The sequence below is a fragment of the Coccinella septempunctata genome, chromosome X, assembly GCF_907165205.1.
Source record: "Coccinella septempunctata chromosome X, icCocSept1.1, whole genome shotgun sequence".
Lineage (NCBI taxonomy): Eukaryota > Metazoa > Arthropoda > Insecta > Coleoptera > Coccinellidae > Coccinella > Coccinella septempunctata.
In genome coordinates this window covers 16,809,926-16,882,014 of record NC_058198.1, presented here as the reverse complement: position 1 = coordinate 16,882,014, position 72,089 = coordinate 16,809,926, and the positions used below count along the sequence as shown (strand labels likewise).

General features: G+C 41.1%; 2 protein-coding genes across 2 annotated transcripts; one reads left to right on the top strand and one right to left on the bottom strand.

Moving 5' to 3' along the window:
- The first annotated feature begins 24,024 nt into the window (after nt 1-24,024).
- On the top strand, nt 24,025-28,748 carry LOC123321959 (branchpoint-bridging protein-like). Its single transcript, XM_044909776.1, has 2 exons — nt 24,025-24,086; nt 28,114-28,748. Exon 2 carries the CDS (start codon nt 28,115-28,117, stop codon nt 28,742-28,744), a length of 630 nt encoding a protein of 209 aa, XP_044765711.1. The 5' UTR covers nt 24,025-24,086; nt 28,114; the 3' UTR covers nt 28,745-28,748.
- A 24,095-nt stretch (nt 28,749-52,843) lies between these two features.
- LOC123322282 (DNA-binding protein HEXBP-like) lies at nt 52,844-53,470 on the bottom strand. The gene has a single exon (XM_044910225.1). The coding sequence runs from the start codon at nt 53,468-53,470 to the stop codon at nt 52,844-52,846; it is 627 nt and encodes a 208-aa protein (XP_044766160.1).
- Nucleotides 53,471-72,089: the final 18,619 nt, after the last annotated feature.

The following is a 72,089-nucleotide window of genomic DNA, read 5'->3' as shown; positions in this document are numbered from 1 at the left end:
GACGATTTGAAACTCTTCGCATCTACCAAAAAACAAATGCAACTGATGCTGAAAATGGTGGAAGGACATCAAAATGAAGTTTGGACTAGAAAAATGTCGACTGCTAAACATAACGAGAGGGAAAATAGAAGATGGTACGTTCAAACTCAAGGAAGGTGCAGAAATTGAAGCATTAAAGGAAGGAGACACATACAAGTATCTAGGCATAAAACAGGCAAGAAAAATCAATCAGACTCAGATGAAGAAAGAATTAACGGAGGAGTTTACCCGAAGATTAAGGAGGATAATGAGAACTGGTCTTAACAGCAAGAATCTGATAAAAGCGATTAACACCTACGCTTGCTCGGCGCTGAGCTATTCATTTGGTATTATCTCTTGGACGACCACCGATTTAGCAGCTTTACAGAGAAAAATAAGGACGATGCTGACTAAACACAATAAACATCACCCCAAAAGCTCAATAGAACATACAGAGCTGCCACGACATCTTGGGGGTAGAGGAATTGTTGATTTGTCCAACCGTATGTCCCAGGAAATTGAAGGACTTCGAAACTATTTCTTGAGCAAGGCAGCTTCGTCAGAACTCCATCGACTAGTTTGTGTTGCTGATACATCTACACCGTTAAAGCTACACCAGGATCACTTGGAAACCGTCGAACACTCTGCAGAAAGTAAAATGCAGAAACTGATTGGCAAACCTTTGCATGGGAGGCACCAGAATGAGGTCAACCATGATTACGTCGACATATCTGCGTCGAACTACTGGCTGACTTCCGGAAGGTTGTTTCCTGAGACAGAGGGCTTCATGCTCGCCATCCAGGATCAGGTGATTCCAACAAGAAATTACATGAGATACATCGCCAAGGATGCCTCAGTGGCGGACGATAGCTGTCGTTATGGCTGTGCGACACATGAAACTATCCAGCACATCACCGGGAGATGTCAGAAGTTCGCGGGCACGGAGTACAAAAATAGACATGATGCTGTTGCCAAGATTCTTCACCAAGAATTGGCACTAAAACACCAACTTCTAACTTCGAAAAGGATTCCTTATTACAATTACCATCCAGATGCTGTGCTGGAAAACGAACATCACAAGCTCTACTGGGATCGCACTGTTCTCACAGACCGGAAAATAACCCACAATAGACCAGACCTCATATTGCTCAATAAGGATGAGGACACAGCACTATTCATCGACGTGGCAATTCCAAATAATAACAATCGTCTAGATAGACACACTGAAAAAATTTCAAAATATAGAGATCTCGAGGAACAAACCAGAAGACAGTGGAAGCTGACAGATATAAAGACCATCCCTATTGTCATTTCATCTACAGGCCTGATACCGAAGAAACTACTGGAGAACTTGAGAAAACTTCAGTTGGACGAAAATATTTATAAAGTCATGCAGAAGGCGGTACTGCTCGGAACGGCGAGAACTGTACGCAAGTACATGGGGAATGCAGAGGAACACCGTCTGCTCCGACAGGAAGTGCGGGTGGAGCAGGAATCCAACCTACAGCAGGAAGCCGAGGAGCGACCCGAACCCCACCACCACCACGAGCCCGAAAACCTGGAAAGGGCTCCAACAGAGCTTAATCCTTTTGCTATCTCAGATATCTGAGATAAGTGAATTTTCCTCTACAGAGGAGTGTGAAAGCCGCAAGGCTAAAGTCATAATAATAATGTCTGGCCTGCCTGGCAGCTATCTGGTAGATGGCCTGCCAGGTAGCCATCGTAACGACGTAGACGTTCAAGAATCGACCCCTGTGGTACACCCCTCTGAATTTTGAGAGGAAATGATAAATTGCCATTGTAAGAAACTACTTGATAACGTTCAGCGAGATAAGAAACAAGAAGGAGAACCGAAGCATCACAAAATCCAACATGTGCCAATAATGCTGCTAACAGTTTGTGATCGAGACTGTCAAATGCCTTAGAGTAGTCTAAAAGTGCGAGAATAGTGAGTTTACCCTTATCAGTTGCCCTAATTATGTCATCGGTGATGTTCAGCAAAGCCGTGGTACAGCTGTGATTTTTTCGAAAACCAGACTGGGTGGGAGGAATAATCTTATTAGAATTCAAATGTGACCAGAGTTGTTTGCACATGATCTTCTCTAAAATTTTGGACAATGTTGGCAAAATGCTTATAGGTCGTAAATTGTTCGAGTTCCTTGGATTAGACACCTTTGGCACAGGTAGAACAACTGCTCTTTTCCACTGGCTGGGAAAGACGGATTTTTTCAGACAATAATTCAGGATATGAGTGATATGTGGAAGTATATGAGGTACACACAAGTGGAGGGTAAGTATATTTATGCCATCATAACCAACAGCTTTACTCTTGATTGATTTGATGGATTCCAAAACTTCAATCTCATCAACAGTACGGAACCTGAATAAGCAAGAAGCAGAACAGTTATCTCGGTCAGCATAAAAAGACAATAGATCGTCATCGGGGGACAGGTCAGGAACAGAGTTAATGAAATGTTCATTAATACGGTCAACATCGGCAAGAGAAGCGCTGAGCACTTTATTTTTTTGCTGAACAATACCCATTTTCTTCAGATGTGTCCAAGTAGTTTTGGGATTTCCGCTGTAATTAATGTACTTGCTATAATAAGCCTTTTTTTCTTTTTTGACAGCCGCAGTGATAATATTTCTCAGCTGTTTGTACATATTCCAGTCGGAAATCTCTCCCGATCTCTTAAATTTAGATAGTAACTGGTTTCTGGTCTTGATCATATCCCGCAAAGTATCGGTTAGCCAAGGTGAATAATTTTTAGAAATTTTGAATGTTTTGAATGGAGCATGTAGATCTAATAGAGTTATTATATTAGAGGTGAGAAAATCAACTTTTCCATCAACCGTTTCTATGTCGTAAATATTGTTTTTTAATGAATAAATAAATAAATAAATAATTAAATAAATAAATAAATAAATAAATAAATAATTAAAATGAAATATTCTCATATTATAAGAGCTAAAAACTTGGTTTCTTAAAAAACGGCATGGATTCCCCATCGAGTAACATGTGACTCTGGTGACATGACATTGAATTTTCCAAGATTTCCAGCTTTCAGTATGCTTTAACGATAGAATGGTGCAACATTCAGGAATTGTTGTCGAAGTCATAATGTATTTTTAACAGCATATCCACCAAAAAATTCTTTCGTTTCGTACTTTCATCGAAAAAAATTTGTTTAAATGAAAACCTCTATTTTAGTCGAATTATGATCCAGCCTATCCTTACTATGCCCAAAATTGACAAGGTATTCCTGGATACGGAATATTCTGCTATCGTTTTTCAAAATGGGGAATTATACGGAAATTATTATTATTAAGAAATGGATCACGCCTTCAACAGTAAGGCAGGTAAATAATAATCAAATTAATTCAGATGCATAACATCCGCAGATAATGAAATCAACGAATGGGTAAATAATAATCAAATTAATTCAGATGCATAACATCCGCAGATAATGAAATCAACGAATGTTGACGAATCGAGTTTTGTTGCTCTGACGAGGTCAAATAAGACCGAAACCATGGTCAGCATCTACTCTTTGTCGACGAAATGAAATTTCTGGTAATACTTCGAGCGATGGTAGTTTGTTAGTTCGATTTAGATCGTAACATTCGTTGATTTCATTATCTGCGGATGTTATGCATCTGAATTAATTTGATTATTATTATTATTATTATTATTGAACTCTTTATTGCATTAAAACAAATTTCATACATTTTTATAGAATTGTGCAAAAGGTGGACATATCGCCATGCAATTTCTTCCTGCCAACCAGAAATAATCTATTAAAGAAACTTATATCTAAAAACAAGAATACCTGACCTAACTTAAATTCAGTTCAACCTGCTCCAAAATAGGGAGAAAGGGGAATGGGAGGGAGAAGGATAGACGTCGCCGAAGAAAGGGACCATATTAAACATGGGTATCAAGTAAGTGTGATGGGTGAAGCACTTAAATATCTCCTGAGGAAAAACCTAAATGAAAGGTAAGTTACCTTCCGAACGATATCCGGAGGGAGGCGATTCCAGAGCCGGGGAAACAGAACTGTGAAGCTATTCGAGCAAACATTAGTCGAGTGGAGTGGTATCCTCAAGGTCAAGTTATAGAGTGCCCTTGTCTGACGGACCCCATCTCCCAGAAGACTAAGGTATTCAGGCTCGCGGGACCTCAACACCTTGAACCCCAGTAAAAGAAGATGCCAAGTTCGACGTTGTTTGATGGGTAGCAATCCCATCTTTTGCCTGAATTGACTTATATGATCAAATTTCCTTAAGTTGTAGACAAATCGTACACCTGCATTTTGTAACCGCTCCAGTTTCATCAGCTGTGTGTTTGTGAGACCCATATAGGCTACGTCAGCATAATCGAGTATAGGAAGTACGAGAGAGAAGAATAATGTTTTCCTGGTTTCGAAGGGCAAGAAGTTGTTTAAAAGTCGGAGTTGATGCAAGATACAGAAGACTCTTGAACTGATAAAAGCAATCTGATTATTCCAGGATAGAGTTTCGTCCAATAAGATACCAAGGTTTCTAACCTCATTGGAGTAGAGAACAACAACATCGTTGAGGACAATTTTATTATTTACTTTGTCGATCAAACCCAAGTTTCGTTTAGTACCGATAATGATCGACTTAGTTTTGGTAGTATTTAGAGTCAGACCTAAGCTCTCAGCGACGACAGACAGTCGTAAGAGATTCCTGTTTAAATTTTCGATACTAGCCGAGAAATCTTCAACGGAAGTGTGGATATATATTTGTAGGTCATCTGCGAAAAGGTGAAATTTAATGTCCAAGGAATCAGTCAGTGAGGAGACGTAAATAGAGAATAAAAGAGGACCCAACACGCTCCCCTGCGGAACACCTGAAAACACAGTCACCCAATCAGAGGAGCTGCCATCTATCTCAACGGATATTTCGCGATCCTTCAGATAAGAGTAGAAGAAGGCTATGGTATGCTCAGCAAAACCCAGCAGACGCAGCCTGGCCAAAAGTATATCGAAGTCGAGAGAGTCGAAGGCCTTACTAAAGTCTAAGAGAACTAAAACAGTGAGTATTTTATTATCCATGGCCACGCTGATATCATCAGTTATTTTAGTAAGGGCAGTTGTCGTGCTGCGTTTTTGGCGAAACCCCGACTGGTAGCAATTATGAAGATTATTATTATTCAAATAGTTAATAATTTGGCCTTTAATGATCTTTTCAAAAATTTTAGATAGAGTAGGGAGTATGGAAATGGGTCTAAAGTCCCCTGGACTCGTGGGATTTTGGCACTTAGGTATGGGAATGATTTTAGCATATTTCCATGCACTAGGAAAAATGCCAGTTTGAATTGAAATATTGTAGATATGTGAGAGCACAGGAAGAATCTCATTCGCAATGAGCCTCAGAAGGCCCACTCCAATACCATCGGAACCAACCGACCCTGAACCAACCTCTCCCAGAGCAGACTTAACATCGTCTTCATTAATGGGCACAAAATCGAACACACTACCTGGTGGAGAACATGAGCTTAACTTCATCAATGTATTTGTCTTAATACTTTCATTAATCCTAGTACCAGAATTCGCAAAATGCCGGGCAAGCAGAGAGGGATCAAAATTTGCACAAGGTGGGCTGTGCCTCTCGCCCACCCCAACTGAGCGCAAAGTCTGCCAGACCTTCCTTGGTGGTGCGCCATTAAGAATTCCGTGGAGATAATCTCTCTTTGCACTCCTGCACATCCGATTGCAAGTGTTCCTCGCAGTACGATAGTGTTCCCTATTTACTTCGGTAGGATTCGCGATGTAGAAGGCCTTCAACCTGTCACGACATTTCATTGCATTCTTGATCTCTTCAGTTAAACAGGGGCATGGAGAATGTCTAACCTTAATGAGTTTCAGGGGCGCTAATTCGTCGTAGATTTTTAATATTAATTCATTAAAAATAGCCACCATTGCATCCAAAGTAGGAGCTTGATAAACCGATTCCCAATCAGCAGCCCTCGCAGTTTGAACCAGCCTCGCCAGATCGACACCTCCCAAATTCCGACATTTAATAACTCGAGGCTTAGGTTTAGGGCATTTGAGTTTAAATCCAGCAAACACCAGGTCATGACGAGAAAATTTATAAGCATGCTGTTGTCCACTGGCAACCACTCTGTTAGGTATAGACGTTATAAACAAGTCGAGTAACGTATCACAGGTAGCACTGTGATGCGTGGGCCTGTTATTCACTAGTTTTAGGTTATAGGATTCCAATATGTTCCTCATCGCCCTCGAACGGGCAGAATTCTGAATCATGCAATTATTCATGTCCCTCATCATGATCACATCCGAATAACAAGCAAAAATTTCGTCCAATACAAACTCCAACTCACCAAAAAATAAATAACTTGATATAAGTCCGAAAGTCACACTAAAACATTTGTAAGGCCTCACTATCTCCAAAATTTAAGACGGAAATCGGAAATTATATTCACGCCCAGTACGAAAAAAAGATATTAAAAAAAAATAACCAATGCAAGTGACATTCAGTAAAGTGAAAATAAAATATCGCCAAAATAATGTCGAAATTAGACATAGTCAAACTTATGCAAGTTTTTGGCCATCCAACTTCATTTGCTGTTTAGATTAGATATTTTATGATTTCTATGCTGATCCGGCTATCGAAAATATTCAAAATGATTTTGAAAAGGCCGTTTTATAGAAAAAAGTTTTATTTTGAGATGCTGGGGTTCGAACATAAATCGATAATTAATTGCAATATTTCCGAAAAATGCATCAACAATCAAATATCTTATTTCAAAATACTTCAAAGTTCATGCTATACAATTCCTTGTTTTCGCAGGTAGTAATTATGACCAAATCGGTCCGTTGCAGGCGGAAACGTTGATTGATGGTCTATTGTATTGGTTATACTGTACCTGTGTTATTCTGTACCTGTCACCTAGTCAAAGTAACAAATATTTTACTGTATACTTCAATACGTCAATGGTTTTGAATAGGGTTTTTTTTTGCTTATCAAGAAATAGTAGTCCCGTAGATCAGTTATGGCACTTTTTTGGTTTCCATGATATTGTTCTGGTTTTTTTTACAGATAAATCCCCTTTGTATTTGTCAAGAGAAATGATATTTCGATAATTAAGTATGAACGTTGACTTCTTTTCTATCTGTCTATCATATTCGTCAATGTAAACTGTTCTTTGTTTCAGGCTCAGGTAATTTATTTTGAAATTAATTCATTTTATTGAAACATCCTCTACACATCCATATAGCTCATGGAAAACTTCGAAAAACCGAATAAAAAAGTTACTTTCTTCCGTCATGAATTTCTTAAAATGGATTGCTGAAATTTATTATAGAAAATAACGAAAAATTTTGGTTGCAGTAGCCTTTTTCTTGAGGTTGAAACTGGAATAATAATATTCGCGAGAGTACTGAAGCTGGCATATGGAATAATGAGAAAACAATATAAAAAATTAGGGTGCGTAGCGCAGCGTTAGATCTATGACGCCATTATAACTAGTGAAACTGAAAAGAGCAAATTTTTCCAATTATCTGTAGGATATAAATAGTAGATGAATCCCTAAAACAATGTTCTTGAATGACAAAAAAAAGCAGGATTGGAAATTATCCTGGTTATAGTGAACCAATGTCTCAATAAATGAGAGGATGAAATAACTCAAAACAAACGAAATTAATTCAGGAACATAATACACATTGATATAAAAGTGGACAAACAAATAAACAGTTGTTGGTTTTCATATATCTGAGTTGATTTCGTTCATTTATCGCCCTTATTCGAAGGCTCACTTATTTGATATCCTCCTACTTAATTTTTACTGATAATTAGTATATCTGGTCATATTTTGAAGTTTAAATTTTTTTTTTATACCGTACTTGGAACGGGACCTAACGTTGTCTTTTGAGTACACCTAACAATTTTTAATTTTTTTTCAAACGTAATGTTTCATTTAGAATACACTCTATATTCATTATATCAGACTTGCACTCTGAATTCATACATAACCTATTGCTTGATTGCAGGTCAAGAAGCGTTCAGTGGATTTTTTTTTTGCATAGTACTTGAAACAGTACTAACTGTTAACTTTTATGATTCCCTATCAATTTTTATTTGTTTTAAAAATTAATGTTTCATTAAGAATATGCTGTAAATTCAAATATCAGACTTGCACTCCAATATTATGAATTTTCTATTTCTTGATCGCAGGTCAAGGAGCGTTCAGTCTTTTACGCATAGAACTTAAAACAGTACTGTTGTCTTTTCTCTACATCTAACAATTTTCAATTTTTTTCGAAGTTGATATTTCATTTTGAATATAGAGCGCGGGCTGGAGTTACAAATCCTACAAAAGTTTTCATTTTATAGGTTTCTCCTTCTTCCTAAAAATCTCAATGTAGTCATTCACATTGAAAAGTTTGATATTAGGATCTTCTTCTCTTCTAATAGATGTCATATTCAGAATCTCCTTCAGAATGAAAGACCTCGTCAAGCGTTTTCTCAGATTTCCGTTCGACACATACTGCTTTTTTTCTCCAACATCGGAATTTATTTTCTTCACGACTTTTTGGCTATGTTCATCTTGATTACCTTCTCTTCTTGCAGCGTGAGTGTCGGATTTTTTCTGCGGAACTTTTCCTCTTTTTCGTTCTCCTACATGTGACTTCAGAAAATTCCTGATTTGAACTGTTCTCCTCAAGTCAATTTGTTTAGACTTCAATTTTTCCAATCCCATTCTCAAGATCTTCTTTCTGTCCATCTCGTCTTCCACAATGAAAAAAATATTTAAGTATGAAACGATAAAATTCGATAGTATCAAAGTAAAAAAATGTAAACCACAACACAATATTTGCAACACGAAGCACATTCACAACTGAATACTTTGTACATCTACTCCGCTGTTATATAGCCCCTCTACCATCCCTCCCTAGCACCCCACCACCCAATTGCCCGTTCCGTCGTCTGATTCGATATTAGATTGCTGTAACTTAAAATTTCTATGGAATCAACGTATTACATTCGTTCAATTTAACGATCACACGTCGGACTGTTTGTTGATTTATCCTTAACTTCCTATGACCAATTTTAAAGTGTTACTTTTATTAGTTGTATGATGAGCCTTGAGTAAGGAACAAAATAGTTCCGAAACGTTGGCGAATTCATAAGAGATTGTTTTTCAACCTGTCCAAATTCCTGCGATATTTTACTTATTGTGTTCAATCCATTATTTATGATACCTAAAGAGAACATATAAAATGTTTTGTTATTTTGTGATACTTGAGCCTAACACTAAAAATACCTAAAATTATAGAGTGTTTCATATAATTATGAGTTTATGAAACATATGCGAATTTAAATGATAATTGTCCAGAGTATTTTTCTTACAGAAAGAATATACTATATTACTGTTTATTTTTTCAAACGTTTCTGATATTATGAAATGATAAAATATCAACAATTGAAAAGTATAAGTTATCGATACAGATAATAACTATCTGGATAAGCAAGTATTGAAGCGCATTAGTATTTCAATTCTTAAGTTTGTTTCAAATCTCGCTGCTCCAAACAATATTTCAAAATTAATAATTTCTAGAGAATTCTTTTTCATCATTTACATTCACGTTGTAGATGGTATACACGTTTTTCCTGAGGAAATAAAAACTATAGAAAGAATGTTTCTGAATAGATTTAACGACTCTGATGTATATGCAGAAATCCATGTAGGTTCCTATATATAAGTACAGAATCGTTATTTTTTATTTTCACCCTAATTATACGGAGCACTACTATCTACTTCATGAATTTCATTTTCAATGTCTTAACCGGGAAACCGAAAAATTTTGAGTATATAATAATGAATAAATGAATAAATAAATGAATAAATAATTAAAATGAAATATTCTCATATTATAAGAGCTAAAAACTTGGTTTCTTAAAAAACGGCATGGATTCTCCATCGAGTAACATGTGACTCTGGTGACATGACATAGAATTTTCCAAGATTTTCAGCTTTCAGTATGCTTTAACGATAGGAATTTTTGTCGAAGTCATAATGTATTTTTAACAGCATATCCACCAAAAAATTCTTTCGTTTCGTACTTTCATCGAAAAAAATTTGTTTAAATAAAAACCTCTATTTTAGTCGAATTATGATCCATCCTATCCTTACTATGCCCAAAATTGACAAGGTATTCCTGGATACGGAATATTCTGCTATCGTTTTTCAAAATGGGGAATTATACGGAAATAACTTGATATTAGTCCGAAAGTCACACTAAAACATTTGTAAGGCCTCACTATCTCCAAAATTTAAGACGGAAATCGGAAATTATATTCACGCCCAGTACGAAAAAAAGATATTGAAAAAAAATAACCAATGCAAGTGACATTCAGTAAAGTGAAAATAAAATATCGCCAAAATAATGTCGAAATTAGACATAGTCAAACTTATGCAAGTTTTTGGCCATCCAACTTCATTTGCTGTTTAGATTAGATATTTTATGATTTCTATGCTGATCCGGCTATCGAAAATATTCAAAATGATTTTGAACAGGCCGTTTTATAGAAAAAAGTTTTATTTTGAGATGCTGGGGTTCGAACTTAAATCGATAATTAATTGCAATATTTCCGAAAAATGCATCAACAATCAAATATCTTATTTCAAAATACTTCAAAGTTCATGCTATACAATTCCTTGTTTTCGCAGGTAGTAATTATGACCAAATCGGTCCGTTGCGGGCGGAAACGTTGAGGGATGGTCTATTGTATTGGTTATACTGTACCTGTGTTATTCTGTACCTGTCACCTAGTCAAAGTAACAAATATTTTACTGTATACTTCAATACGTCAATGGTTTTGAATAGGGTTTTTTTTTGCTTATCAAGAAATAGTAGTCCCGTAGATCAGTTATGGCACTTTTTTGGTTTCCATGATATTGTTCTGGTTTTTTTTACAGATAAATCCCCTTTGTATTTGTCAAGAGAAATGATATTTCGATAATTAAGTATGAACGTTGACTTCTTTTCTATCTGTCTATCATATTCGTCAATGTAAACTGTTCTTTGTTTCAGGCTCAGGTAATTTATTTTGAAATTAATTCATTTTATTGAAACATCCTCTACACATCCATATAGCTCATGGAAAACTTCGAAAAACCGAATAAAAAAGTTACTTTCTTCCGTCATGAATTTCTTAAAATGGATTGCTGAAATTTATTATAGAAAATAACGAAAAATTTTGGTTGCAGTAGCCTTTTTCTTGAGGTTGAAACTGGAATAATAATATTCGCGAGAGTACTGAAGCTGGCATATGGAATAATGAGAAAACAATATAAAAAATTAGGGTGCGTAGCGCAGCGTTAGATCTATGACGCCATTATAACTAGTGAAACTGAAAAGAGCAAATTTTTCCAATTATCTGTAGGATATAAATAGTAGATGAATCCCTAAAACAATGTTCTTGAATGACAAAAAAAAGCAGGATTGGAAATTATCCTGGTTATAGTGAACCAATGTCTCAATAAATGAGAGGATGAAATAACTCAAAACAAACGAAATTAATTCAGGAACATAATACACATTGATATAAAAGTGGACAAACAAATAAACAGTTGTTGGTTTTCATATATCTGAGTTGATTTCGTTCATTTATCGCCCTTATTCGAAGGCTCACTTATTTGATATCCTCCTACTTAATTTTTACTGATAATTAGTATATCTGGTCATATTTTGAAGTTTAAATTTTTTTTTTATACCGTACTTGGAACGGGACCTAACGTTGTCTTTTGAGTACACCTAACAATTTTTAATTTTTTTTCAAACGTAATGTTTCATTTAGAATACACTCTATATTCATTATATCAGACTTGCACTCTGAATTCATACATAACCTATTGCTTGATTGCAGGTCAAGAAGCGTTCAGTGGATTTTTTTTTTGCATAGTACTTGAAACAGTACTAACTGTTAACTTTTATGATTCCCTATCAATTTTTATTTGTTTTAAAAATTAATGTTTCATTAAGAATATGCTGTAAATTCAAATATCAGACTTGCACTCCAATATTATGAATTTTCTATTTCTTGATCGCAGGTCAAGGAGCGTTCAGTCTTTTACGCATAGAACTTAAAACAGTACTGTTGTCTTTTCTCTACATCTAACAATTTTCAATTTTTTTCGAAGTTGATATTTCATTTTGAATATAGAGCGCGGGCTGGAGTTACAAATCCTACAAAAGTTTTCATTTTATAGGTTTCTCCTTCTTCCTAAAAATCTCAATGTAGTCATTCACATTGAAAAGTTTGATATTAGGATCTTCTTTTCTTCTAATAGATGTCATATTCAGAATCTCCTTCAGAATGAAAGACCTCGTCAAGCGTTTTCTCAGATTTCCGTTCGACACATACTGCTTTTTTTCTCCAACATCGGAATTTATTTTCTTCACGACTTTTTGGCTATGTTCATCTTGATTACCTTCTCTTCTTGCAGCGTGAGTGTCGGATTTTTTCTGCGGAACTTTTCCTCTTTTTCGTTCTCCTACATGTGACTTCAGAAAATTCCTGATTTGAACTGTTCTCCTCAAGTCAATTTGTTTAGACTTCAATTTTTCCAATCCCATTCTCAAGATCTTCTTTCTGTCCATCTCGTCTTCCACAATGAAAAAAATATTTAAGTATGAAACGATAAAATTCGATAGTATCAAAGTAAAAAAATGTAAACCACAACACAATATTTGCAACACGAAGCACATTCACAACTGAATACTTTGTACATCTACTCCGCTGTTATATAGCCCCTCTACCATCCCTCCCTAGCACCCCACCACCCAATTGCCCGTTCCGTCGTCTGATTCGATATTAGATTGCTGTAACTTAAAATTTCTATGGAATCAACGTATTACATTCGTTCAATTTAACGATCACACGTCGGACTGTTTGTTGATTTATCCTTAACTTCCTATGACCAATTTTAAAGTGTTACTTTTATTAGTTGTATGATGAGCCTTGAGTAAGGAACAAAATAGTTCCGAAACGTTGGCGAATTCATAAGAGATTGTTTTTCAACCTGTCCAAATTCCTGCGATATTTTACTTATTGTGTTCAATCCATTATTTATGATACCTAAAGAGAACATATAAAATGTTTTGTTATTTTGTGATACTTGAGCCTAACACTAAAAATACCTAAAATTATAGAGTGTTTTATATAATTATGAGTTTATGAAACATATGCGAATTTAAATGATAATTGTCCAGAGTATTTTTCTTACAGAAAGAATATACTATATTACTGTTTATTTTTTCAAACGTTTCTGATATTATGAAATGATAAAATATCAACAATTGAAAAGTATAAGTTATCGATACAGATAATAACTATCTGGATAAGCAAGTATTGAAGCGCATTAGTATTTCAATTCTTAAGTTTGTTTCAAATCTCGCTGCTCCAAACAATATTTCAAAATTAATAATTTCTAGAGAATTCTTTTTCATCATTTACATTCACGTTGTAGATGGTATACACGTTTTTCCTGAGGAAATAAAAACTATAGAAAGAATGTTTCTGAATAGATTTAACGACTCTGATGTATATGCAGAAATCCATGTAGGTTCCTATATATAAGTACAGAATCGTTATTTTTTGTTTTCACCCTAATTATACGGAGCACTACTATCTACTTCATGAATTTCATTTTCGAGGTCTTAACCGGGAAACCGAAAAGTTTTGAGTATATAATAATAATAATAATAATAATAATAATAATAATAATAATGCCGATGCAGCATGACATGATCACAATTGAAGAAGTAAAATCAGCTATCAGAGGACTGCACAACTGGAAAGCACCTGGGCCTGATGGATTACAGAACTTCTGGATCAAGAAACTTTGGATCATGCATGACAAATTGACCTACGCAATAAATGATGTCATTGAAAATCCTGAAAGAATGCCAGTATTCCTCACACATGGCACAACATACCTGTTACCTAAAGACCAAAGGAATACAGAAGACCCATCCAAGTACCGACCGATCACATGTCTTCCAACGATGTACAAATTAATCACATCGTGCATATCAAACCGAATTCACAACCATTGCGAAAGAAATAACATCATCGCCATGCAACAGAAAGGATGCACCAAAGACAGCCGAGGGTGCAAAGAACAACTAATAATAGATTCAGTTATTTGCAATCAAGCGTTCTCCAAGCGAAGGAATCTTTACGCTGCGTACATAGACTACAAAAAAGCATTCGATTCTATACCTCACGAATGGCTCTTGACGATCTTGAAGATTTACAAGGTGGATCCCAATATTGTTAAGTTCCTGAAAAACGCCATGTCAACCTGGCGTACTAGTCTTCAAATGAAAGCAGCAGATTGCTCCATTACAACAGGACCTATTCCAATAAGACGCGGAATTTTCCAAGGAGACTCGCTGAGCCCTCTGTGGTTCTGCATGGCCCTGAATCCCTTGTCTCATAGATTGAATTCTACGGACTACGGATTTTCCATCAAAAGCGGCAGTAGAACTATGATGAAACTGAATCATCTCCTTTACATGGACGATTTGAAACTCTTCGCATCTACCAAAAAACAAATGCAACTGATGCTGAAAATGGTGGAAGGATTCTCGGAAGACATCAAAATGAAGTTTGGACTAGACAAATGTCGACTGCTAAACATAACGAGAGGGAAAATAGAAGATGGTACGTTCAAACTCAAGGAAGGTGCAGAAATTGAAGCATTAAAGGAAGGAGACACATACAAGTATCTAGGCATAAAACAGGCAAGAAAAATCAATCAGACTCAGATGAAGAAAGAATTAACGGAGGAGTTTACCCGAAGATTGAGGAGGATAATGAGAACTGGTCTTAACAGCAAGAATCTGATAAAAGCGATTAACACCTACGCTTGCTCGGCGCTGAGCTATTCATTTGGTATTATCTCTTGGACGACCACCGATTTAGCAGCTTTACAGAGAAAAATAAGGACGATGATGACTAAACACAATAATTATCACCCCAAAAGCTCAATAGAACGGACAGAGCTGCCACGACATCTTGGGGGTAGAGGAATTGTTGATTTGTCCAACCGTATGTCCCAGGAAATTGAAGGACTTCGAAACTATTTCTTGAGCAAGGCAGCTTCGTCAGAACTCCATCGAGTAGTTTGTGTTGCTGATACTTCAACACCGTTAAAGCTACACCAGGATCACTTGGAAACCGTCGAACACTCTGCAGAAAGTAAAATGCAGAAACTGATTGGCAAACCTTTGCATGGGAGGCACCAGAATGAGGTCAACCATGATTACGTCGACATATCTGCGTCGAACTACTGGTTGACTTCCGGAAGGTTGTTTCCTGAGACAGAGGGCTTCATGCTCGCCATCCAGGATCAGGTGATTCCAACAAGAAATTACATGAGATACATCGCCAAGGATGCCTCAGTAGCGGACGATAGCTGTCGTTATGGCTGTGCGACACATGAAACTATCCAGCACATCACCGGGGGATGTCAGAAGTTCGCGGGCACGGAATACAAAAATAGACATGATGCTGTTGCCAAGATTCTTCACCAAGAATTGGCACTAAAACACCAACTTCTAACTTCGAAAAGGATTCCTTATTACAATTACCATCCAGATGCTGTGCTGGAAAACGAACATCACAAGCTCTACTGGGATCGCACTGTTCTCACAGACCGGAAAATAACCCACAATAGACCAGACCTCATATTGCTCAATAAGGATGAGGACACAGCACTATTCATCGACGTGGCAATTCCAAATAATAACAATCTTCTAGATAGACACACTGAAAAAATTTCAAAATACAGAGATCTCGAGGAACAAACCAGAAGACAGTGGAAGCTGAAAGATATCAAGACCATCCCTATTGTCATTTCATCTACAGGCCTGATACCGAAGAAACTACTAGAGAACTTGAGGAAACTTCAGTTGGACGAAAATATCTATAGAGTCATGCAGAAGGCGGTACTGCTCGGAACGGCGAGAACTGTACGCAAGTACATGGGGAATGCAGAGGAACACCGTCTGCTCCGACAGGAAGTGCGGGTGGAGCAGGAATCCAACCTACAGCAGGGAGGCGAGGAGCGACCCGGACCCGACCACCACTACGAGCCCGAAAACCTGGAAAGGGCTCCAACAGAGCTTAATCCTTTTGATATCTGAGATATCTGGGATAAGTGAATTTTCCTCTGGAGAGGAGTGTGAAAGCCGCAAGGCTAAAGTCATAATAATGTCTGGCCTGTCTGGCAGCTATCTAGTAGATGGCCTGCCCGGCAGCCATCGTAACGACGTAGACGGTGCAGCCAGCCACGCCTGCTGTCCGCAGTCCCATTCCTTTTTCCTCTCTCTTTCACATCCTTAATAGGGGTGCTCTTTCTGCTCTCATTTCTCTACCCCTCACCCAAACCGAGAAAGGGGAGCACAAACCCATGAAAATAGTGATCACGAGAAGCCTCGGAAACAAGTCGCTGCCTGGGGATCGTCAGGGCATGTCTGGAGCCGGCGCTGGACATGACAGCATGCGGGACGTCGGTGGCAGGATGTTGAGGAAGCGGGCTCCTGCTGCAAAAGAAGCTACAGCTCCAAAGCAACAACAGCAACCAACGAGTCCAATTCAATCGCCGACTCGAACCGCTGAAGGTGCTGCGCAGGATATTCAGCCAGTGCTCACCCAAGCGGGGTTAGTTAGAAAGCGCATGAAGTGGACAACGTCCATGAATGAAACTATAGTGCGCATATTTAACTCCATCACGGGACTAGGGCAGAACACGAACAACTATAGGAAAAGGCTCCATGAGGAATTCTGCAACGCCTACCCAAATCTCAATGTCACAGAACAACGAGTGGCAGACCAGTACCGCGTAATTCTGAGGAATGAACTAATACCAACGGCCCGAATAGACGCAATTAAACGAGAACTTCAGAGTCCGCCTGCAATAGAGAATAACACCAACATCTCTGATGAAATTCACATGCCTGGGCAACAACAGGCAGAAGAAACTGATACTGAAAGTCCATCTTGCAACGCAAGTGAGCCTGAACACCAGGACGATAGGGAAGAGCTCCGCCGACAAGTTGACTCTGACATGAGGAGATACTTTGCCGAACTGGAAGGAACAGATCCTCTTCATCGAGTAGCACCTCCACGGCTCAATACATCCAAGAAACTGTCACTTATAATCGACATCTTGAATAAGGACGTTTTACCTGAATACCTACAGAACGGAAGTTCATTGGAATATCTGCATCTAGTTTTTCACTGTGCAGCGCTAACGACAGCGAAAACCATAGGGGCAAAAATTCGCCGAACGAGCAATGATGGTCCAAAATTACACAAATTACACGCGCCAGCATGGCAGAAACGTCTTCAACACAAAACAGAAAGGCTAAGAAGAGACATTGGACGACTGACGGAGTACTTGAACGGGAATCGAGGAAGAAAGGTTGTGAAAGCTGCCAAAGAGATCATGGATAGAAACAGGACACACACAGAACGAGAGACGGAGAATGCTACAGCTCACCATTGCCTCGACACTCTGAAGCAAAAATTAAGTCTGTATGCAGAACACCTGAGGAGATATAAAAGCAATTATAGCCGGAAAAGAGACAATAATTCATTCGAAAAGTCGGAAGAATCTTTCTACCGGTCACTCACATCGTCGGATGGAGAGAATGGAAAGTTACCACCAAAGGAAGCCATTGAACAATTCTGGACCGAACAATTATCAACGAAACCTCACTTCAATGGAGATACCGGATGGATTGAAGATGAAAAATCTGAAGCTATAAAATATGAGCCGATGCAGCATGACATGATCACAATTGAAGAAGTAAAATCAGCTATCAGAGGACTGCACAACTGGAAAGCACCTGGGCCTGATGGATTACAGAACTTCTGGATCAAGAAACTTTGGATCATGCATGACAAATTGACCTCCGCAATAAATGATGTCATTGAAAATCCTGAAAGAATGCCAGTATTCCTTACACATGGCACAACATTCTTGTTACCTAAAGACCAAAGGAATACAGAAGACCCATCCAAGTACCGACCAATCACATGTCTTCCAACGATGTACAAATTAATCACATCGTGCATTTCAAACCGAATTCACAACCATTGCGAAAGGAATAACATCATCGCCATGCAACAGAAAGGATGCACCAAAGACAGCCGAGGATGCAAAGAACAACTAATAATAGATTCAGTTATCTGCAATCAAGCGTTCTCCAAGCGAAGGAATCTTTACGCTGCGTACATAGACTACAAAAAAGCATTCGATTCTATACCTCACGAATGGCTCTTGACGATCTTGAAGATTTACAAGGTGGATCCCAATATTGTTAAGTTCCTGAAAAACGCCACGTCAACCTGGCGTACTAGTCTTCAAATGAAAGCAGCAGATTGCTCCATTACAACAGGACCTATTCCAATAAGACGCGGAATTTTCCAAGGAGACTCGCTGAGCCCTCTGTGGTTCTGCATGGCCCTGAATCCCTTGTCTTATAGATTGAATTCTGCGGACTACGGATTTTCCATCAAGAGCGGCAGTAGAACTATGATGAAACTGAATCATCTCCTTTACATGGACGACTTGAAACTCTTCGCATCTACCAAAAAACAAATGCAACTGATGCTGAAAATGGTGGAAGGATTCTCGGAAGACATCAAAATGAAGTTTGGACTTGAAAAATGTCGAGTGCTTAACATAACGAGAGGGAAAATAGAAGATGGTTCGTTCAAACTCAAGGAAGGTGCAGAAATTGAAGCATTAAAGGAAGGAGACACATACAAGTATCTAGGCATAAAACAGGCAAGAAAAATCAATCACACCCAGATGAAGAAAGAATTAGCGGAGGAGTTCACCCGAAGATTGAGGAGGATAATGAGAACTGGTCTTAACAGCAAGAATCTGATAAAAGCGATTAACACCTACGCTTGCTCGGCGCTGAGCTATTCATTTGGTATTATCTCTTGGACGACCACCGATTTAGCAGCTTTACAGAGAAGAATAAGGACGATGCTGACTAAACACAATAAACATCACCCCAAAAGCTCAATAGAACGGACCGAGCTGCCACGACATCTTGGGGGTAGAGGAATTGTTGATTTGTCCAACCGTATGTCCCAGGAAATTGAAGGACTTCGAAAATATTTCTTGAGCAAGGCAGCTTCGTCAGAACTCCATCGAGTAGTTTGTGTTGCTGATAGTTCTACACCATTAAAGCTACAACAGGATCACTTGGAAACCGTCGAACACTCTGCAGAAAGTAAAATGCAGAAACTGATTGGCAAACCTTTGCATGGGAGGCACCAGAACGAGGTCAACCATGATTACGTCGACATATCTGCGTCGAACTACTGGTTGACTTCCGGAAGGTTGTTTCCTGAAACAGAGGGCTTCATGCTCGCCATCCAGGATCAGGTGATTCCAACAAGAAATTACATGAAGTACATCGCCAAGGATGCCTCAGTGGCGGACGATAGCTGTCGTTATGGCTGTGAGACACATGAAACTATCCAGCACATCACCGGGGGATGTCAGAAGTTCGCGGGCACGGAGTACAAAAATAGACATGATGCTGTTGCCAAGATTCTTCACCAAGAATTGGCACTAAAACACCAACTTCTAACTTCGAAAAGGATTCCTTATTACAATTACCATCCAGATGCTGTGCTGGAAAACGAACATCACAAGCTCTACTGGGATCGCACTGTTCTCACAGACCGGAAAATAACCCACAATAGACCAGACCTCATATTGCTCAATAAGGATGAGGACACAGCACTATTCATCGACGTGGCAATTCCAAATAATAACAATCTTCTAGATAGACACACTGAAAAAATTTCAAAATATAGAGATCTCGAGGAACAAACCAGAAGACAGTGGAAGCTGAAAGATATAAAGACCATCCCTATTGTCATTTCATCTACAGGCCTGATACCGAAGAAACTACTGGAGAACTTGAGAAAACTTCAGTTGGACGAAAATATTTATAAAGTCATGCAGAAGGCGGTACTGCTCGGAACGGCGAGAACTGTACGCAAGTACATGGGGAATGCAGAGGAACACCGTCTGCTCCGACAGGAAGTGCGGGTGGAGCAGGAATCCAACCTACAGCAGGAAGCCGAGGAGCGACCCGAACCCCACCACCACCACGAGCCCGAAAACCTGGAAAGGGCTCCAACAGAGCTTAATCCTTTTGATATCTCAGATATCTGGGATAAGTGAATTTTCCTCTGGAGAGGAGTGTGGAAGCCGCAAGGCTAAAGTAATAACATAATAGAATAACACCAACATCTCTGATGAAATTCACATGCCTGGGCAACAACAGGCAGAAGTAACTGATACTGAAAGTCCATCTTGCAACGCAAGTGAGCCTGAACACCAGGACGATAGGGAAGAGCTCCGCCGACAAGTTGACTCTGACATGAGGAGATACTTTGCCGAACTGGAAGGAACAGATCCTCTTCATCGAGTAGCACCTCCACGGCTCAATACATCCAAGAAACTGTAACTTATAATCGACATCTTGAATAAGGACGTTTTACCTGAATACCTACAGAACGGAAGTTCATTGGAATATCTGCATCTAGTTTTTCACTGTGCAGCGCTAACGACAGCGAAAACCATAGGGGCAAAAAAATTCGCCGAACGAGCAATGATGGTCCAAAATTACACAAATTACACGCACCAGCATGGCAGAAACGTCTTCAACACAAAACAGAAAGGCTAAGAAGAGACATTGGACGACTGACGGAGTACTTGAACGGGAATCGAGGAAGAAAGGTTGTGAAAGCTGCCAAAGAGATCATGGATAGAAACAGGACACACACAGAACGAGAGACGGAGAATGCTACAGCTCACCATTGCCTCGACACTCTGAAGCAAAAATTAAGTCTGTATGCAGAACGCCTGAGGAGTGTGACGAACCAGATTTTGCTCCGCCACAAAAATAAATTTTTCAACCGATACTTGCATAATAATGCCTGATAACCGAAATATTTTTGAAGAAAACCGTAATACTGTCATAGGGGTTGTACCGATAACAATAGTTGTGTGTTAGATTGAAAGGAGCCTTACCGGTAATTGTTAGTTCATAGTTTTCCACTGGTCAGTCCATGTTAGTAGGAAAGACCGTATCTCTTATGTTTTCAGAATTCATTTATTTTAATAATTCTTTCCGTTCTACCATTTTTTGTTTGCTCTGAAAAAGTTCCCATAATTTTTTCTACTTTCCTTCTCATCCGTTGCCTCTGTCTTTTTCTGGGCCAATTGAATAACCGTATCATTTTTGCTTTATCCAATGGATTGGTGAGTTTCCCATAGGGGGGAGAGTTTTTCCGAGTAGAGAGGGGATATTTCTTCGCGGCATTGGAAGGTGAAGAGAAAAAAAAGAGAGAATCGTTGTTGAGAGGTGAACGAGTGGAGTGTGTGAAAAGTTAGTAAAACCGTACTTACGAACCAAAGGAAAATCTAAGGCAAGTGATTGTTGAAATTATTACCGCTTCATTGCACCTTTATGGAATAATATTCTCTCTAGACTTTTGCTTGGCTGAAAATCCGAATTAACCGTAGATTGACCATTTCCTGCCGTATATAGCTTTCCGTTACCGTAGGGTGACATTTGGGTCCCAGGAGGACGTTGGGCCCCCCTGATTTTTCCGATTCCTGAATATTTGACCGTTTAATCCCGATTTCCAACCGTTTGAATTATAGTTATAGGTTAGATTCGCCGAGCATAGAGTTGGGATTTCATAACCGTCAAATACCCTCACCGCCGGACTCTGTGGCCGCTGTTTGACAGCCAGCCAGCTTGAGGTCACCGAGAGAGAGAGAGAGACCGAAGGACACCGGATCATAGACAAACTTACTTATATCCTTCCGTATATTTTTCCGAAACCGTTCTTTGCACTTAGTTAAATTGAAACTTGACTTACTTCCGTATATTTTTCCGAAACTGTGCATGTTTCTTTGCACTCAGTTTAATTGAAACTTGACTTACTTCCGTATATTTTTCCGAAACCGTTCTTTGCACTTAGTTTAATTGAAACTTGACTTACTTCCGTATATTTTTCCGAAACCGTTCTCTGCACTTAGTTTAATTGAAACTTGACTTACTTCCGTATATTTTTCCGAAACCGTGCATGTTTCTTTGCACTCAGTTTAATTGAAACTTGACTTACTTCCGTATATTTTTCCGAAACCGTTCTTTGCACTTAGTTTAATTGAAACTTGACTTACTTCCGTATATTTTTCCGAAACCGTGCATGTTTCTTTGCACTTAGTTCAATTGAAACTTGACTTACTTCCGTATATTTTTCCCGAAACTGTGCATGTTTCTTTGCACTTAGTTTAGTTGAGACTTGACTTACTTCCGTATATTTCCGAAACCGTCCATTTTCCTGAAGTGAAATTTTGCCAGCCGTCCTGCGCCGACCAGACACAGCCGTTGACGTCCACGATTTAGTGTACCTGTCTATTTTCTTTTGTGTACAGTTTATTTTAATAGAAATAAATAGTTGAACATTTATTTTTGTTGCCAATTATTTTGCCAGTGAGAGTCTATTTATCAAATCAGTTTCATCTAAGAGTTTAGTTAGAAGAGGTAAGTACTCTTTCTGACGCCTAAAACCGTTGAAAAGCAGACACTTAGAAGACGCTACCGCCCTAGTCTTCATCGATACCCTTCTCCACTGATACTCAAGTCTACCTGGGCTCTCCAACTCTTTGGGGATTCTGTGAGAGACGTGGGGTTTGACTGATTGCCCCACTGGCGCCCGAGCAACCGTAAGGAGCTGCCAGAGTACGAAAAGTCTATCACATCTGGCGCCCGAGCAGGGACTTCTGCTGTTCTTTGAGTAGTTCCTGTTACCGTAACCGTACCGTTTTCTCTAAATACTCTTCACTGGCAAATTGGTAACCGTTCTTTGTTTCTGGCATATATCCGTATAGTACATATTGTGAATCTTTATTCTGAATTTCTGGTACCGTGAAAATGGATGTCAACCGACTGAAAAGTGACGAACTTACGTGGGAGTTAGAGGCAAGAGGCTGCACCGTGGGACACACCGTTCAGGAGAAAAGAGCTCAACTGAAAAGGGCCATCCATTCCGACATACCGTTCATTCCAAGAGATGAAATTGACCAGGCACATCAAATTGGGGTTTGTGGTGCCAAGTTGTTCGACTTGATGGGAGAGATATGTGAGTTCGATTTTAATAATAGAGACAATGAGTTGCAGCGCATTAGGAGCCGGCTACTGCACTTTCAAGGCCGACTGAGAAGTCTATCTCCGGAAGCTGTCAGTCTGCTTCACAAGAAAACCGAGCTGGAGCACTCTCTGAAGATGGCTATGAGATTGCTGGAGAATACTCACTGGTTAGGTGGTATTCCAGAGAACCTGTCAGCCGGCACACCGTCGCTGATTGACCAGGAATTAATGGACTGCGCATCTAGACTTGGTCCAGGTCTGATTCCGTGCTCAACCACCGTTGGAGAAGCAGACTTGTTGAAATTGGGAGAAGATTGTGATATATCCCGACCGACCACTCATGATGACCGGCTGCAGCAGAACCGACAAGAAGTTTGCAGATTATTAACCGAACAAATTGAACGTACTTTTTTGCAGAAACAACCTTCATACCACCGACCGCCCGCCGACATCCTCCCATTTACCGTTGAACAAGCACTGCCAACCGACCGAACCAGTGAGGAAAACAGACCGCTAATAACATCCCCTGAGTCAAGGCGATTAACGAGGTAGTTTGCCGAATCAACCAGGAGAGTTTCATTTGCCTCATCTCCTACCGATACCGCTGGGATGAGAGAAGTAAGAAGCGAAGGACCGACGACCAAGGAAGCCGAACTGACGACCGAATACCCGCCGATGAAACCGCCGAAAACCACCGACCATTCCATCGTTCCTACCGTTCCTGTGTGGAAATGGAACCTGACGTTCGATGGGTCAACCAGTGTGACCTCATTCCTGGAGGAGGCTGAGTATCTTGCCGAGGCTAGAAAGGTGAGCCACGAACAGTTATTCGAGTCAATATACGAGCTGTTACGTAGGGATGCAAGAGACTGGTACATTCCCCGGAGAGGCACCTTCACCGACTGGACCGATTTCAAAGAACAACTCCGAGAGGCCTTTCTTCCTCCCGACTACGAGGACATCCTTTTGGAAGAAATCAAGAAACGCACTCAAGGAACCGATGAACGACTCTTGTTGTATGTAACTCGAATGCAAAACCTGTTTCAGAAGCTGACCGTAAAGCGACCGACCGAGGAAGAACAGGTGAATATCATCCGACGACGTTTACTGCCAGAACTGCAAACCGCCCTGGCCTTCCAACCGACTTCAACCATAGAAGAACTGCTCCGAAAAGGAAAAGTTTTTGAATTGGTCAAATGGCAAACCGCTAACTATGCTTCGCCACCGATCCAAAAGAGTCTCATCAACGAACCGCATCTTACCTTCCGAAATTCCCCACCGAACGTCAAACCGATCGGAATGCACCTGAACACTCCGAACCGCACCGAACCGTCTGAAAAACCGAAAGTAGCTCAGAGCTCCGCAATACCCCAGCGACAGGATGAACCGAAAAAGTCGAACCGACCGTCAACCGAACCCCAGTGCTGGAGATGTGGTGGCAAGGGTCATCTCCGAGCACAATGCACCTCGAAACCGCTGCTGTTCTGCTCTCGATGTGGTAAGAGGGGTGTCATGTCTAGGGATTGTAAGTGTCCGTTAAACTACTAAGGAACTGTCCGAAACCGGGGATACGTCAGTTCCAAGCAACCCCATCCTCGGTCCATGAGAGAGAAAAACCTACCGATTACCGTCCGATAATTAATGTTTTTGTAGGAGACAAGGAGTTCCCAGCACTGTTGGACACCGGAGCCACCAGGTCCTTTATCAGCAGTGAAGTGGCCGCCTACTGCAGGGTAGTGGGTATACAACCGGATTATGTTAGGGACGTTACCACCACCGTCGCTAACGGAAGTTCAATACCGATTAAAGAAATATATACCGCACCGGTCCGAATTGGGTCTGAAATTATGGAAGCTAAATTGTTGTTAGTTTCAGATTTACCGATCAATGTTGTACTGGGAATGGATATACTGAGGACACACAACTTCTCAATCAATCTCCAAACCGCCGAATGTTTCCTGAATGGAAGGTCCATCCAAGCCCGGCTCAGCGAGCCAGAGAACCGAGGACAACTACATGCGATAGGACCGCTTTTGTCGAATCTGAGTGGAGAAGAGAAAGTCAGGCTGGAGGAGTTTCTACAGACCGAATTGAAGGCGTTCGAAAATCTCCGAGGAACAACTCCACTGATAAAACACCGAATTAAACTCAAACCAGGCACCGAACCGATCAAGCAACGTTACCGTCCCCAAAATCCGAAGATGCAGGAGATAATAAACAATGAGGTCGACCGAATGCTGGCCGAAGGCATTATAGAACCGTCTTCATCCCCGTGGAGTTCACCGATAGTAATTGTCAAGAAAAAGGATGGTAAACCCCGATTTTGTATAGATTTCCGAATGGTCAACAATGTCTCCGTTAAAGATGCCTATCCGTTGCCTTATATTTCAGGAATTTTAGACAAGTTGAGAAAAGCCAAGTATATATCCACTATTGATTTGAAACAGGGTTATTGGCAGGTACCGTTAGCCCCCGAGAGTCGACCGATCACCGCATTTACCGTCCCTGGCCGTGGGCTGTTCCAGTTCAAAGTAATGGCTTTTGGTCTGCATTCCGCACCGGCATCCTTTCAACGTCTTTTAGACCGAGTTATTGGCCCTGAGATGGAACCGGATGCATTTGCGTACTTGGATGACATAGTAGTTCTTGGAGAGACATTGGACGAACATCTTGACAACCTAAGGAAAGTTTTCCACCGCCTCAGGGAGGCCAACCTGCAATTAAATCCGGAAAAATGTGAGTTTGTAAGAAAATCATTGAAATATCTGGGACATGTAGTAACCGAGGACGGCATTTGTACCGATCCTGATAAGATTTCAGCCATAAATGAGATGCCTGCACCGAAATCCGTACGAGAATTGAGAAGTTTCCTTGGTGTTGCTTCATGGTACCGAAGATTCATCGAAGACTTCTCCAAAGTTGTGACTCCGTTGACCGCATTACTCAAGAAGAAGCAAACCTGGAAATGGGAGACCGCCCAACAGACCGCTTTTGAGACCCTGAAACAGAAATTGACCCACTCACCGGTATTGGCCTGTCCGGACTTTTCAAAACCGTTCGTCCTTCAAACCGATGCATCCGATGCAGGACTGGGAGCTGCCCTGACACAGACCGTTGATGGACAGGAAAAAGTAATCGCTTATGCTAGCAGGACCTTGTCAGGTCCAGAGAAAAATTACTCTGTTACAGAAAAGGAATGTCTGGCAATAGTTTGGAGCATTGACAAGCTGCGTCCGTATCTAGAAGGCTACCGTTTTACCGTTATAACCGACCACATGAGCTTGCGATGGCTGCAATCTATCAAGTCTCCCACCGGAAGAATTGCGAGATGGAGCATATTTCTACAGCAATACGACTTCGAGATAAAGTACCGGAAAGGAGCCCTCAACCGTGTAGCAGACAGTCTATCCAGAAATCCGTTACCGACCACCGAGACTATATGTCTGACCGAGGAGACTGTAAGTTGTAAATGGTACCGAAAGAAATTGGCTGAGGTAAGAGCGAATCCCGCAGCGTTTCCCGATTACAGTATTGTGTCCGGAAAATTATACCGCCATTTTTGGGATGCTGATGATTTTACCGAGCCTGAATTCGGCAGTCCTTGGAAGCTATGCGTTCCAAAGGACGACCGAATAGATATTTTACAGGAAAACCACGACCGACCGACCGCTGGACACCTGGGGATAGCGAAAACCATAACCCGTATAGCCCGAAATTACTATTGGCCAGGAATGTTCAAGGAAATAGCCCGATATGTCCGTAAATGTGGTACGTGTCAGAGGTACAAAGTTCCGCAACAGAAGCCCCCTGGAAAAATGCATCCGTATGTGGTAAGAGAACCTTGGGATACCGTTAGCACCGATATTGTGGGACCGCTTCCTCGTTCGAGGAAGGGAAATTGTTATTTAGTTGTGATGCAGGACCGATTTTCGAAATGGGTGGAGGCCAGGCCCCTTAGAAGTGCAACCGCAAAGGGTGTGTACCAGGCTTTATATGAGGATGTAATCCTGAAGTTTGGGTGCCCGAAAACCGTGATCAGTGATAATGGTTCACAATATGATAGTCGATTGTTCAAGGGAAGTCTGCGAGACCTTGGGATCCGACACCGTTTAGCACCAGTTTATTCTCCCCAATGTAACCCCGTAGAAAGAGTCAACCGTACCCTCAAAACAATGATAGCCCAGTTCTGTGAAAAGGATCAGCGTACCTGGGATGAGCATCTGAAGGAATTGACATTCGCAATAAACTCTGCAAGGCAGGAGTCGACCGGATACACCCCAGCATTCCTGAATTTTGGCAGGGAGATGCGTTCACCGAACGCCAAGTATCTAACCGAGATGGCCAACCGGGATGAAAAGGAACACACCGAACCAGACACCGAATCAGATACCGAACCGCAAGTTGCTTTGCATGCAAACAAATTAAACCGTTTCACCGAAACTTATGAGTTTGTCAGATCTAGATTGGCACGAGCTTTCTCCCAGCAGAGCCACTACTACAATCTACGTCGGAGGGACTGGCGATGTCGAGTAGGAGACCAAGTATACCGAAGGGAACATCCCTTGTCTTCCGCAGTGGAGGGAATTGCAGCCAAATTGGCTCCGAAATACTCCGGACCGTATACCGTTATAAAGGTAGTATCTCCTGTGGTATATGACATCAAGGATGGCAGTGGTAAGATTCTCCGACACATTCACATCAAGGATCTGAAGTCCTCCCTTGGAGAGGTACCGTCTGAAATGTAAAAAACCGTTACTAACAAAAAAAAAAACCGATTGACCTAACAGGGTACCGATGAACCGTTATTTTCTGTTTGATTAACGTATGAAATTTTCAGGATGAAACGTTACTCGATGGGCCGACCGTTAACATTTAGGGAACCGACCCCACCGTCCGGACCGCCTTCTCCAGCAAGTAATGGGTCGACGCTCAGCCTGTCGGCAGACTGGGAGGTGCCGCCGGAAAGGAAAAGAGACGCCGGGACCAGCACAGAACCGCCAGCCACCAGGACCGTGGGTACCGATGGATATCACGTCTACCTGGGGTTGGGCCCCCGAAGCTGTTGGCGGTGTGGCAACGAAGGCCACCGACGAGAACACTGCAGAGGGGAGCGGGTGAAATTTTGTTCTAGGTGTGGCTGCGTGGGTGTCCTATCACGGGATTGCTGTGCCCGAACCACCGACCGTGACCGCAGACCTCCCTTAACCACCGTCAGCCAGCGAGGAACCCCAAGCCGGAGCGGATCCTCAGGAAGCAGGGCAGAGGCCGTACTCCCGGATCTCCGGTTGAGGCCCGCCACACCGACGCCTGCACCGACGCCGGCACCGACGCCTGTACCGACGCCTGTACCGACGCCTGTACCGACGCCTGAACCGACGCCTGCACCGACGCACATACCGGTACCGTCCAAACCGTCGCCGCCCACACCGTTGCCGACCCCACCGAAAAAGAAGGTGAAAGTAGATTAATACCGTTAAATTATTACCGAAAAAAAAAAAAAAACAAAAAGCACCGTTGCAACCGTTAATACCGTTGAATTGAATATTTCCGTTGAATAAATACCGTTCCGAAAAATATCTTTTATTTCACCAACCGAAATGGTGGATGCGCTAACCGTTTCCACCATCAAAGTACCGCTAACTAGGTCACAATACCAGAAAATAGTTCCGAGTTCAATAACCCCGCAACTTTGGTTTGTTCACAGGCTGCCACCGCAAATTACACCGAAAACCCAGGAGGGTTAGAAGAAAAATAAAACGGAGTTTTATTTTTCTTGCACACGCCAGAGGGGGGTGTGACGAACCAGATTTTGCTCCGCCACAAAAATAAATTTTTCAACCGATACTTGCATAATAATGCCTGATAACCGAAATATTTTTGAAGAAAACCGTAATACTGTCATAGGGGTTGTACCGATAACAATAGTTGTGTGTTAGATTGAAAGGAGCCTTACCGATAATTGTTAGTTCATAGTTTTCCACCGGTCAGTCCATGTTGGTAGGAAAGACCGTATCTCTTATGTTTTCAGAATTCATTTATTTTAATAATTCTTTCCGTTCTACCATTTTTTGTTTGCTCTGAAAAAGTTCTCATAACTTTTTCTACTTTCCTTCTCATCCGTTGCCTCTGTTTTTTTCTGGGCCAATTGAATAACCGTATCATTTTTGCTTTATCCAATGGATTGGTGAGTTTCCCATAGGGGGGAGAGTTTTTCCGAGTAGAGAGGGGATATTTCTTCGCGGCCCTGGAAGGTGAAGAGAAAAAAAAGAGAGAATCGTTGTTGAGAGGTGAACGAGTGGAGTGTGTGAAAAGTTAGTAAAACCGTACTTACGAACCAAAGGAAAATCTAAGGCAAGTGATTGTTGAAATTATTACCGCTTCATTGCACCTTTATGGAATAATATTCTCTCTAGACTTTTGCTTGGCTGAAAATCCGAATTAACCGTAGATTGACCATTTCCTGCCGTATATAGCTTTCCGTTACCGTAGGGTGACATTTGGGTCCCAGGAGGACGTTGGGCCCCCCTGATTTTTCCGATTCCTGAATATTTGACCGTTTCATCCCGATTTCCAACCGTTTGAATTATAGTTATAGGTTAGATTCGCCGAGCATAGAGTTGGGATTTCATAACCGTCAAATACCCTCACCGCCGGACTCTGTGGCCGCTGTTTGACAGCCAGCCAGCTTGAGGTCACCGAGAGAGAGAGAGAGACCGAAGGACACCGGATCATAGACAAACCACCGAGACAGAGATAGAGGGCGTACCCCGGTGAACTGGTGTTTTCAAATTTCGACCTGACTGAATTCCGTTGATTATTTTTAAAACCGTTCGTACTTTTCATTCAATTGTGTCTTGCCTTAGTTGAAATATTTTTCCGAAACCGTGCATGTTTCTTTGCACTCAGTTTAATTGAAACTTGACTTACTTCCGTATATTTTTCCGAAACCGTTCTTTGCACTTAGTTTAATTGAAACTTGACTTACTTCCGTATATTTTTCCGAAACTGTGCATGTTTCTTTGCACTCAGTTTAATTGAAACTTGACTTACTTCCGTATATTTTTCCGAAACCGTTCTTTGCACTCAGTTTAATGGAAACTTGACTCACTTCCGTATATTTTTCCGAAACCGTTCTCTGCACTTAGTTTAATTGAAACTTGACTTACTTCCGTATATTTTTCCGAAACCGTGCATGTTTCTTTGCACTCAGTTTAATTGAAACTTGACTTACTTCCGTATATTTTTCCGAAACCGTTCTTTGCACTTAGTTTAATTGAAACTTGACTTACTTCCGTATATTTTTCCGAAACCGTGCATGTTTCTTTGCACTTAGTTTAATTGAAACTTGACTTACTTCCGTATATTTTTTCCGAAACTGTGCATGTTTCTTTGCACTTAGTTTAGTTGAGACTTGACTTACTTCCGTATATTTCCGAAACCGTCCATTTTCCTGAAGTGAAATTTTGCCAGCCGTCCTGCGCCGACCAGACACAGCCGTTGACGTCCATGATTTAGTGTACCTGTCTATTTTCTTTTGTGTACAGTATATTTTAATAGAAATAAATAGTTGAACATTTATTTTTGTTGCCAATTATTTTGCCAGTGAGAGTCTATTTATCAAATCAGTTTCATCTAAGAGTTTAGTTAGAAGAGGCAAGTACTCTTTCTGACGCCTAAAGACCGTTGAAAAGCAGACACTTAGAAGACGCTACCGCCCTAGTCTTCATCGATACCCTTCTCCACTGATACTCAAGTCTACCTGGGCTCTCCAACTCTTTGGGGATTCTGTGAGAGACGTGGGGTTTGACTGATTGCCCCACTGGTGCCCGAGCAACCGTAAGGAGCTGCCAGAGTACGAAAAGTCTATCACAGGAGATATAAAAGCAATTATAGCCGGAAAAGAGACAATAATTCATTCGAAAAGTCGGAAGAATCTTTCTACCGGTCACTCACATCGTCGGATGGAGAGAATGGAAAGTTACCACCAAAGGAAGCCATTGAACAATTCTGGACCGAACAATTATCAACGAAACCTCACTTCAATGGAGATACCGGATGGATTGAAGATGAAAAATCTGAAGCTATAAAATATGAGCCGATGCAGCATGACATGATCACAATTGAAGAAGTAAAATCAGCTATCAGAGGACTGCACAACTGGAAAGCACCTGGGCCTGATGGATTACAGAACTTCTGGATCAAGAAACTTTGGATCATACATGACAAATTGACCTCCGCAATAAATGATGTCATTGAAAATCCTGAAAGAATGCCAGTATTCCTTACACATGGCACAACATTCTTGTTACCTAAAGACCAAAGGAATACAGAAGACCCATCCAAGTACCGACCAATCACATGTCTTCCAACGATGTACAAATTAATCACATCGTGCATTTCAAACCGAATTCACAACCATTGCGAAAGGAATAACATCATCGCCATGCAACAGAAAGGATGCACCAAAGACAGCCGAGGATGCAAAGAACAACTAATAATAGATTCAGTTATCTGCAATCAAGCGTTCTCCAAGCGAAGGAATCTTTACGCTGCGTACATAGACTACAAAAAAGCATTCGATTCTATACCTCACGAATGGCTCTTGACGATCTTGAAGATTTACAAGGTGGATCCCAATATTGTTAAATTCCTGAAAAAAGCCATGTCAACCTGGCGTACTAGTCTTCAAATAAAAGCAGCTGATTGCTCCATTACAACAGGACCTATTCCAATAAGACGCGGAATTTTCCAGAGGAGACTCGCTGAGCCCTCTGTGGTTCTGCATGGCCCTGAATCCCTTGTCTCATAGATTGAATTCTACGGACTACGGATTTTCCATCAAGAGCGGCAGTAGAACTATGATGAAACTGAATCATCTCCTTTACATGGACGACTTGAAACTCTTCGCATCTACCAAAAAACAAATGCAACTGATGCTGAAAATGGTGGAAGGATTCTCGGAAGACATCAAAATGAAGTTTGGACTAGAAAAATGTCGACTGCTAAACATAACGAAAGGGAAAATAGAAGATGGTACGTTCAAACTCAAGGAAGGTGCAGAAATTGAAGCATTAAAGGAAGGATACACATACAAGTATCTAGGCATAAAACAGGCAAGAAAAATCAATCAGACCCAGATGAAGAAAGAATTAGCGGAGGAGTTCACCCGAAGATTGAGGAGGATAATGAGAACTGGTCTTAACAGCAAGAATCTGATAAAAGCGATTAACACCTACGCTTGCTCAGCGCTGAGCTATTCATTTGGTATTATCTCTTGGACGACCACCGATTTAGCAGCTTTACAGAGAAGAATAAGGACGATGCTGACTAAACACAATAAACATCACCCCAAAACCTCAATAGAACGGACCGAGCTGCCACGACATCTTGGGGGTAGAGGAATTGTTGATTTGTCCAACCGTATGTCCCAGGAAATTGAAGGACTTCGAAAATATTTCTTGAGCAAGGCAGCTTCGTCAGAACTCCATCGAGTAGTTTGTGTTGCTGATAGTTCTACACCATTAAAGCTACAACAGGATCACTTTTAAACAGTCGAACACTCTGCAGAAAGTAAAATGCAGAAACTGATTGGCAAACCTTTGCATGGGAGGCACCAGAACGAGGTCAACAATGATTACTTCGACATATCTGCGTCGAACTACTGGTTGACTTCCGGAAGGTTGTTTCCTGAAACAGAGGGCTTCATGCTCGCCATCCAGGATCAGGTGATTCCAACAAGAAATTACATGAAGTACATCGCCAAGGATGCCTCAGTGGCGAACGATAGCTGTCGTTATGGCTGTGAGACACATGAAACTATCCAGCACATCACCGGGGGATGTCAGAAGTTCGCGGCACGGAGTACAAAAATAGACATGATGCTGTTGCCAAGATTCTTCACCAAGAATTGGCACTAAAACACCAACTTCTAACTTCGAAAAAGGTTCCTTATTACAATTACCATCCGGATGCTGTGCTGGAAAACGACCATCACAAGCTCTACTGGGATCGCACGGTTCTCACAGACCGAAAAATAACCCACAATAGACCAGACCTCATATTGCTCAATAAGGATGAGGACAGAGCACTATTCATCGACGTGGCAATTCCAAATAATAACAATCTTCTAGATAGGCACACTGAAAAAATTTCAAAATACAGAGATCTCGAGGAACAGACCAGAAGACAGTGGAAGCTGAAAGATATCAAGACCATCCCTATTGTCATTTCATCTACAGGCCTGATACCGAAGAAACTACTAGAGAACTTGAGGAAACTTCAGTTGGACGAAAATATCTATAGAGTCATGCAGAAGGCGGTACTGCTCGGAACGGCGAGAACTGTACGCAAGTACATGGGGAATGCAGAGGAACACCGTCTGCGCCGACAGGAAGTGCGGGTGGAGCAGGAATCCAGCCTACAGCAGGTAGGCGAGGAGCGACCCGGACCCGACCACCACCACGAGCCCGACAACCTGGAAAGGGCTCCAACAGAGCTTAATCCTTTTGATATCTGAGATATCTGGGATAAGTGAATTTTCCTCTGGAGAGGAGTGTGAAAGCCGCAAGGCTAAAGTCATAATAATAAAGGTCTTTATTCAATTTCATGAATTAGAAATAATCAATCAAATACAATATGAGGTAAAAAGAAATTGAAAAGGCGAGATCCAGTACGCTTCATCCAGCGCACTGTTCGATCTACTCCCTCGATTCATTGCTTCCAATTGAGGCAAAAAAGTGTAACAACATATAGCTCATAACAATTTGTAACGGTTTCAAATACCATCAATAAATACGGTACGAATTGAATTTGCAGGTTATGTCGATGTGGGGCGATCGGCCTACTGTTATTTTACCGCTACCGGTCAAGTGGGGGTTAGATCTTGACGTTTTAGTTTAGTTTTCCGTGCTCACAGAATTTTGAAGGTTAGACAGCGTCAGATGAGTTTTCTATGTGATTAGCCATTTTGTAAGTTTGGAGGTATCCATCAGGAATTTCTGGAGTTTTCGATAATTAAAATCGTCCATTTGTGGGATTAATCTTCGGATATCTGTGTGATCTCCTGCCGAACTGGTTTATTTGGATTCTATATTGGCGTATCTCCTTAAGGAGGATTGATCGAGAGTTTTCTTCGCTGTGGCACGTGAAGTTTTTCTTCATAAAGGTATGTTCGTCGTACGTTGTTCGGCAAATTCCTTATTGTGTGTTATTTTCCCTCCATTACCAGCTATTGCCGTGAAATTCGTTGATTGGAAGCATTAGTTGAGAGCATCCTACGTTGATTGTGATAGAACCGAGGTTCTGGTTGTCTAATTGCATATTCGAGCTTGGAAAGATTTGGTGGATTCACGTTAGATTTGAATAGTTCCCCCCGAAGAACTGGGTATGTATAAAACCATCTTTTGTGATACAATGTTTGTCACTCATTCTTCCTTGTATGGTGAGGATTAAGTTCTTACGTTCTTTCGTATCGACAGGGTCCTAGTGTAGGGAGACATCTCCTAGTGTAGGGAGGCATATCCTAGTGTAGGGAGACATATACTAGTGTAGGGAGACATATCGTAGTATAAAGAGGAAGTCCCTGAAATCATCGTGTAGGGAAGAAGTCCTATAAATCCTAGTATAGTTACAGTCCGAGTCGAGCCTTCTAGAACTACTCGTGAAATCCAGTCCAAGTGGAGCTGTTACAACAGAAACCTTGTAGAATTTCATAACGAAGAGACCATCTTCCCCATTCAGGAGCGGAGAGAGCACTCTCAGGACACGCAAGTGTATTATAGAAGTTGCATATCGTATTATATTGTTGCTTTCCTTAACGACAGCGGTTTATATTGTAAAACCTTAATGTATTGCTATTATTATCACATTCTATTGCTTGTGGAGTGAGATATAGATTAATTTAGTTAGAGCATGTCACTCTGGTGACGTTGATAATTCTGTGCAGTTAAATTGAACGTTAATTAGTGTTACTGGTACATTTGGGAGTTCTGAAGAACTTCGCGCTGCGCCTGAGCTCAAGCGACGCGATTTCGGTTGATTTTATAAAGGCCATCCCTTTTGAAGTATTACAATTATTATTAGACACCACACACCCTCCTTGGCGTTCAATACAACTATAGCCATACAAGTAGGCCCGTGTATTTTCTTTGCTGCCTGAATAAACCGTTCTTCAGTACAACTCTTTTGGTTGATTTGGGGTTGTTGCTGTTCCTAAGGGTATTTACTGGGGAAATAAATCTACCTGGCGCCCTACTTCTCTTTTGTCGGTTCCTTACATTGAACCCACCCCATCTTCACTGAGTGAGCCGTGGATACCCTCGCTTGGCAGCCCGGGTATTTCTTGCATTTCAGTGTGACGAAAGGTCTCAAATTGGCGCCCAACTTGGGGCCTACAATCAATAACTTCGTGACTTGTCGTGGTGATTATTTTAGTTTTGTTGCTTCTTCTTCTTTCAGATACAGTTCTTCCGCGTTGTGAGGTTAGGTATAGTAATTTTGTTGAGTATCGATTTAAGTATGGAGGGCCGCATGGATGTAGGTCGTCTTGATAAAGATGAGTTAGGGTATGAGTTGGCAATTAGAGGCGTAGATGATGTAACTACGGTTGTCGAGATGAGGAAAAGTCTTCGGGGCTATTTAAGGTTAGAACGATCGGGAATTGAAACCAAATACCCACCGTATCCATTTAAGTTCGCCGATGACTCGGGAGTAATCGGAGGTACGATATCGGTCCTTCAAAGAGAGGTATCAGAATTTTCGGGTGATGAGAGGAGTTCATCTTTCTCAAGCTGTCTTCTCGTTTGGTGCATTTATTTAAGCGGGCTGAACGTTCTCAAGCACTCTCTGAGACGGAACAAGTTCTCAGGTCAGGATATTTGGCGCAGATTATTGGGCTAGAGTCGGAGTTACGTGCGCGCGCGAGGAAATATCGAAGATTTTCGTTGCAGGCACAAACCCCTTTGGAGTTGAGCACTTTGATGGCCTCGGTTGATGCATCGGATTCAGCTTCGGAATCTGGGTCGGATGTTGATATAGATAGTGACATCGCTCACCAATCCGCGGCTCCGGTTGCCGTCCATAATTGTAGGGCCCCTTCTGTATCGGTGGCTAAGTGGAGTATCACTAAATTCAGTGGGAATAATGATAGGTGCTCTCTGAGCTCCTTCCTATAAAATGTGGAGGAATTGTGCATTTCACGGAACGTTACTGAAGAGCAGTTGTTTTCGTCTGCTAGCGATCTTTTTGAAGGTAAGGCTCTTATCTGGTTCAGATCGGTTCGGGCCACCGTATCAACCTGGTCTCAATTAGTGGAGGAATTACGGAAACAGTTTTTACCCCCCCAATTATAACGAGAAACTTTTCGATGAAATTAAGCGCCGAACTCAAGGTCCTGACGAGAACATAGGTTTGTACCTTGCCATGATGGATAACCTGTTCAAGCGCCTCACTGTCCCTGTTAATGACGATGTCCGACTGAAGATCCTTCTCCGTAATCTTTCCCCTTGCTATCAGAGTCAGATAGGTTTGACCAACATAACCTCAATCTCGCAACTTCTGGATATCGGAAGACAACTGGAGGCTCGCAAAGAGTCAATTGAATCATATGTCCCCCCTCCACGAAATAGAAGCTCTTTGGTAGAGCCAGATCTGGCTTACGTATATGCCGAAACCCCCTCCTCCTCTTCTCCTCAGGTGAATGCAGTTTTGACCTGTTGGAATTGCCGGCAGCCTGGTCATGCCGCTAGGGACTGCCGCTCGGCGAGGAAGAAGTATTGCTTCCGCTGCGGTCGTCCAGATTTCACTGTTCGGACTTGTCCGGGGTGTAAGCCGTCGGAAAACTGATGGGGAAGACCTCTCATGGCAGTACGTGTGCCTTCCCTCAATCGACTGCCAGTGTTCGTTTGCCTCGACGTCAGAAAGCCATCCTAGATTATGTGTTGGCGCATGCGCATAATGATGAACGTCCATATTTGTCTGTTTCGGTTCTTGATGTTGAATTCTTAGGTTTATTAGATTCGGGTGCTTCGAGCACGATTATAGGAGGTCCAGGATGGGATATATTGAAAAAGTTGAAGCTTAAGATCAATTCTGATAATGTTGCTTCTTGTAGGGTCGCTAATGGTCAAAGTTGTCCAAGTATCGGTTCGGTTGATCTGCCAATTAAGCTTGAGAATCGGGTTAGGATGATTTCAGCCTTGGTGGTTCCAGATTTGCCGCACACCTTGATTTTGGGCGTTGATTTCTGGAGGAAGTTTGGTATCGTACCGGATCTTCATGGAGGGAACTGGGTCTTCCGGCGTGATGCTGATGTGTCTGTGGGTGCAATTGCCTCGGAGGAACATCTGACGCCCGACCAGACCAGAATTTTGAATAAGGTTGTGCAGGAGGCTTTCAGGGACATGGGTGACGAGTTGGGGTGTACTAATTTGGTGGAGCATGAGATAAAAACTTCTTGTCGTCCCATCAAACAGAGGTATTATCCGGTTAGTCCGGTGATGCAGGGTCATATTGATGCTGAGTTGGATAAATTGCTCGAGCAAGGTATTGTCGAGCCCTCGACCAGCCCCTGGTCATCTCCCATTCTTCTCGTGAAAAAGAAGGATGGCTCGTACCGGTTCTGCGTCGATTACCGGAAACTAAACGCGGTTACGGAAAAAGATGCGTATCCCCTCCCCTATATAAATGCCACTTTGGATCGACTTCGCAATGCCAAGTTCCTATCGTCAATGGACATCAAGTCGGCATATTTTCAGGTGCCCCTGGAGGAATCTTCTCGCCCTCTGACTGCCTTTACAGTTCCCAATAGAGGTCTGTTCCACTTCCTTCGCTTGCCTATGGGATTATCTAATAGTCCAGCCACCTTCCAGCGTTTGGTTGACAGAGTCCTTGGTCCCGATCTGGAGCCTTATGTATTCGTCTATTTGGACGACATCATTATCATCACGGATACCTTTGAGAAGCATGTTGAGGTATTGAAGGAGGTCTTCAAGCGCCTGAAGGCTGCCAATTTAACGGTTTCTAAGAAAAAGTGTCATTTCTGCCGACCGGAACTTTTGTATTTGGGATATGTGGTGGATTCTACAGGGTTAAGAATGGATCCAGCTAAGGTCCAAGCCATCTTGAACATACCGGTGCCCACAAGTGTCTCGGAGGTTCGACGTTTGCTGGGACTAGCTTCATGGTACCGACGATTCGTACCAAATTTTGCGGATCTTATTGCTCCTCTGACGGAGTTATTAAAAAAGGGTAGACCTTTCAAGTGGAGTGTCCAATGTGATGAGGCTCTGAATAACTTGAAGGAGCGGTTGATTGGTGCCCCTGTGTTGTCTTGTCCTGATTTCTCGAAGCCATTCACTATACAGTGTGATGCTTCAGGTTATGGAATAGGTGCAGTCCTTACTCAACAACAAGAGGATGGAGAAAAGGTGATATGTTATCTTTCTAGGTCTTTAACTCGGTTAAAGCGCAACTATACCACCACGGAACGTGAATGTCTTGCCGTTCTATGGGCGATTGAAAAGCTGCGGCCGTATATTGAAGGCACCCATTTCACAGTGATCACCGATCATGCATTTTGCTCTGGCTGGACCGATTGGAGTCACCTTCTGGTCGACTAGCCCGTTGGGCGATCCGGCTCCAACAATATGATTATACCATTATTCATCGAAAAGGTAAATATAACATCGTACCTGACGTTTTGTCTAGGTCGGTACCCGTACTCGATACCGTCGACACTGCCTTGGGTTGTTCCTCGGACCCGTGGTACAGGAAGCTTTTGGACGGGATAGTCAAGACCCCGCACCGTTTCCCTTCATGGCAGTTGATCCAGGGTAAACTCTTCAAAAATGTCACTCCCCGCATTCCCGAATTGGCATCTCCTGCTGACTACTGGAGAGAAGTTGTTCCGCGACCTGATCGGAGGGCCTTAATTGGAAAGGTTCACGAATCACTTTTGCATGTTGGCGTGTATAAGACCTATCATAAGTTGGCCGAGCGCTATTATTGGCCCAAAATGCGATCCGACGTAGCCTCGTTTATTCGTCGATGTATCACTTGTCATGCCATCAAACCGGAGCAGCGAAAACCTCCTGGTTTCATGCTCTCTAAAGAGGTAGCAATCCATCGACCATTCGAACTTATGTCTGCCGATCTGGTTGGACCTTTGCCTCGAACTCGCTCAGGTAACCAATATATTTTTGTCATCGCTGATTGTTTCAGTAAGTTCCCTCTACTGTTCCCGTTACGTTTCGCTACCGCATCGGCGATTGTGAAGATATTGGATACCCATGTTTTTCCTATCTTTGGGTGTCCAAATTCCAGCATTTTGGATAATGGCGTGCAGTTTCGTTCCAAGGAAGTTACTAATTTTCTAAAGTCTTATAATGTTAACATTCAGTATACGGCCTTATATCATCCTCAAGCGAATCCGGTCGAGAGAATTAATAGGGTTATTAAAACTATGTTGAGGTCATATCTTTCAGAAGATCCGAAGTATGTTGGGCCTTTCTTGGTCTCGAAGCGAGTCTCCCTTTGGACCTATGAATTGCAGGGTGAGGATGGTAAATACCAGGGTGTTTGGCATGTTAAGGATTTGAAATCTCACCCACCGGACCAACAAGCAACTGGACACCTGTCAGACTAGTCTCGTCTCGGACTCGGGGCAGAGGATAGCTGTCCCTTGCTTATGCATAAATTGACGAGGGTGGTCACTACCCCTATCCAGTGGCGGGAATTCCCCTCATCATCTATGGTACATTCCAGGCCACGGCAGTACCATCGCTGTTGTATTTTCCTTCACTTGCCCTCAGGTAGATCGTTTGTCGGGGTAGGGAGATTTTTAGATTGAGTGTGACCTTGAGCCTTTGTGTTTTCGATTTTGACGTTTCGGTTCCGATTTTGACGTTCCTTGATATTTTCCTTTATCGATATAGATTTTGATGTGGATTTGGTCTACCTTCGCTGCTGGCGGATTCGCAACGTTCTATGTTGTCTGAGGTAACTTTTCCTTCTGATTTTGATTGCTGATAATTCGACGTTCCTTGATATTTCCGTTTATCGATTTTGATGCGTATTTGGTCTACCTTCGCTACTGGCGGATTCGCAACGTATCTATGTTGTTTGAGGTGACCTATCCCAATTTTGATTGCTAATTTCTTTACCGGATTATGACGTGTCTTGGTTGACACTTACCTTCCCGATTTTGGGTACATCGTTTTTTTTTCTTTTTGGATTGTCCGTTTTGGGTTTGCCTTCGCTTCGGCGGATTTGCGACGTGTGTTGCCTGAGGCGACCCTTCTTATCGATTTTGAAACGATAACTGCCGTAAGACTCCCGACGAGTTATGACTCTCAGCGGGTCGTGCATTGAGCCGTTGCTCTTTGCCCACGAGGAGCCCTGATTTAAAGCTAACTTCCCGATTTTGACTAAAGATTTTTTTTTTTTTGTATTACCGTAAGACTCCCGACGAGTCAAGACTTGCGGTTGGTCGTGCACTGAGCCGTTGCTCTTTGCCCACGAGGACCACCGTTCTGCCGATTTTGACTATCTTTCCCGATTTTGTCGTTTTCCCGATTGTGACATCACTTCCTAAGGTTGTGGTGGGAGTCGTTGAGGTTGCGACTTTGAGAATAAATGAAGTCCTCCAGGTCCAGCGCCTTTTCCGTGGTCTTCGACTCGGGCTGCGGAGAAGTTCTCTTTTTAGTTCTTGAAAAAAAAGTATTACATAAAAATTTCGGCCCTTTCTTAGTTTTCTTTTTAGTTGAGTCGGTACTTTTCCTGTTTTAGCTGGACCTGTCGGTATCTGGTCACCTTCAGTGGTCAGATATCTTTCACTTTTTCATGACGGTATCTGGTCACCTTCAGTGGTCAGATATCTTTCACCTTTTCATGTCGTTTAATGTGATGGTTGGAGGCTCTTCAATGTCTGGATACCTTCGGCGGGGGATGCTGTGTTTTTTTTTTTTTTATCGTAAGGGGAGAGTTGTAACGGTTTCAAATACCATCAATAAATACGGTACGAATTGAATTTGCAGGTTATGTCGATGTGGGGCGATCGGCCTACTGTTATTTTACCGCTACCGGTCAAGTGGGGTTAGATCTTGACGTTTTAGTTTAGTTTTCCGTGCTCACAGAATTTTGAAGGTAAGACAGCGTCAGATGAGTTTTCTATGTGATTAGCCATTTTGTAAGTTTGGAGGTATCCATCAGGAATTTCTGGAGTTTTCGATAATTAAAATCGTCCATTTGTGGGATTAATCTTCGGATATCTGTGTGATCTCCTGCCGAACTGGTTTATTTGGATTCTATATTGGCGTATCTCCTTAAGGAGGATTGATCGAGAGTTTTCTTCGCTGTGGCACGTGAAGTTTTTCTTCATAAAGGTATGTTCGTCGTACGTTGTTCGGCAAATTCCTTATTGTGTGTTATTTTCTCTCCTAGCTATTGCCGTGAAATTCGTTGATTGGAAGCATTAGTTGAGAGCATCCTACGTTGATTGTGATAGAACCGAGGTTCTGGTTGTCTAATTGCATATTCGAGCTTGGAAAGATTTGGTGGATTCACGTTAGATTTGAATAGTTCCCCCCGAAGAACTGGGTATGTATAAAACCATCTTTTGTGATACAATGTTTGTCACTCATTCTTCCTTGTATGGTGAGGATTAAGTTCTTACGTTCTTTCGTATCGACAGGGTCCTAGTGTAGGGAGACATCTCCTAGTGTAGGGAGGCATATCCTAGTGTAGGGAGACATATACTAGTGTAGGGAGACATATCGTAGTATAAAGAGGAAGTCCCTGAAATCATCGTGTAGGGAAGAAGTCCTATAAATCCTAGTATAGTCACAGTCTGAGTCGAGCCTTCTAGAACTACTCGTGAAATCCAGTCCAAATGGAGCTGTTACAACAGAAACCTTGTAGAATTTCATAACGAAGAGACCATCTTCCCCATTCAGGAGCGGAGAGAGCACTCTCAGGACACGCAAGTGTATTATAGAAGTTGCATATCGTATTATATTGTTGCGTTCCTTAACGACAACGGTTTATATTGTAAAACCTTAATGTATTGCTATTATTATCACATTCTATTGCTTGTGGAGTGAGATATAGATTAATTTAGTTAGAGCATGTCACTCTGGTGACGTTGATAATTCTGTGCAGTTAAATTGAACGTTAATTAGTGTTACTCGTACATTTGGGAGTTCTGAAGAACTTCGCGCTGCGCCTGAGCTCAAGCGACGCGATTTCGGTTGATTTTATAAAGGCCATCCCTTTTGAAGTATTACAATTATTATTAGACACCACACACCCTCCTTGGCGTTCAATACAACTATAGCCATACAAGTAGGCCCGTGTATTTTCTTTGCTGCCTGAATAAACCGTTCTTCAGTACAACTCTTTTGGTTGATTTGGGGTTGTTGCTGTTCCTAAGGGTATTTACTGGGGAAATAAATCTACCTGGCGCCCTACTTCTCTTTTGTCGGTTCCTTACATTGAACCTACCCCATCTTCACTGAGTGAGCCGTGGATACCCTCGCTTGGCAGCCCGGGTATTTCTTGCATTTCGGTGTGACGAAAGGTCTCAAATTATTAAGAATAAAAGCAAGTAGTGAAACTACCCAAACGTAAAAAAAAAACAATTTTAAGTGAAACGATTCCTAGACACATCAATCCGTGAAAACGGCGTTTTGTTGAACCAAAAGCTTGCTGAGTACCAAGGCTCGTAGACGACTCAGATTACTAACCGCCCTGACTTCAGTAGATAAATTATTGACGCACCGCGTAACATAGTATGAATAACATCTACGAAATGATTGTGTTCTAAATATAGGCGGTGTAAGGGTTCCCTTAAAACGTATATTCAAGTTGTGAACATCAGAGCGGAAAGTAATCTTATTGTAGAGGTACGGGGGAGTTCGGCCAATTAATATCTTCATGAACAATAATGTAGCATGAAGACATCGTCTGTTCTCCATATTGAGCCAGTTGACAAAACGTAGAGTATGGCTAATTCTGTCAAATTTTCGTATTCCGAATATGAGACGCAGACAGGAGTTCTGGAGTTTCTGTATCCTCTGCTTGTCAGAGAAGCTCAAACAGGGACCATAAACACTGTCAGCAAAATTAAGGTGAGAAAGAACCAGGGACTCACATAGCAGAATTCTAATATTTTGGGTCAAAGTTGACCTATTTCTATAAATAACTCTCAAGTTACCATATGCCTTTTGCAAACAAGCAGGCATCCTTGGCGATGTATCTCATGTAATTTCTTGTTGGAATCACCTGATCCTGGATGGCGAGCATGAAGCCCTCTGTCTCAGGAAACAACCTTCCGGAAGTCAGCCAGTAGTTCGACGCAGATATGTCGACGTAATCATGGTTGACCTCGTTCTGGTGCCTCCCATGAAAAGGTTTGCCAATCAGTTTCTGCATTTTACTTTCTGCAGAGTGTTCGACGGTTTCCAAGTGATCCTGGTGTAGCTTTAACGGTGTAGATGTATCAGCAACACAAACTACTCGATGGAGTTCTGACGAAGCTGCCTTGCTCAAGAAATAGTTTCGAAGTCCTTCAATTTCCTGGGACATACGGTTGGACAAATCAACAATTCCTCTACCCCCAAGATGTCGTGGCAGCTCTGTCCGTTCTATTGAGCTTTTGGGGTGATGTTTATTGTGTTTAGTCAGCATCGTCCTTATTTTTCTCTGTAAAGCTGCTAAATCGGTGGTCGTCCAAGAGATAATACCAAATGAATAGCTATGCGCCGAGCAAGCGTAGGTGTTAATCGCTTTTATCAGATTCTTGCTGTTAAGACCAGTTCTCATTATCCTCCTCAATCTTCGGGTAAACTCCTCCGTTAATTCTTTCTTCATCTGAGTCTGATTGATTTTTCTTGCCTGTTTTATGCCTAGATACTTGTATGTGTCTCCTTCCTTTAATGCTTCAATTTCTGCACCTTCCTTGAGTTTGAACGTACCATCTTCTATTTTCCTTCTCGTTATGTTTAGCAGTCGACATTTTTCTAGTCCAAACTTCATTTTGCTGTCTTCCGAGAATCCTTCCTCCATTTTCAGCATCAGTTGCATTTGTTTTTTGGTAGATGCGAAGAGTTTCAAATCGTCCATGTAAAGGAGATGATTCAGTTTCATCATAGTTCTACTCCCGCTCTTGATGGAAAATCCGTAGTCCGTAGAATTCAATCTATGAGACAAGGGATTCAGGGCCATGCAGAACCACAGAAGGCTCAGCGAGTCTCCTTGGAAAATTCCGCGTCTTATTGGAATGGGTCCTGTTGTAATGGAGCAATCTGCTGCTTTCATTTGGAGACTAGTAAGCCAGGTTGACATGGCGTTTTTCAGGAACTCAACAATATTGGGATCCACCTTGTAAATCTTCAAGATCGTCAAGAGCCATTCGTGAGGTATAGAATCGAATGCTTTTTTGTAGTCTATGTACGCAGCGTAAAGATTCCTTCGCTTGGAGAACGCTTGATTGCAGATAACTGAATCTATTATTAGTTGTTCTTTGCATCCTCGGCTGTCTTTGGTGCATCCTTTCTGTTGCATGGCGATGATGTTATTCCTTTCGCAATGGTTGTGAATTCGGTTTGAAATGCACGATGTGATTAATTTGTACATCGTTGGAAGACATGTGATTGGTCGGTACTTGGATGGGTCTTCTGTATTCCTTTGGTCTTTAGGTAACAAGAATGTTGTGCCATGTGTAAGGAATACTGGCATTCTTTCAGGATTTTCAATGACATCATTTATTGCGGAGGTCAATTTGTCATGCATGATCCAAAGTTTCTTGATCCAGAAGTTCTGTAATCCATCAGGCCCAGGTGCTTTCCAGTTGTGCAGTCCTCTGATAGCTGATTTTACTTCTTCAATTGTGATCATGTCATGCTGCATCGGCTCATATTTTATAGCTTCAGATTTTTCATCTTCAATCCATCCGGTATCTCCATTGAAGTGAGGTTTCGTTGATAATTGTTCGGTCCAGAATTGTTCAATGGCTTCCTTTGGTGGTAACTTTCCATTCTCTCCATCCGACGATGTGAGTGACCGGTAGAAAGATTCTTCCGACTTTTCGAATGAATTATTGTCTCTTTTCCGGCTATAATTGCTTTTATATCTCCTCAGGCGTTCTGCATACAGACTTAATTTTTGCTTCAGAGTATCGAGGCAATGGTGAGCTGTAGCATTCTCCGTCTCTCGTTCTGTGAGTGTCCTGTTTCTATCCATGATCTCTTTGGCAGCTTTCACAACCTTTCTTCCTCGATTCCCGTTCAAGTACTCCGTCAGTCGTCCAATGTCTCTTCTTAGCCTTTCTGTTTTGTGTTGAAGACGTTTCTGCCATGCTGGCGTGTGTAATTTGTGTAATTTTGGACCATCATTGCTCGTTCGGCGAATTTTTGCCCCTATGGTTTTCGCTGTCGTTAGCGCTGCACAGTGAAAAACTAGATGCAGATATTCCAATGAACTTCCGTTCTGTAGGTATTCAGGTAAAACGTCCGTATTCAAGATGTCGATTATAAGTGACAGTTTCTTGGATGTATTGAGCCGTGGAGGTGCTACTCGATGAAGAGGATCTGTTCCTTCCAGTTCGGCAAAGTATCTCCTCATGTCAGAGTCAACTTGTCGGCGGAGCTCTTCCCTATCGTCCTGGTGTTCAGGCTCACTTGCGTTGCAAGATGGACTTTCAGTATCAGTTACTTCTGCCTGTTGTTGCCCAGGCATGTGAATTTCATCAGAGATGTTGGTGTTATTCTATTATGTTATGACTTTAGCCTTGCGGCTTTCACACTCCTCTCCAGAGGAAAATTCACTCATCCCAGATATCTGAGATATCAAAAGGATTAAGCTCTGTTGGAGCCCTTTCCAGGTTTTCGGGCTCGTGGTGGTGGTGGGGTTCGGGTCGCTCCTCGGCTTCCTGCTGTAGGTTGGATTCCTGCTCCACCCGCACTTCCTGTCGGAGCAGACGGTGTTTCTCTGCATTCCCCATGTACTTGCGTACAGTTCTCGCCGTTCCGAGCAGTACCGCCTTCTGCATGACTTTATAAATATTTTCGTCCAACTGAAGTTTTCTCAAGTTCTCCAGTAGTTTCTTCGGTATCAGGCCTGTAGATGAAATGACAATAGGGATGGTCTTTATATCTTACAGCTTCCACTGTCTTCTGGTTTGTTCCTCGAGATCTCTATATTTTGAAATTTTTTCAGTATGTCTATCTAGAAGATTGTTATTATTTGGAATTGCCACGTCGATGAATAGTGCTGTGTCCTCATCCTTATTGAGCAATATGAGGTCTGGTCTATTGTGGGTTATTTTCCGGTCTGTGAGAACAGTGCGATCCCAGTAGAGCTTGTGATGTTCGTTTTCCAGCACAGCATCTGGATGGTAATTGTAATAAGGAATCCTTTTCGAAGTTAGAAGTTGGTGTTTTAGTGCCAATTCTTGGTGAAGAATCTTGGCAACAGCATCATGTCTATTTTTGTACTCCGTGCCCGCGAACTTCTGACATCCCCCGGTGATGTGCTGGATAGTTTCATGTGTCGCACAGCCATAACGACAGCTATCGTCCGCCACTGAGGCATCCTTGGCGATGTATCTCATGTAATTTCTTGTTGGAATCACCTGATCCTGGATGGCGAGCATGAAGCCCTCTGTCTCAGGAAACAACCTTCCGGAAGTCAGCCAGTAGTTCGACGCAGATATGTCGACGTAATCATGGTTGACCTCATTCTGGTGCCTCCCATGCAAAGGTTTGCCAATCAGTTTCTGCATTTTACTTTCTGCCGACGAACAGCAGGGATTCAGATCGGGCAGGTCATGCACGGATGCGGTGTTTGTTTTAAGACAGATAAGGGAAAAATCGATAGAATACAACAGGCCAGCATACATGTGCTTTCTTGATTTGGAAAAAGCGTTCGATCGTGTGCAACTGAAAGACTTTTTACACCTACTTTACAATAGGCAGATACCGCATAACCTCATTAAAACCATCCAGAACGTGTATGAGGAAAATTGGATTCAGGCGAAAATAAACGGGGTCTTGACTGAGCCAATAGCTGTGGGCCGTGGCATTAGACAGGGGGATTCGCTGAGCCCTCTCCTTTTTAACATTATTATGGACGAGGTGATAAGGAGTGTACGTGCACTGAAGGGTTACAGAATGGGCAATCGTGAAATAGCAATTCTGTGCTATGCCGACGACGCTGTACTGGTGGCAGAGAGTGAAGACGACCTGCAGCGGTTATTACATCGATTCAACTGTATTGCCAAATCCTTCAATATGATAATATCAACATACTAATATGTCCTACTTGTTATTCTACTTATAATTTGTGGAATGGGAAAGGTCGATTATTCCTTTTTCAGGACTATCAGCCAAAATGTCCTGCCACTACCCAGAAAAAAAAAAAGAAGAAGAAGAAGACCCTTTTCAGGTTGTGACTCTCCGGGTCTGTGAGAGCCCCTGGAATCTGCGAAAGGGCAGGAGTCGATTCACTTCTCCTGACAGGTCAATCCTACAGATTTTTCTGCCGCTACCCTGATCTCCTATCTGATTAGGTTGGGCTCCATCTATCGGGGGGACGCCTAATCCTGGTAGACCTCCTTACCACCCTTTCTGCTTCCTCTTGCTCGGTCTCCATAACCTCCTCCTCATCACTAGTCATTTCTTCATCGTCGGAATCCGGCCCCACCACCCTATTCCAGCATGGAAGCATTAGGGGGCGAGCCTTTTCAGTTTGCTCTATCTCCTCTACGAGTTCCGTCTCGTCGGAGTCGCTATAAATTTCTCCCTGTCTCTTTAATGTCCGTTCTCTTATCCCCTCCGATATCCTATTAATATAGGGTTTTAACCTATTTACATGAACAATTTGTTCATCTCTTCCCTTACATTTCCGTACTTTACAAGTAACGGGGCCTATTTTTTCGGTTATTCTATATGGACCGATCCTACTCTTTACTAATTTTTGTGATAACCCCCTTTTTGAACTCATATCCCTCACATATACCATGTCTCCTACTTCGAACTGCGGATCCGACGTTCGTTCGTTGAATTTATTCACTCTTGTCGTCTTAGCTTCTTCCGTATTTTCAAATACCTCCGTATAAACTCTTCTTAACCTTTCCTTTAATTCCGAGGCGTAATTTTCGTCATAATCGTACCTGACCCTGTCCGATTTTATAAAACTATCAATCGGCAGTACTTGTTCTCTCCCATGAAGGAGGAAGAATGGACTATAACCCGTGGTGGAATGAACATTTCCCCGATACGCCATTAAAACGAATGGTATCCAACTATCCCAATCTCTTTGATCCCTGCTTATGTAATGTGATAACATATCCTTTAATACCCTATGCATCCTCTCGATTTGTCCATTAGAAGTAGGTGCGTAACTCGAAGTTTGAATTTTTCGTATCCCTAAAATGCCGCATACTTCCTTAAATGAACTTGACATAAAATTTGTCCCCCTATCAGTTAATAATTTCTGCGGGGCGCCATGTCGAACGATGACATTTTCCACAAAAGCTCGAGCTATTGTATCCGCCTTCTGATCCGGTACTGGTATTGCCTCTACATACTTCGTAAAGTAATCCTGGAAGGTAAGAATATAACGGTTCCCATTAAAAGATGTTACTAATGGCCCTACAATATCCATCGATGTCAATTCCCAGGGTTCGGTTGTTGAAGTGAACCGTTGCAGTGGCGCTTTCTTCTGGTGAGGCGACGTCTTCCTTCTATTAAACGCATCGCAGCTGGTACAATACTTGATAACGTCCGTCCGCATTTTTGGCCAGTAAAACCTTCGTTTTAGACTGGCAAGAGTCTTCTGTTGGCCAGGATGTCCTGCCATTAGCGAATCGTGAAAATCATGTAGTACTTTTGGTACATACACCCGGGGCACCACTAATTTATCGTTTCCGTCTTCACAAAAATATAGTACCCCATCCCTAGATAGATAATAGGGTTCCGTAGATTCCCCACCAGCCTGTATCGTCTCAATAATTGTCTTGCAGTAGGGATCGTTCTTCTGCGCGCCCTTTAAACTTTCTCTATCCCATTCCGGTTCCATCCCGTCTAAACCCTGCTCGTTAATTTCCACTAAAGATACCAGTGCCGAATCCAATTCGTAAATTACAATTTTAATGTCCAAGTCATGGAATATGAATTTAATCATTTCTAGAACCCTTTCCCAGTCTAATTTATCTAGCCCACACCCTATCCTGGGCATGGCTAATACACTATCCCGATTTTTCTCGCAACATGCTCTCAAACTCCTCAAAGCATTCCACATACCCCTATACACCGGTTTATCAAAATAATTAACTTTCGTTACCAGATAATAAATGTTCCTTTCTGGCAAATTTAGTTCCGCCGTTTCCCCCACTATTTTTCCTTGCTGACGTAATTTATCTACTGAGCCATATATATTTTTGAATTGCAATGCTATCCCTGCTCCCATAGCCAAATCCTCTGACACACAATGGGCTAGAGCCCATGACTCCGGTGCTGTAAAAATATTTCCCTTTTTCGAACATAATGTAGGCATTTCCGGTACTTGATGAACCTTCCTATATTCCTGAAACTCCTCGAACTCCATATCAATAAAGTGGTCTTCCCTATTATACTTCCTACTCAGTGCGTCAGCGTTCCCGTGAAGCCTCCCTTTTCGATGTATTACGGTGAAATCATAATCGGCTAGGGACATGGCCCATCTAGCCAGTCTAGATCCTGGATCCTTCAGACTAAGCAACCATTTCAACGGGCGGTGATCCGTCACGACAGTAAATTTCTTTCCATAAAGATAGCACCTAAACGTTTTTACTCCGAAAACAACCCCCAACAATTCCTTTTCTGTTGTCGAATAATTTAACTCGGCTTTCTTAAAACTCCTACTCGCATATGCTATACGTCGCTCATAACCTTCTCGCACTTGGCTCAATACAGCCCCGACCCCTAGTCCTGACGCGTCCGTAGCCACAATAAAAGGTTGGCTAAAATCCGGATAAACTAAAACCTTATCTGAAGTCAAAATCGACTTCAACTTCCTTATTGACTCCAATACTTCCGCAGTTATTTCAAATTTCACCTCTTTCTTTGTTAAATTTGTTAACGGGGTTGCTAAGTCAGCTGCATTAGGGATGAACTTTCTATACCAGTTAACTATTCCCAGGAAAGAACGAACTCCTCTTACATTTTTGGGTATAGGAAAATTTTGTATCGCCTCGATTTTCTCCGGATCAGGAAGCACCCCCTCCTGTGTGATTATATGCCCCAAATATTTAACTTCCTTCATCATAAATTTGCACTTTTTTGGTTTGAGTTTAACATTGGCTTCACGAAGTCGATCGAAAACACCCCTTAACTTTTCAATATGATCCTCTTCCCCATCCGAATTAAAAATAATTATGTCGTCCAAATAAACCATGCAAGATTGTCCGGTCAATCCTGCTAATGTCAAATTCATAAAACGTTGAAAGGTCGAGGGCGCGTTCTTCAATCCGAAAGGCATCTTTAGATATTCGAAATGTCCCTGGAAGGTACTGAACCCAGTCAGGGGAATATCCTTCTCCTCCATATCAATCTGGTGATATGCTTCCGCCACATCAATCACCGAAAACAGTGTCTTATTTCCTGCACTGTATCCCTGAATTAAGTCCGAAATATTAGGTAAGGGGTAATATTCTGTTTTCGTCACGTTGTTGAGTCCCCGGTAATCAATACACATTCGTATTTTATCTTCCCCATTAGGCAACCGTTTGGTAATAAGTACCACCGGTGCAGACCAGGGACTAAAAGAGGGCCGAATCACCCCCGCCTCCAATAATCTATCAATTTCTTTTCTTAGTACTTCCCGCTGATGATAAGGAATTCTATACGGTGCTTTACAAACAGGTTGCGCTCCAGGTTCCAATGTAATGGAATGTTTCACCTTCGTTGTACTAGTCATTTTTTCATCTTCCTCTAAAAATAAATCCTGATATTCCTGTATCAACTTTTTCAATTTTTTCCGAATATTTCCCTCTAAATGATCTACTCTAAAACCAATTTCGTTCCAATCTCCACGTTCCAGATCAATTCTTCCGATTTCGTAACTTTCCTGACCCCTATCTACGACTTCGCCGGAGACCGCTTTAGCGATCTTTTGTCTTTTCACCAGTCTTACTTCGCTGCGCGATACATTGACAACCCGTATCCATATTTTCTGCGTGTTCTCCATCAAACAATTTGCCACGAGAATATTTTCGTTTCCCAATGGTATGGGCTCACATACCATAACTGCCCCTTCAATATTTCCCACTAACTTAGCCCTTACTAACGCTTCCGAACGGGCAGGTATTGTTACTCCATTCTCTATTAATACATCCGTTTCCCAGTTCCGCTCCTGACCTACGTCGATCATCTGTTCTACCTTATCAATTGATTCTGTCGACTGGCATTCCTCCGTCGCGACCGTCCTTGGCACGCGTTCGCTATTCCTTGACCCCTTCTCCCGTAGGTACCCAATGTTATTCCCAGCCATTTCCGTATTTCTCGGTCCATTTCCAAAATTCCTAATATTTTTATTTGGAAGTATTATTTCCAAGTCCTGTTCCGGTCTCCCCTTGAATTTTTCATTACGAATTCCTAAATCCTCTTGAATTCCTTCCGCAAGTCCTACCGCGGAACCAGCTGGCAAGGCCCAACCACCTGTTCCTGTACTGACTGTCCTATCAATTCCGTCAACGATTCCTTTGTTATTCTGTTCACTTTCCATTTTACCCTTAACTCCCACTTGGACACTAGCATCCTTAAATAGTTTTACCTTTGGCTTTATACCTTCGAAATTTTCCGTCTGCGTACCAGACTCCTTAAACTGTGCCCTAATTTCCACATTGTCCTTCGGTTCCCTTAACCGTTCCCCATTTGTGTCACTTTTGACATTATCTTCTACGTACGACTTATCCTCCAGTACAGTTTTCCCTGCGTTCCTCTCAAATCCAGTTTTCCTACGAACAACTTCCCTGAAGTTTCCGTTGACTTGAATCGTTCCGGTAAATCCCTTACTATCATCATCTTCCGCACATAATTCGCTTTCTATATCCCTTTTATTCAAAAATTCGAATCTCCCACCCCACATCATAACGAACGGCTCCCCTTCATAACTAATAAGTGCCTCATTTGCACTGAGAAAATCTCTCCCTAAAATAACTTGGACGTTCCCTAACATAGAGTCATCACACAAGATAGCCGTCCAAGTTGTACCTAACTTTCCTCCTACAGGTCCCACCAAAATATTGGCCGTACCCCAGGTACGTAAACTATGACCTGTTACACTCGTCAACCGATAGTCGACCTCCTCTCTATTTATTCCATCTTCTGGAATTATACTCCTATTTACAAGAGTCACTGCGGCTTCCGTATCTACCAAACAACGCCTCGTCCTTCCATTTATGTTTAAGTTAATCATGTGAGGTGCATCAATTAACCCTCCGGAATTCACTTCCGGGATCACCATTACCGAACGATCCTTACTTTCCCCCTTACATACATGCCCCCCTGGCATCCCCGAATAAACCTGCCCTTTTAAAAATTTCCGGCCACTATCCCGGCAGTTGGATTTTGGCCCTCCCCGTTTAAATCTTCTTGTCTCCTCGACTGAGACCCCCTCGAAAATGGAGACGATCGCTTAGGAATAGCTCCCGTATTTCGCCCCCCTTCCTTAGCTGCATTTCCTCCCATTTCCTTGTTTTCACGTTGACCCCAGGCCATATTTGCTTCACCCCCTCCTCCTGGGGGTGTAGTTCTCTGTATTCTATTTTTCGTAAAACTCTCTCGTCCCTGACGATTTTGTCTTGGGCAATCCCTAGCCCAATGACCCCTTTGACCGCAACTATAACAACCTCCCTGCGTCCTTTGCCCTGATCTGTTATTATTCCTACACTCTCTCGCAAAATGATCCGGTCTACCACAAGAATAACATTGCGCTGTATTCTTCTTTGTCTCTGCGAATTTTTTAATATCTCCCCTTTCATCCTTCGAGTCGTGCCCCTTTTTCCCGCAATTTTGACATCCCTCCGTTGCATCTACCGCCGATACCCTCATATTTGATGTCCTTCCTTGTATCATCGTTGTTGCGGTCTCTTGTAATTTGACCAGTCCTTCCGCCTTTTCTAGATCTAAATTTTCTTCTCTTAATAAAGCTACCCCCATATCTTTCATCAAGTCTTTGCGCAACCCTGTTTTAAACTGATTTAATATTAACTCTTTATTTTTCTTTTTGATTCCCGCTTCTTCGTCTAGCGATGCTCCGCCCAAATCTTCCCTGAGTAATTCCGCGCCTAAAATCCGCAGCCTAGTACAAAATGATGAAACATCTTCATCATGTCGCTGGAAACAACGACTCAAATTCCACTGACTCTCCCCTGGTAATTTTGATGGCGTAAATTTTAAGATTAGCCGCTGTTTCAATTCAGAATATTTCAATTTATCATATGCCTCATCAGACTTAAAATACTCGTACGCCGCGCCTGTCAGTTTTAATTTTAGTAAAGTAAGGGTTTCTTCCTCACTCTACCCGTCCAACTTCGACCTCAACTCTAATTTGTCGAAGTACCGCTTCGCGTCTTTTCCCGAAAAACCATCAAGGGTTGTCGCAATCATCCCCAACGAATACATAAACGGAAATCTCATAACATCTTTCTCAGCCACCGCAGGGGTGGTAGTACTAGCACTAGCCGCCGGCAACATTTTTCAAAACCTTGTGAACAACCTCAATAACAATTAAATCCGAAAACTATCTTCGATCTCCGCAAATTAGACAAGCAAAACAAAACAATTATATCAAGTTTACGATATTTCAAAGTATGAATCAAGTATCCCTATTTCAAAAATCCCAAAATAGGCTGCGCACACACGATAGAATTAATCAAACTATAAACGCCAAATACTCTCCCTATTCAAATTATATCAACCTTATATGGAAACCCCCTGAAAGAAAAATTATATCTCAACAGCAAAAATAAAATTCAATAAACAATGTCCTGAAAAGAAAAACCTGCAACCCTATCTTGTCCTAACTTTCCGAATTATTCTGTAAATCAAACTGATCAAAAATTTACATCCAACTGACTTAAAATTCCGAAATATTCTGACGTTAACTTGATCAAAACACTTAACTTGAAATTACCAAAATTCCAAATTTCACTTAATTGAAACCAATTAAATTCAAATGACCGAAATTCAAAATTATTTTAGCCTCCAAATTAAAAAAAAATAACTCAAATGATTTCACCCTTAAATGTGTTCAAATTCTGATAAGACAACGTCTTAATTTTCCTTATCTGCTTTCCCTAAATTGATTTTAATTTCGCAAAAATACTTGAATGAAATGAACTAATTCTCAAACCCACTTTTTGTAACAAAATAACCGATCATTCAATCACAATCACTGATAACCACAAAATGAATTACTATGCTCGCAAAAAAAACTTGATGGTCGACTTTCCTTCTAAAATCCCGGAAACTACAAGTCCGAATTCAATAAATCCACGCACTCAACTTTGCGTTCAAAATCCTACGTAATTGATACTCAACCAAAAAAAAATTTCAAAAATTATTCACTTCAAAACCATCAAATTCCTGCAAAATCAAAAATTTCGAAACACACAGTAATATACACTTCAAGAAAAAAATAATTCACCTGAAAACAATAAAAGAAAAAAAATATCTCTCACCATCAGCCAAGAATGCACCGTCAAAACAATAAAATTATCGCGAAAAATTAAACTCAAATCTTCAATTCTGATCAACTACTTTATAAATTTTTCTCAACGTTTCCATCAATCAATTAATTAAATCTTCCACAAATTATTGAACACCAACGTTCTTCACGAATAAAATTTTCCAACTATCTCCCGATTAAAACTTGATAACTTATCCGATTTTAAAAAAAAATTCTGATCCACTACAACGAAGAGTCTCTACTCAACTTTCTCTAATATCGCGGCAGCTAGTCTTTAACGAAATAATATTAATATACCACAATATTGCAAACATCAACAGCGTATGGAATACATGACGATCGGGTCAAAATATTTGTATCATCTGCAAATAATCTCATTGAGGTAGTATCCTGGGACGGCATTGTAGACTTAACTGAAAGAGCATGATTTGTTTCAATGCTTTTAGTCAAAACAGCTGGTGATTTTACTTCAGTCCGAGATGAGGGTATACTCTTCATCATCCTCTCAATTAGAGGTTCACATTCACTTTTGATCGCCTTAGGTGGAGAATTAACATAAATTATGAACAATAAAGGACCAACAATACTACCCTGAGGGAGTCCTAAAAATTGTTTCAATTTCATCCGAGACAAAGGTTTCACCATCAGCCTCCAGAACTACCCGTTGTTTTCTGGAGTTCAAATAGCTCTCTATGAGTTTGAGTTGACTATCTCTGATATCACAATTATCGAGTACTTCCAAAAGCTTCCGATGATCAACACAGAAAGCCTTCGAAAGGTCCAAAAACAGTGCCATAGGAATTTGTCCTTGCTCCAGAGCAAGAACAATGTCATTTATGAGCTCAAAAATAGCGGTTTCAATATTTTTATTTTTAACAAAACCATGTTGACATCTAGAAATAACATTGAATTTACGAAAAAAATTGGACATTCTATTGCTTAAAATCTTTTCAAAAACTTTAGAAAATGAAGAGCTTGTGATGTTCGTTTTCCAGCACAGCATCTGGATGGTAATTGTAATAAGGAATCCTTTTCGAAGTTAGAAGTTGGTGTTTTAGTGCCAATTCTTGGTGAAGAATCTTGGCAACAGCATCATGTCTATTTTTGTACTCCGTGCCCGCGAACTTCTGACATCCCCCGGTGATGTGCTGGATAGTTTCATGTGTCGCACAGCCATAACGACAGCTATCGTCCGCCACTGAGGCATCCTTGGCGATGTATCTCATGTAATTTCTTGTTGGAATCACCTGATCCTGGATGGCGAGCATGAAGCCCTCTGTCTCAGGAAACAACCTTCCGGAAGTCAGCCAGTAGTTCGACGCAGATATGTCGACGTAATCATGGTTGATCTCATTCTGGTGCCCCCCATGCAAAGGTTTGCCAATCAGTTTCTGCATTTTACTTTCTGCAGAGTGTTCGACGGTTTCCAAGTGATCCTGGTGTAGCTTTAACGGTGTAGATGTATCAGCAACACAAACTACTCGATGGAGTTCTGACGAAGCTGCCTTGCTCAAGAAATAGTTTCGAAGTCCTTCAATTTCCTGGGACATACGGTTGGACAAATCAACAATTCCTCTACCCCCAAGATGTCGTGGCAGCTCTGTCCGTTCTATTGAGCTTTTGGGGTGATGTTTATTGTGTTTAGTCAGCATCGTCCTTATTTTTCTCTGTAAAGCTGCTGCATCGGTGGTCGTCCAAGAGATAATACCAAATGAATAGCTCAGCGCCGAGCAAGCGTAGGTGTTAATCGCTTTTATCAGATTCTTGCTGTTAAGACCAGTTCTCATTATCCTCCTCAATCTTCGGGTAAACTCCTCCGTTAATTCTTTCTTCATCTGAGTCTGATTGATTTTTCTTGCCTGTTTTATGCCTAGATACTTGTATGTGTCCCCTTCCTTTAATGCTTCAATTTCTGCACCTTCCTTGAGTTTGAACGTACCATCTTCTATTTTCCCTCTCGTTATGTTTAGCAGTCGACATTTTTCTAGTCCAAACTTCATTTTGATGTCTTCCGAGAATCCTTCCACCATTTTCAGCATCAGTTGCATTTGTTTTTTGGTAGATGCGAAGAGTTTCAAATCGTCCATGTGAAGGAGTTGATTCAGTTTCATCATAGTTCTACTGCCGCTCTTGATGGAAAATCCGTAGTCCGTAGAATTCAATCTATGAGACAACGGATTCAGGGCCATGCAGAACCACAGAGGGCTCAGCGAGTCTCCTTGGAAAATTCCGCGTCTTATTGGAATAGGTCCTGTTGTAAGGGAGCAATCTGCTGCTTTCATTTGGAGACTAGTACGCCAGGTTGACATGGCGTTTTTCAGGAACTTAACAATATTGGGATCCACCTTGTAAATCTTCAAGATCGTCAAGAGCCATTCGTGAGGTATAGAATCGAATGCTTTTTTGTAGTCTATGTAGGCAGCGTAAAGATTCCTTCGCTTGGAGAACGCTTGATTGCAGATAACTGAATCTATTATTAGTTGTTCTTTGCACCCTCGGCTGTCTTTGGTGCATCCTTCCTGTTGCATGGCGATGATGTTATTTCTTTCGCAATGGTTGTGAATTCGGTTTGATATGCACGATGTGATTAATTTGTACATCGTTGGAAGACATGTGATCGGTCGGTACTTGGATGGGTCTTCTGTATTCCTTTGGTCTTTAGGTAACAGGTATGTTGTGCCATGTGTAAGGAATACTGGCATTCTTTCAGGATTTTCAATGACATCATTTATTGCGGAGGTCAATTTGTCATGCATGATCCAAAGTTTCTTGATCCAGAAGTTCTGTAATCCATCAGGCCCAGGTGCTTTCCAGTTGTGCAGTCCTCTGATAGCTGATTTTACTTCTTCAATCGTGATCATGTCATGCTGCATCGGCTCATATTTTATAGCTTCAGATTTTTCATCTTCAATCCATCCGGTATCTCCATTGAACTGAGGTTTTGTTGATAATTGTTCGGTCCAGAATTGTTCAATGGCTTCCTTTGGTGGTAACTTTCCATTTTCTCCATCCGACGATGTGAGTGACCGGTAGAAAGATTCTTCCGACTTTTCGAATGAATTATTGTCTCTTTTCCGGCTATAATTGCTTTTATATCTCCTCAAGCGTTCTGCATACAGACTTAATTTTTGCTTCAGAGTGTCGAGGCAATGGTGAGCTGTAGCATTCTCCGTCTCTCGTTCTGTGTGTGTCCTGTTTCTATCCATGATCTCTTTGGCAGCTTTCACAACCTTTCTTCCTCGATTCCCGTTCAAGTACTCCGTCAGTCGTCCAATGTCTCTTCTTAGCCTTTCTGTTTTGTGTTGAAGACGTTTCTGCCATGCTGGCGCGTGTAATTTGTGTAATTTTGGACCATCGTTGTTCGTTCGGCGAATTTTTGCCCCCATGGTTTTCGCTGTCGTCAGCGCTGCACAGTGAAAAACTAGATGCAGATATTCCAATGAACTTCCGTTCTGTAGGTATTCAGGTAAAACCTCCTTATTCAAGATGTCGATTATAAGTGACAGTTTTTTGGATGTATTGAGTCGTGGAGGTGCTACTCGATGAAGAGGATCTGTTCCTTCCAGTTCGGCAAAGTATCTCCTCATGTCAGAGTCAACTTGTCGGTGGAGCTCTTCCCTATCGTCCTGGTGTTCAGGCTCATTTGCTTTGCAAGAAGGACTTTCAGTATCAATGTCTTCTGGGTGTTGTTGCCCAGGTATGTGAACTTCATCAGAGGTGTTGGTGTTATTCTCCATTGCTAGCGGACGCTGAAGTTCTCGTTTAATTGCGTCGATTCGGGCCGTTGGTACTAGTTCATTTCTCAGAATTACGCGGTACTGGTCTGCCACTCGTTGTTCAGTGACATTGACATTTGGGTAGGCAATGCAGAATTCCTCATGGAGCCTTTTCCTATAGTTGTTCGTGTTCTGCCCTAGTCCCGTGATGGAGTTATATATGCGCACAATAGTTTCATTCATGGACGTTGTCCACTTCATGCGCTTTCTCACTAACCCCGCTTGGGTGAGCACTGGCTGAATATCCTGCGCAGCACCTTCAGCGGTTCGAGTCGGCAATTGAATTGGACTCGTTGGTTGCTGTTGTTGCTTTGGAGCTGTAGCTTGTTTTGCAGCAGGAGCCCGCTTCCTCAACATCCTGCCACCGACGTCCCGCATGCTGTCATGTCCAGCGCCGGCTCCAGACATGCCCTGACGATCCCCAGGCAGCGACTTGTTTCCGAGGCTTCTCGTAATCACCATTTTCATGGGTTTGTGCTCCCCTTTCTCGGTTTGGGTGAGGGGTAGAGAAATGAGAGCAGAAAGAGCACCCCTATGAAGGATGTGAAAGAGAGAGGAAGAAGGAATGGGACTGCGGACAGCAGGCGTGGCTGGCTGCACCGTCTACGTCGTTACGATGGCTACCTAGCAGGCCATCTACCAGATAGCTGCCAGGCAGGCCAGACATTATTATGACTTTAGCCTTGCGGCTTTCACACTCCTCTCCAGAGGAAAATTCACTTATCCCAGATATCTCAGATATCAAAAGGATTAAGCTCTGTTGGAGCCCTTTCCAGGTTTTCGGGCTCGTGGTGTTGGTCGGGTCCGGGTCGCTCCTCGCCTCCCTGCTGTAGGTTGGATTCCTGCTCCACCCGCACTTCCTGTCGGAGCAGACGGTGTTCCTCTGAATTTCCCATGTACTTGCGTACAGTTCTCGCCGTTTCCAGCAGTACCGCCTTCTGCATGACTTTATAGATATTTTCGTCCAACTGAAGCTTCTTCAAGTTCTCTAGCAGTTTCTTCGGTATCAGGCCTGTAGATGATATGACAATAGGGATGGTCTTGATATCTTTCAGCTTCCACTGTCTCCTGGTTTGTTCCTCGAGATCTCTGTACTTTGAAATTTTTTCAGTGTGCCTATCTAGAAGATTGTTATTATTTGGAATCGCCACATCGATGAATAGTGCTCTGTCCTCATCTTTATTGAGCAATATGAGGTCTGGTCTATTGTGGGTTATTTTCCGGTCTGTGAGAACCGTGCGATCCCAGTAGAGCTTGTGATGTTCATTTTCCAATACAGCATCTGGATGGTAATTGTAATAAGGAACCTTTTTCGAACTCAGAAGTTGGTGTTTCAGTGCCAATTCTTGGTGAAGAATCTTGGCAACGGTATCATGTCTATTTTTGTACTCCGTGCCCGCGAACTTCTGACATCCCCCGGTGATGTGCTGGATAGTTTCATGTGTCGCATAGCCATAACGACAGCTATCGTCCGCCACTGAGGCATCCTTGGCGATGTATTTCATGTAATTTCTTGTTGGAATCACCTGATCCTGGATGGCGAGCATGAAGCCCTCTGTCTCAGGAAACAACCTTCCGGAAGTCAACCAGTAGTTCGACGCAGATATGTCGACGTAATCATGGTTGACCTCATTCTGGTGCCTCCCATGCAGAGGTTTGCCAATCAGTTTCTGCATTTTACTTTCTGCAGAGTGTTCGACGGTTTCCAAGTGATCCTGGTGTAGCTTTAACGGTGTGGAAGTATCAGCAACACAAACTACTCGATGGAGTTCTGACGAAGCTGCCTTGCTCAAGAAATATTTTCGAAGTCCTTCAATTTCCTGGGACATACGGTTGGACAAATCAACAATTCCTCTACCCCCAAGATGTCGTGGTAGCTCTGTCCGTTCTATTGAGCTTTTGGGGTGATGTTTATTGTGTTTAGTCAGCATCGTCCGTATTTTTCTCTGTAAAGCTGCTAAATCGGTGGTCGTCCAAGAGATAATACCAAATGAATAGCTCAGCGCCGAGCAAGCGTAGGTGTTAATCGCTTTTATCAGGTTCTTGCTGTTAAGACCAGTTCTCATTATCCTTCTCAATCTTCGGGTAAACTCCTCCGTTAATTCTTTCTTCATCTGGGTCTGATTGATTTTTCTTGCCTGTTTTATGCCCAGATACTTGTATGTGTCTCCTTCCTTCAATGCTTCAATTTCTGCACCTTCCTTGAGTTTGAACGTACCATCTTCCATTTTCCCTCTCGTTATGTTTAGCAGTCGGCATTTTTCTAGTCCAAACTTCATTTTGATGTCTTCCGAGAATCCTTCCACCATTTTCAGCATCAGTTGCATTTGTTTTTTGGTAGATGCGAAGAGTTTTAAATCGTCCATGTAAAGGAGATGATTCAGTTTCATCATAGTTCTACTGCCGCTCTTGATGGAGAATCCGTAGTCCGTAGAATTCAATCTATGAGACAAGGGATTCAGGGCCATGCAGAACCACAGAGGGCTCAGTGAGTCTCCTTGGAAAATTCCGCGTCTTATTGGAATAGGTCCTGTTGTAATGGAGCAATCTGCTGCTTTCATTTGAAGACTAGTACGCCAAGTTGACATGGCGTTTTTAAGGAACTTAACAATATTGGGATCCACCTTGTAAATCTTCAAGATCGTCAAGAGCCATTCGTGAGGTATAGAATCGAATGCTTTTTTGTAGTCTATGTACGCAGCGTAAAGATTCCTTCGCTTGGAGAACGCTTGATTGCAGATAACTGAATCTATTATTAGTTGTTCTTTGCACCCTCGGCTGTCTTTGGTGCATCCTTTCTGTTGCATGGCGATGATGTTATTCCTTTCGCAATGGTTGTAAATTCGGTTCGAAATGCACGATGTGATTAATTTGTACATCGTTGGAAGACATGTGATTGGTCGGTACTTGGATGGGTCTTCTGTATTCCTTTGGTCTTTAGGTAACAGGTATGTTGTGCCATGTGTAAGGAATACTGGCATTCTTTCAGGATTTTCAATGACATCATTTATTGCGGAGGTCAATTTGTCATGCATGATCCAAAGTTTCTTGATCCAGAAGTTCTGTAATCCATCAGGCCCAGGTGCTTTCCAGTTGTGCAGTCCTCTGATAGCTGATTTTACTTCTTCAATTGTGATCATGTCATGCTGCATCGGCTCATATTTTATAGCTTCAGATTTTTCATCTTCAATCCATCCGGTATTTCCATTGAACTGAGGTTTCGTTGATAGTTGTTCGGTCCAGAATTGTTCAATGGCTTCCTTTGGTGGTAACTTTCCATTTTCTCCATCCGACGATGTGAGTGACCGGTAGAAAGATTCTTCAGACTTTTCGAATGAATTATTGTCTCTTTTCCGGCTATAATTGCTTTTATATCTCCTCAGGCGTTCTGCATACAGACTTAATTTTTGCTTCAGAGTGTCAAGGCAATGGTGTGCTGTAGCATTCTCCGTCTCTCGTTCGGTATGTGTTCTGTTTCTATCGATGATTTCTTTGGCAGCTTTCACAACCTTCCTTCCGCGATTCCCGTTCAAGTACTCCGTCAGTCGTCCAATGTCTCTTCTTAGCCTTTCTGTTTTGTGTTGAAGACGTTTCTGCCATGCTGGTGCGTGTAATTTGTGTAATTTTGGACCATCGTTGTTCGTTCGGCGAATTTTTGCCCCCATGGTTTTCGCTGTCGTTAGCGCTGCACAGTGAAAAACTAGATGCAGATATTTCAATGAACTTCCGTTCTGTAGGTATTCAGGTAAAACGTCCTTATTCAAGATGTCGATTATAAGTGACAGTTTCTTGGATGTATTGAGTCGTGGAGGTGCTACTCGATGAAGAGGATCTGTTCCTTCCAGTTCGGCAAAGTATCTCCTCATGTCAGAGTCAACTTGTCGGTGGAGCTCTTCCCTATCGTCCTGGTGTTCAGGCTCACTTGCGTTGCAAGATGGACTTTCAGTATCAGTTTCTTCTGCCTGTTGTTGCCCCGGCATGTGAATTTCATCAGAGGTGTTGGTGTTATTCTCTATTGTAGGCGGACGCTGAAGTTCTCGTTTGATTGCGTCGATTCGGGCCGTAGGTATTAGTTCATTTCTCAGAATTACGCGGTACTGGTCTGCCACTCGTTGTTCAGTGACATTGAGATTTGGGTAGGCGTTGCAGAATTCCTCATGGAGCCTTTTTCTATAGTTGTTCGTGTTCTGCCCTAGTCCCGTGATGGAGTTATATATGCGCACAATACTTTCATTCATGGACGTTGTCCACTTCATGCGCTTTCTAAATAACCCCGCTTGGGTGAGCACTGGATGAATATCCTGCGCAGCACTTTCAGCGGTTCGAGTCGACAATTGAATTGGACTCGTTGGTTGCTGTTGTTGCTTTGGAGCTGTAGCTTCTTTTGCAGCAGGAGCCCGCTTCCTCAACATCCTGCCACCGACGTCCCGCATGCTGTCATGTCCAGCGCCGGCTCCAGACATGCCCTGACGATCCCCAGGCAGCGACTTGTTTCCGAGGCTTCTCGTAATCACCATTTTCATGGGTTTGTGCTCCCCTTTCTCGGTTTGGGTGAGGGGTAGAGAAATGAGAGCAGAAAGAGCACCCCTATAAAGGATGTGAAAGAGAGAGGAAAAAGGAATGGGACTGCGGACAGCAGGCGTGGCTGGCTGCACCGTCTACGTCGTTACGATGTCTACCTGGCAGGCCATCTACCAGATAGCTGCCAGGCAGGCCAGACATATTATTATTATTATTATTATTATTATATACTCAAAACTTTTCGGTTTCCCGGTTAAGACCTTGAAAATGAAATTCATGAAGTAGATAGTAGTGCTCCGTATAATTAGGGTGAAAACAAAAAATAACGATTCTGTACTTATATATAGGAACCTACATGGATTTCTGCATATACATCAGAGTCGTTAAATCTATTCAGGGACATTCTTTCTATAGTTTTATTTCCTCAGGAAAAACGTGTATACCATCTACAACGTGAATGTAAATGATGAAAAAGAATTCTCTAGAAATTATTAATTTTGAAATATTGTTTGGAGCAGCGAGATTTGAAACAAACTTAAGAATTGAAATACTAATGCGCTTCAATACTTGCTTATCCAGATAGTCATTATCTGTATCGATAACTTATACTTTTCAATTGTTGATATTTTATCATTTCATAATATCAGAAACGTTTGAAAAAATAAACAGTAATATAGTATATTCTTTCTGTGAGAAAAATACTCTGGACAATTATCATTTAAATTCTCATATGTTTCATAAACTCATAATTATATAAAACACTCTATAATTTTAGGTATTTTTAGTGTTAGGCTCAAGTATCACAAAATAACAAAATATTTTATATGTTCTTTTTAGGTATCATATGTAATGGATTGAATACTATAAGTAAAATATCGCAGGAATTTGGACAGGTTGAAAAACAATCTCTTATGAATTCGCCAACGTTTTGGAACTATTTTGTTCCTTTCTCAAGGCTCATCATACAACTAATAGAAGTAACACTTTAAAATTGGTCATAGGAAGTTAAATATAAATCAACAAACAGTCCGACGTGTGACAGTTAAATTGAACGAATGTAATACATTTATTCCATAGAAATTTTAAGTCACAGCAATCTAATATCGAATCAGACGACGGAACGGGCAATTGGGTGGTGGGGTGCTAGGGAGGGATGGTAGAGGGGCTATATAACAGCGGAGTAGATGTACAAAGTATTCAGTTGTGAATGTGCTTCGTGCTGCAAATATTGTGTTGTGGTTTACATTTTTTAACTTTGATACTATCGAATTTTATCGTTTCATACTTAAATATTTTTTTCATTGTGGAAGACGAGATGGACAGAAAGAAGATCTTGAGAATGGGATTGGAAAAATTGAAGTCTAAACAAATTGACTTGAGGAGAACAGTTCAAATCAGGAATTTTCTGAAGTCACATGTAGGAGAACGAAAAAGAGGAAAAGTTCCGCAGAAAAAATCCGACACTCACGCTGCAAGAAGAGAAGGTAATCAAGATGAACATTCCGTTGTTGGAGAAAAAAAGCAGTATGTGTCGAACGGAAATCTGAGAAAACGCTTGACGAGGTCTTTCATTCTGAAGGAGATTCTGAATATGACATCTATTAGAAGAAAAGAAGATCCTAATATCAAACTTTTCAATGTGAATGACTACATTGAGATTTTTAGGAAGAAGGAGAAACCTATAAAATGAAACTTTTGTAGGATTTGTAACTCCAGCCCGCGCTCTATATTCAAAATGAAATATTAACTTCGAACAAAATTGAAAATTGTTAGATGTAGAGAAAAGACAACAGTACTGTTTTGAGTACTATGCGTAAAAGACTGAACGCTCCTTGAACTGCGATCAAGAAATAGTAAATTCATAATATTGGAGTGCAAGTCTGATATTTGAATTTACAGCATATTCTTAATGAAACATTAATTTTGAAAACAAATAAAAATTGATAGGGGATCATAAAAGTTAACAGTTAGTACTGTTTCAAGTACTATGCAAAAACAATCCACTGAACGCTTCTTGACCTGCAATCAAGCAATAGGTTATGTATGAATTCAGAGTGCAAGTCTGATATAATGAATCATTTATGATATAGAGTGTATTCTAAATGAAACATTAGGTTTGAAAAAAAATTAAAAATTGTTAGGTGTACTCAAAAGACAACGTTAGGTCCCGTTCCAAGTACGGTATAAGAAAAATTAAAACTTCAAAATATGACCAGATATACTAATTATCAGTAAAAATTAAGTAGGAGGATATCAAATAAGTGAGCCTTCGAATAAGAGCGATAAATAAACGAAATCAACTCAGATATAAGAAAACCAACAACTGTTAATTTGTTTGTCCACTTTTATATCAATGTGTATTATGTTCCTGAATTAATTTCGTTTGTTTTGAGTTATTTCATCCTCTCACCACCCAATTGCCCGTTCCGTCGTCTGATTCGATATTAGATTGCTGTGACTTGAAATTTCTATGGAATCAATGTATTACATTCGTTCAATTTAACTGTCACACGTCGGACTCTTGAACTGATAGAAGCAATCTGATTATTCCAGGATAGAGTTTCGTCCAATAAGATACCAAGGTTTCTAACCTCATTGGAGTAGGGAACAACAACATCGTTGAGGACAATTTTATTATTTACTTTGTCGATCAAACCCAAGTTTCGTTTAGTACCGATAATGATCGACTTAGTTTTGGTAGTATTTAGAGTCAGACCTAAGCTCTCAGCGACGACAGACAGTCGTAAGAGATTCCTGTTTAAATTTTCGATACTAGCCGAGAAATCTTCAAAGGAAGTGTGGATATATATTTGTAGGTCATCTGCGAAAAGGTGAAATTTAATGTCCAAGGAATCAGTCCGTGAGGAGACGTAAATAGAGAATAAAAGAGGACCCAACACGCTCCCCTGCGGAACACCTGAAAACTCAGTCACCCAATCAGAGGAGCTGCCATCTATCTCAACGGATATTTCGCGATCCTTCAGATAAGAGTAGAAGAAGGCTATGGTATGCTCAGCAAAACCCAGCAGACGCAGCCTGGCCAAAAGTATATCGAAGTCGAGAGAGTCGAAGGCCTTACTAAAGTCTAAGAGAACTAAAACAGTGAGTAGTTTATTATCCATGGCCACGCTGATATCATCAGTTATTTTAGTAAGGGCAGTTGTCGTGCTGCGTTTTTGGCGAAACCCCGACTGGTAGCAATTATGAAGATTATTATTATTCAAATAGTTAATAATTTGGCCTTTAATGATCTTTTCAAAAATTTTAGATAGAGTAGGGAGTATGGAAATGGGTCTAAAGTCCCCTGGACTCGTGGGATTTTGGCACTTAGGTATGGGAATGATTTTAGCATATTTCCATGCACTAGGAAAAATGCCAGTTTGAATTGAAATATTGTAGATATGTGAGAGCACAGGAAGAATCTCATTCGCAATGAGCCTCAGAAGGCCCACTCCAATACCATCGGAACCAACCGACCCTGAACCAACCTCTCCCAGAGCAGACTTAACATCGTCTTCATTAATGGGCACAAAATCGAACACACTACCTGGTGGAGAACATGAGCTTAACTTCATCAATGTATTTGTCTTAATACTTTCATTAATCCTAGTACCAGAATTCGCAAAATGCCGGGCAAGCAGAGAGGGATCAAAATTTGCACAAGGTGGGCTGTGCCTCTCGCCCACCCCAACTGAGCGCAAAGTCTGCCAGACCTTCCTTGGTGGTGCGCCATCAAGATTTTCGTGGAGATAATCTCTCTTTGCACTCCTGCACATCCGATTGCAAGTGTTCCTCGCAGTACGATAGTGTTCCCTATTTCATTGCATTCTTGATCTCTTCAGTTAACCAGGGGCATGGAGAATGTCTAACCTTAATGAGTTTCAGGGGCGCTAATTCGTCGTAGATTTTTAATATTAATTCATTAAAAATAGCCACCTTTGCATCCAAAGTAGGAGCTTGATAAACCGATTCCCAATCAGCAGCCCTCGCAGTTTGAACCAGCCTCGCCAGATCGACACCTCCTAAATTCCGACATTTAATAACTCGAGGCTTAGGTTTAGGGCATTTGAGTTTAAATCCAGCAATAACCAGGTCATGACGAGAAAATTGATAAGCATGCTGTTGTCCACTGGCAACCACTCTGTTAGGTAAAGACGTTATAAACAAGTCGAGTAACGTATCACAGGTAGCACTGTGATGCGTGGGCCTGTTATTCACTAGTTTTAGGTTATAGGATTCCAATATGTTCCTCATCGCCCTCGAACGGGCAGAATTCTGAGAATCATGCAATTATTCATGTCCCCCATCATGATCACATCCGAATAACAAGCAAAAATTTCGTCCAATACAAACTCCAACTCACCAAAAAATAAATAACTTGATATTAGTCCGAAAGTCACACTAAAACATTTGTAGGGCCTCACTATCTCCAAAATTTAAGACGAAAATCGGAAATTATATTCACGCCCAGTACGAAAAGAAGATATTAAAAAAAAAATAACCAATGCAAGTGACATTCAGTAAAGTGAAAATAAAATATCGCCAAAATAATGTCGAAATTAGACATAGTCAAACTTATGCAAGTTTTTGGCCGTCCAACTTCATTTGCTGTTTAGATTAGATATTTTATGATTTCTATGCTGATCCGGCTATCGAAAATATTCAAAATGATTTTGAAAAGGCCGTTTTATAGAAAAAAGTTTTATTTTGAGATGCTGGGGTTCGAACATAAATCGATAATTAATTGCAATATTTCCGAAAAATGCATCAACAATCAAATATCTTATTTCAAAATACTTCAAAGTTCATGCTATACAATTCCTTGTTTTCGCAGGTAGTAATTATGACCAAATCGGTCCGTTGCGGGCGGAAACGTTGAGGGATGGTTTATTGTATTGGTTATACTGTACCTGTGTTATTCTGTACCTGTCACCTAGTCAAAGTAACAAATATTTTACTGTATACTTCAATACGTCAATGGTTTTGAATAGGGTTTTTTTTGCTTATCAAGAAATAGTAGTCCCGTAGATCAGTTATGGCACTTTTTTGGTTTCCATGATATTGTTCTGGTTTTTTTTACAGATAAATCCCCTTTGTATTTGTCAAGAGAATAGAGATTTCGATAATTAAGTATGAACGTTGACTTCTATTCTATCTGTCTATTATATTCGTCAATGTAAACTGTTCTTTGTTTCAGGCTCAGGTAATTTCTTTGAAATTAATTCATTTTAATGAAACATCCTCTACACATCCATATAGCTCATGGAAAACTTCGAAAAACCGAATAAAAAAGTTACTTTCTTCCCTCATGAATTTCTTAAAATGGATTGCTGAAATTCATTAGAGAAAATAATGAAAAATTTTGGTTGCAGTAGCCTTTTTCTTGAGGTTGAAACTGGAATAATAATATTCGCGAGAGAACTGAAGCTGGCATATGAAATAATGAGAAAACAATATAAAAAATTACGGTGCGTAGCGTAGCGTTAGATCTATGACGCCATTATAACTAGTGAAACTGAAAAGAGCAAATTTTTCCAATTATCTGTAGGATATAAATAGTAGATGAATCCCTAGAACAAAGTTCTTGAATGACAAAAAAAAGCAGGATTGAAAATTATCCTGGTTATAGTGAACCAATGTCTCAATAAATGAGAGGATGAAATAACTCAAAACAAACGAAATTAATTCAGGAACATAATACACATTGATATAAAAGTGGACAAACAAATCAACAGTTGTTGGTTTTCATATATCTGAGTTGATTTCGTTTATTTATCGCCCTTATTCGAAGGCTCACTTATTTGATATCCTCCTACTTAATTTTTGCTGATAATTAGTATATCTGGTCATATTTTGAAGTTTAAATTTTTTTTATACTGTACTTGGAACGGGACCTAACGTTGTCTTTTGAGTACACCTTACAATTTTTAATTTTTTTTCAAACCTAATGTTTCATTTAGAATACACTCTATATCATAAATGATTCATTATATCAGACTTGCACTCTGAATTCATACATAACCTATTGCTTGATTGCAGGTCAAGAAGCGTTCAGTGGATTGTTTTTGCATAGTACTTGAAACAGTACTAACTGTTAAATTTTATGATCCCCTATCAATTTTTATTTGTTTTCAAAATCAATGTTTCATTAAGAATATGCTGTAAATTCAAATATCAGACTTGCACTCCAATATTATGAATTTTCTATTTCTTGATCGCAGGTCAAGGAGCGTTCAGTCTTTTACGCATAGTACTTGAAACAGTACTGTTGTCTTTTCTCTACATCTAACAATTTTCAATTTTTTTCGAAGTTAATATTTCATTTTGAATATAGAGCGCGGGCTGGAGTTACAAATCCTACAAAAGTTTTCATTTTATAGGTTTCTCCTTCTTCCTAAAAATCTCAATGTAGTCATTCACATTGAAAAGTTTGATATTAGGATCTTCTTTTCTTCTAATAGATGTCATATTCAGAATCTCCTTCAGAATGAAAGACCTCGTCAAGCGTTTTCTCAGATTTCCGTTCGACACATACTGCTTTTTTTCTCCAACATCGGAATTTATTTTCTTCACGACTTTTTGGCTATGTTCATCTTGATTACCTTCTCTTCTTGCAGCGTGAGTGTCGGATTTTTTCTGCGGAACTTTTCCTCTTTTTCGTTCTCCTACATGTGACTTCAGAAAATTCCTGATTTGAACTGTTCTCCTCAAGTCAATTTGTTTAGACTTCAATTTTTCCAATCCCATTCTCAAGATCTTCTTTCTGTCCATCTCGTCTTCCACAATGAAAAAAATATTTAAGTATGAAACGATAAAATTCGATAGTATCAAAGTTAAAAAATGTAAACCACAACACAATATTTGCAGCACGAAGCACATTCACAACTGAATACTTTGTACATCTACTCCGCTCTTATATAGCCCCTCTACCATCCCTCCCTAGCACCCCACCACCCAATTGCCCGTTCCGTCGTCTGATTCGATATTAGATTGCTGTGACTTAAAATTTCTATGGAATCAACGTATTACATTCGTTCAATTTAACTGTCACACGTCGGACTGTTTGTTGATTTATCCTTAACTTCCTATGACCAATTTTGAAGTGTTACTTTTATTAGTTGTATGATGAGCCTTGAGAAAGGAACAAAATAGTTCCGAAACGTCGGCGAATTCATAAGAGATTGTTTTTCAACCTGTCCAAATTCCTGCGATATTTTACCTATTGTGTTCAATCCATTATTTATGATACCTAAAATGAACATATAAAATATTTTGTTATTTTGTGATACTTGAGCCTAACACTAAAAATACCTGAAATTATAGAGTGTTTTATATAATTATGAGTTTATGAAACATATGCGAATTTAAATGATAATTGTCCAGAGTATTTTTCTTACAGAAAGAATATACTATTATATATTACTGTTCATTTTTTCAAACGTTTCTGATAATATGAAATGATAAAATATCAACAATTGAAAAGTATAAGTTATCGATACAGATAATAACTATCTGGATAAGCAAGTATTGAAGCGCATTAGTATTTCAATTCTTAAGTTTGTTTCAAATCTCGCTGCTCCAAACAATATTTCAAAATTAATAATTTCTAGAGAATTCTCTTTCATCATTTACATTCACGTTGTCAAGAGAAAGGGGATTTATCTGTAGAAAAAACCAGAACAATATCATGGAAACCAAAAAAGTGCCATAACTGATTTACGGGACTACTATTTCTTGATAAGCAAAAAAACCCTATTCAAAACCATTGACGTATTGAAATATACAGTAAAATATTTGTTACTTTGACTAGGTGACAGGTACAGAATAACACAGGTACAGTATAACCAATACAATAAACCATCCCTCAACGTTTCCGCCCGCAACGGACCGATTTGGTCATAATTACTACCTGCGAAAACAAGGAATTGTATAGCATGAACTTTGAAGTATTTTGAAATAAGATATTTGATTGTCAATAATTTATTATTATTCAAATAGTTAATAATTTGGCCTTTAATGATCTTTTCAAAAATTTTAGATAGAGTAGGGAGTATGGAAATGGGTCTAAAGTCCCCTGGACTCGTGGGATTTTGGCACTTAGGTATGGGAATGATTTTAGCATATTTCCATGCACTAGGAAAAATGCCAGTTTGAATTGAAATATTGTAGATATGTGAGAGCACAGGAAGAATCTCATTCGCAATGAGCCTCAGAAGGCCCACTCCAATACCATCGGAACCAACCGACCCTGAACCAACCTCTCCCAGAGCAGACTTAACATCGTCTTCATTAATGGGCACAAAATCGAACACACTACCTGGTGGAGAACATGAGCTTAACTTCATCAATGTATTTGTCTTAATACTTTCATTAATCCTAGTACCAGAATTTGCAAAATGCCTGGCAAGCAGAGAGGGATCAAAATTTGCACAAGGTGGGCTGTGCCTCTCGCCCACCCCAACTGAGCGCAAAGTCTGCCAGACCTTCCTTGGTGGTGCGCCATCAAGATTTTCGTGGAGATAATCTCTCTTTGCACTCCTGCACATCCGATTGCAAGTGTTCCTCGCAGTACGATATGTTCCCTATTTCATTGCATTCTTGATCTCTTCAGTTAACCAGGGGCATGGAGAATGTCTAACCTTAATGAGTTTCAGGGGCGCTAATTCGTCGTAGATTTTTAATATTAATTCATTAAAAATAGCCACCTTTGCATCCAAAGTAGGAGCTTGATAAACCGATTCCCAATCAGCAGCCCTCGCAGTTTGAACCAGCCTCGCCAGATCGACACCTC

What these genes read in the sequence shown, in the direction of transcription:
- LOC123321959 (XM_044909776.1), top strand. Translation starts at nt 28,115, where the DNA reads ATGAAACGTTACTCGATGGGCCGACCGTTAACATTTAGGGAACCGACC.
- LOC123322282 (XM_044910225.1), bottom strand. Translation starts at nt 53,470, where the DNA reads ATGGGGGTAGCTTTATTAAGAGAAGAAAATTTAGATCTAGAAAAGGCG.